Source organism: Mustela nivalis, assembly GCF_964662115.1.
Source record: "Mustela nivalis genome assembly, contig: HAP1_SCAFFOLD_1865, whole genome shotgun sequence".
Lineage (NCBI taxonomy): Eukaryota > Metazoa > Chordata > Mammalia > Carnivora > Mustelidae > Mustela > Mustela nivalis.
The window spans coordinates 21115-92709 of record NW_028134799.1 but is presented as its reverse complement, the minus strand read 5'-3'; the positions used below and the strand labels follow the sequence as shown (position 1 = coordinate 92709).

Genomic DNA, 71595 nt, shown 5'->3' with positions numbered 1-71595 from the left:
AGACTTACATTAAAGTTACAATAATCAAGACAGTGTAATATTGGGGGGAAAAACTGACACGGAAATTGATGGAACAGCATCAAGTGCAGAATTAGACTCATACAAACAGATTTTGAGCAAAAGTGCAAAGACAGGTTAGTGGAAAAGGGAATGTCTTTTCAATAAATGGTGCTGGAATAATTTAATATCCACACGCAAAACAATAAACACCATACCTCATATTTTAAGTAAGTACTAACTTAAAAAGAATAACTAGACTTACATGTAAAATCTGAAACTATAAAACTAGAAGAAAACATTGAAGAAAAATTTTTTTTGATCTCAGATAACGCAAAGGTTTATTGGAAGTGGTCAAAAGCAAAATCTACAAAAAAAAAAAAATAGGGAAAAGAACATCATCGAACTAAAAGCTTCTGCTCTTTGAAGAATCTTGTCAAGAAAATGAAGACAAGCTGTACGCTGAAAGAAAATATTTGCAAAACATGTATCTGATTAAAAAAATGTGTATCAAGGATATAAAAGGATATAAAAGAAGTCCTGAAACTCAGTAATAAAAAAGACAGTCAATAAAATATAGGTAACAGATTTGAACAGACACTTTACCAAAATAGATACATAAATGACAAAGGCATGAAAGGATACTCAACATCATAATCACTAGGGAAATGCAGCTTGAAATCACAATGAGATACATTTAAGCACCTATTAGGATGGCTGAAATAGAAAACATCGTAATAGTATCAGTTAGGATGCAGAGGGGCTGTAACTGTCACACACTGTTGATAGGAACACCACTTGGAAAATAGTTTGGAAGCTTCTTAGAGTTAAAAGTACACTTAGCAGATAGCATAAAGATCCTACTCTTAGGTATTTATGTACTCAAGGGAAAGGAAACTTCTGTTTACAAAGGCCCATACAATAAATGTTTGCAGTGGCTTTAGTCACATCGCCAGAGTTGGAAATAACCCAAATGACCATCAAAACTGAAATGACAAACTGCAGCAAAGTCATACAACGGAGTATTACTGGAATGCAAGGGGACAGTTTACACTGGCCCCACTAGGGATGAATTTCAGATGCATTTGCGTAAGGGAAAGAAGCCAGACTCAAAAGGTTGTCCATATACTTTGATTCTGTTTTAAATGCCATTCTGGAAACGACGAAACTATAGAGACAGAAAACATGTCATTGGCTGCCAAGAACTGGGATGGGCAGGAAAAGAGAGGCTGGCTACAAGGGCATGGGGGAGTCTGGGGAGTGGGGGTGTTCTTTGGCTCTTCTAGACTCCATATCCCGTACTGTGGGTATTTGCCAAAATCCACAAAACTGTGTATTAGAGAGGGCAAATTTTACTGTAAGTAAATGATGTCTCTTCAGTAAATCTGTTCAAAAAGAAAAACAAAATAAAGACAAGCAGAATCCCAGCTTAGTGTATCAAGGGATAGGCATTTTGTTTCTATCATTTTTGGGAGCCAAATTATCTTTCTTTTTCCTCAAAATGGCTGTGGTAATAAATGGGCTGCCGGTCTTATCCTGCTGTGGTAATTCAGAGAGAGGACATGGGGTTGTGTAGTAACCTATTTGTTGCTGTGAGGGGCTTTTGACTCTACCATTACTTATGGCGCAGGCTTAGAATATAATGAGGCGGTCCCCGTCTAGCTGTGGTGAGATGTGTGTTAAACACTGGGATAGAAGGGGGGATGAAAACCTTGCTCCACTATGTATCAGATAAGCTTCTGGATAAAAAAATAAAAATGTTGACAGACCTACAGTTGTTTTTGTACAAGTTGCTTTTAAAAAAATTTCAGATTGAATTAAAAGGTTAAGTTGCACCCCAATTTTTGCCCTGAAAATGGAGTATGGTTCAGTAGTTCTCAGCTCGTGGGCCCCTGTACAGCATTTATGCCAGAATCTTAATGGGGAGAGAGGGAGCTGCTGTGATCTCAGGGACATTGACATGCCTTTAAGTAGGAATTTTGCTGAAAGAAAATATTAGCTACTCTCCAGAACTCCACCAGATTTTTTTAGTATTTGGAAGTACGCAATGAGTACTAAAGAGTGGAGGAAAATGAACTGATTGTAAGAAAATAATACTCAAAATGTTAAATTTCCAGAATTTGCTGTCTCCCTTATTGGACTTCAGATAGGTTAAAGGATTTGCCCAAGCTGACCAGTGGCAGGAATCATAGTTAAACCCTGACTCCAAGGCTAGTACACATTGATTGTGCTTTGCTTTTTCTCTTAGGAATCCACAAATGTAGAAGCCACGATGGTGTGGCTTGGCTCATGCCAAGAGAGGCTAGCAGTACTTCTTTTCTTGGTCTCTATGGCTTTTAAGTTGGATATGATTTTTTAATGAATTCATACTTGGCACTCCATTATGATTAGATTTATTTCACGGAGATGCATTTTGAACATTTTAGAATTAGAATATGTATGGCACACAATTTTTATGACTTTTAAAAATATTCTAGGCAATGAGGGAGCATCTTGAAGGGAACTACTTGGTATCATTCTACACCAGAGAATAACATTTCTTTTCTCTTGCCTTCCATGGCACCAGCCTCCTGGTTCCTCTCTTCCCTTTCAGGTCTTTGCAAACGTCTTGGTGGAGTCATCTCCCTCTGCTTATCTATTAGATGTGGGTGTTTCTCAGAGTTCTCTCCTTGGGTCTCTTTCCTTCTCATTGTGTATGACATCTCGTAGGCAGTGTCATGTGTTCTGTTCCCAGTACCATCTGTAAACTGATGACTTCATCTTTGGCACAGACTGTTCTGACTTGCAGAGCCATAAATCCCATTTCTTTCTTGTTGGACAGTGCCACCCAGATGACCCAAGGCAAACGAAATCTCACCATGCCCCACGAGCAATTCAGTGCCTTCCCAACACTGTGCTGTGCACCTCCCCTGTTCCTGCTATGTTCTCCATGTCATAGGGAGTCATCTCAAGTGCTTTCCCCACCTTCTCCCACCCAAGCCACCTCTCAGTCTTACTGCGCTGCCTCCTTTATACCTCTCAGTCTTCCCCTCTTCCATATCCCTTTACCATACACCTCATCACGTCTAATCTGTGTTATTCTGGTACATCTCCTCATGACTCCCGTCCCCCTCCAATTCTGTCCCCAGTCATTCCTAAAGCACACTGTTGAATCTTGTTGCTTCCAGCTGCAAGCCACACAATGACTTCCCACTCCCAAAGGGCAAAACCCAACCCCAAACTTTCCCCATCTCCTTCTACAGTTTAACCCGAATTGAAATCAGTTTTAGCTGCAGTGAACTACCTGCAGCTCTTGGAGCTCCGTTCGCTGTTAGGGATCTTCAGTTATTTGTGCACACTGCTTCTCTGCCAAACCTCTCAGTACTGGGTTGGTGAGTCTTTGCCTTTACTGTCCTTGTCATTACGGATTTGTTCCACAAATGTCGTATATACATATTTTAAGATTTAACATTTTTTCTATTTCCACATTCTCCCCCCCCCTCAATTTTTCATAAGCAAGCAAATCTCTTTTAATTAGAATGTCTAATCTTGGGGCGCCTGGGTGGCTCAGTGGGTTAAGCCGCTGCCTTCGGCTCAGGTCATGATCTCAGGGTCCTGGGATCGAGTCCCGCATGGGGCTCTCTGCTCAGCAGGGAGCCTGCTTCCTCCTCTCTCTCTCTCTGCCTGCCTCTCTGCCTACTTGTGATCTCTCTCTGTCAAATAAATAAATAAAATCTTTAAAAAAAAAAAAGAATGTCTAATCTTTACTAAAATACCTTAATGAAAAAAAATACCTTAATGATAGGTAATGGCTTTCTCTTTATTTTTATTTTTCTGATACAGTTCAGGTGAATATAGGCATTGTAAAACTTCAAAAAAGTGTTATTTTTTTATTCCTATTTCCAAGTCTTTTAATTTTAAGAGTAACTCACACTATCTTGAAGCAAAAAATTTGAGGGCTGTGGATTTACTCCCAGATCTCCAGTAAGAGATTAGGGCAGTCATTGTCTTCAATGGTTAGCTTCTTCACTCCCTATTTTATTTTTCTCAAAAAATAATTAATAGGTTTTTTATTTTTTAGTATAGTTTTAGGTTCACAGAGTAATTGAGCAGGTAGTATTCAGTGTCCCATATATGCACCCGACTCCTCCTCCCATGCCCTCACCCTCACCCCCACTAACCTACACATGGTTTCCCTATTATTAACAAGTTTCCATAGTGTTACATTTGTTACGATTAATGTATCAGTATCTAACTGACACACCACTATTAACTATAGTTCATAGTTTACATTAAGGCTCACTCTTTGTGACACCTAGTCCTATGGGCTTTGACAAATTTGCAATGGCATGTATTCAATGTGGAGTTTCACACCGAATAGCTTCATTTGTGCTTTATTCATCTTTCCCTTCCTTCTCCTTTTTCTTAACCAGATCTCAACCTGATCTTTTTAGTGCCACCATAATTGTCCTCCAATACCATATTTTGAGCCAAAGATTGAGTCGCCTTTTTAAGCAGATCTGTGTGTGTGTGTGTTTTTAAAGATTTATTTATTTATTTATTTGACAGAGAGAGATCACAAGTAGGCAGAGAGGCAGGCAGAGAGAGAGGAAGAAGCAGGCTCCCCGCTGAGCAGAGAGCCCCATGTGGGGCTCGATCCCAGGACCCTGAGATCATGACCTGAGCCAAAGGCAGAGGCTTAACCCACTGAACCACTCAGGCACCCCAAGGAGATGTTTTCATAAAATGAAAAAAGAATGTCTTCATAAAATTTAAATTATTTTGTAAAAATAGTAAGTATTCACAGGTTTAATTTTTTTAGTTAGCGGTAGAGGTTTTTCAAGGACCAACCAGGTTGCTTTTTTATTCCCATGAGCTTTCAGTGAATACACTGTTGATCAACGAAAGCTATAGGAAAAGAAAGACCCCTGGGGAGAAATGAGGGTCCAGATAGATCCAGAAATATTCATGATGGATGCTGATTTCTCCCATCTGTTACCAAACTACAACTGGCTGTGGTACCTTCAGCTTGGTAAGAGTTTATCAATTTCTCACGTACGGCAATGATAAGATAACCTAATATACAATCTAGGGATTGCCATGGTCACTATTAATTTTTTTCTTTATTTTTTCATCAGAAAAATCTCAGGTGTGACAGTTCATTGCAAACGTCAGCACTGCTCCATTTCAAATAGACAAAACCTGTCTCTGAATGCTACCACTCCCATTTCAACTTGGTAGCACTGATACCAAAGAATGGAATGTCTACTTACCACTCTTTGTTTTGGAGTAAATGATCTCAAAACCAGTTTAATAGGACACCTGAAAGTTTGGTGCATGAATATGAGGTTACCACAAGCAATTCATAGTCTAGAAGCCATGCTTGACCACATTTGCTTGACCACTTTTTTTTTTTTTTTTTTTAGGAGAGAGAGAGTGTGTGTGTGTGTGTGTCCGGTGGGGAGAGAGAGTTTCAAGCAGAATCCTCCCTGATCATGGGGCCTGATGCTGGGACTTGATCCCAGTAGGACCCTGAGATCATGACCTGAGCTGAAAGCAAGAGTCAGATACTTAAAACAGTGGTCAGCTAGGTGATCCTGCTTGATCAAATTTTCTTTTAAAGCTTTTATTTTATTTGACAGAGAGAGTGCACAAAAGCAGGGGGAGCAGCAGGCAGAAGGAGACAGAGAAGCAGAGCAGGGAGCCCGATGTGAGGTTTAGTTCCAAGACTCTGGGATCTTGACCTGAGCAGAAAGCAGATGCTTAACTGACTGAGCTACCCAGGCACCGCTACCACATTTTAATCATTTGATGGAAAATAATTCTAAGGGGACATAGAATGATCTGAAGTCTGCATGGAATACAATCAAAGTTAAAAGAGAAATTCTTTTTTAACTGTGAGAGCAAGATATTTTGGGGAAGCCTCACTTTTAAGGAAAGCAAAAAGGAGAAACTGTGTTAGAAGCAGAGGGAATGAATGGCATGATCAATAGTAGAGGACGTGCTCAGACTAACAGCTTAACAGAAATTAATCCTTTTATAGTGCTTTATAGTTTTCTAAGTGCCTTTTCTCACATCTATTTTGATACGTTATCCTTGCCAGATGTGTTATTAACCTGGCAGTGTTTTAAGATATTGAAAATCTGCTTCTGAGAGCAACAGATTAGAGTGATCAGAAATGATCTCGTAGTGAAAATATAATGGCTTTCTCCTTCCTCTTTGCTTTAGTGAAATGCTTGAAAGCCTACTCTCGGAGCTGCAAGTATGATTTGCTATTCCAAAAACGATTTTAGTCTCAGCAGAGATGGGAGTTTGCACGTGCATTTTCTATAACTGGGGTTGACTCACATTAGGGGAGAAATAAAGTATATGATTCATAAGAAGAAATTGCTGCCTTTGAAATCACTTCCTACCATAATACTGGCCACTTCATTACAGGGGTAATTAGAAAGAAAAAAACCCAGAAATGGCCATTTGAGGGGGAAATTAGTGCTTAATTTCCAAGACTGTTTTATTCTAATGAATGCAACACTGGCAGGATTTTATACTTAATTTGCAAACTGAAGAATGATAAGACTGGTGTTTTAGATCTGTCTTCTAAATGGAAAACACTTAATGCAGTATGTGATGAAAAAGTATCTTAATGACTGACTACTTCCCTTCAAGTCAAATATACTGTCTTTGAAGGAGGGTTTAAAAAATAAATACGTATTTAAAGGTAGGTGTGTGTGTGTGAGTTACACCCATTTAATCAGCTGCTGTCATTAAGCAAGAAACAACTTTTCATGTGCACCTTGAGCCTGCTAAAGATACTCTGATAAAGAGAAGGCACCACTAAAAGAAAATCTTATGTTTTATTAAAAATGTCTGATTTAGTCTAAAATTAAGGAATGAATTTTTCACTGAAAGAGAAATATGAGACTTAAGGCAAAGGAATAAGCATGGGTTGGTCTAAGATGCCCCACCTTTTAGTGAGCTGTTGAGTCATCTTCTAAAGAGTATATTTTCTGCTTTCCCCCCATTTCCTCTTTTAGAAAACGGTTTCATTGTGGAATGTTAAGACTCACATACAGAAAACAACATCAAATAAAACTATACAGCTCAGTGCTTTAGGGCACACCATGAAATCATCACATAGGGCAACAGAACATTGCAAACACCATACCCACCCCCTCCTGCCACCCTCCTCCCTTCCTTATCCCCCAAATACAAGTTTTTTAATCACTTCTTGACTTTCCTAGATAATTTTACCACCAAAACATTTAAACATTATAGTTTTGTTTTGCCTTTTTGGGGGACATCTGTATAAATGGAATCATATTTTTATGTTCTTTCATACTAAGTTTTTTCATGAAACATTATTCGTTTGAAATTTATTTTCATACCATTTATATGTATATACTATTCCCCCCCCCGCCCCCCAACCCTTTCCATTCTATTGTAGGAGGCTGCTGTATCTGGGTGGCTTTCAGTTTCTGCTTTTAGGAATGATGTTTCTCTGAATATTCTGTCTTTTGATAGACAGGTGCACACGTTTCTGTTATGTGTGCATATGAGTGGAATTTCTGGGTCACGGATATCTGTATATTCAAATTTGGTAGATAATGCCTAGTAGCTTTCTGACCTGGCTCCATTAATTTACATTTCTACCAACAGTCTATGACAATTTCTCTTCCGCCACATGCTTGTCAATATGTAGTTGTTATGACTTTTTTCATTTGTAGATTTTCACTTCAGGTGAAATTTGTATTTCCCTGCTGACTACTGAGGTTGAGCACCTTTTCCTATATTGAACGGCCATTAGGCTATCCTCTTTAGTAAAATGCCTCAAGTCTCTTCCTAACTTTTGTGTTGGGCTATCCCCTTTTTTTTTTTTTTCCCCCTCCAAGTTTTAATTTAAATTCCAGTTAGCTTAACAGGGCTGTCCTTTTTCTTTGTGATTATATATATTCTCTATTCAGGAACGCCTGGGTGGCTCAATTGGTTAAGCATCTGACTCCTGAATTTGGCTCACGTCACGATCTCAGGGTTGTGCGATAAAGTTCCACATGGGGATCCCTGCTCAGGAGGGAGTCTGCTTCTCCTCTCTCCTTCTGCCTCTTCCCTCCCCACCACCGCATGCTCTCTCACAAATAAATACATCTTTTTAAAAAGGAAACTCTTCATATTCTAGATACAAGTTATTTTTGATTATTTATATGTGTGGCAAATCCATTCTCCCACTCCAAGGATTGTACTTTTCCTCTCTTGGTGGTATCTTTGATAGGAACTTTGTATTTTTATTCTTTTATTTTGAATTAATTTCAGATTTACTAGAAGAGTTAGAGTAGAGGACAGGCAAATCCCACATGTGCTTCTTCTAGTATTAACATATTTGTCCAACAAAACACTTAGCAAACTCACTATTTGGGACTGGTTTGACATTATTGACTAAACTACAAAGTTCACTCAGATTTCATGAGTTTTTTCACTATTGTCCTTTTTCTGTTCAGGTATCCAAGGCAGCATACCATGATACCTGTCCTGTCTCCTTGCCTTTCCCCCGTCTGTGGCAATTTCTTTCTTTCATTGCTCCTCGTGAAGTTTGCACTTCTAAAGAGGAATGGTCAGTTATTTTGTAAACTCCAAAAATTATCCTAGAATTCTTCCTCTCTTTTCCAAACGCGTATTAATCACCTCCTAAATACCTCTGATATTGGTTCCATTCTCTCCAACACCAATTTCTGAGTGCTTATTTAGTCCTCATAATTTTCTACTTGCACTTGCTTAAATACCACTTCTTAGAAAGTATTTCTGAACATTTCATATGTATTTAAATCACAGAAATTATTGTCACATTATAGAAATTTTTATACCATAACTTTAGGCCTGCGTCTCTCTTGTGGGATAACTGAGTGAAGGAGCTATGCCATTTATATATATCCTATAAATATTCTAGGAGTCTTTCAAATTGCTCAATATACATTTGTTGAATGGATGAAGCAATGTGACATTTGGGTCAACAGATTTCATTAAAAAATTTATGATTTTCTCATTGCTTATTATAATTGCAATTGTAATAATTGTAGTAAATATGAATATCTTCTCATACTTTTCAGTGGAAGGGACTGAATACTTCTCATACTTTTCAGTGGAAGGGACATGTGGGTTCATGGATTGTTATTTATTAACCTTTCTGAAAAGTCATTAGTCCAGATGGCACTATTAATATGAGTCAATGTCACTTTAAAATAGAACATGAAGCATTTATGACCATCTCTGCTCTCCAGGAAAAGTCTATGTTCATGTGGTTCTCTCTTTTTTTTCCTTTTAAGATTTTATTTATTTATTTGGCAGAGACACACACAGGGAGAGAGGGAGAGAGGGAACACAAGACGGGGAGTGGGGGGAGGGAGAAACCAGCTTCGTGCCCAGCAGGGAGCCCAAAGCAGGGCTCAATCCCAGGACCCTGGGACCATGACCTGAGCCAAAGGCATGCACTTAACAACTGAGACACGCAGGCACCCCTGTTCATATGGTTCTAATGAAGCCTTCTGAGATTATAGCCACCTCATTTGAATATTCATGTCTATTTGGAAGATAAGTTAAATCATACTACTATTGAAGTTGTATGCTTAGAAAAGCTTAATGTTATTTGACTTTTTAATATCATAATTTCAAATTATATACTACTCATTAACAAAACTGTCATAAGAAAGAAATTTCAATTCTGTGGTGAATGGGCTTTGAATTATCTATTTTTCAATGTGGCAGGTGAAATACAGTAAAATCAAGCAACTGATGTTAAATCCCATCACATTCCTGAAAATAATTCAGAAATATTGATTGCAAATTCTAGATTCTTGATTCTTCTCTTTCTTATGGTGGTGACATTGTTTTAACAAAGAGGAGTCACATAAAATCATCAAAGCATAACTTCTGATCTGGCTTTTGTGTGTCATATTTTTGAACTTCTCGTTGTAGATGACCTTTAATCCCTACCTTAGCTTTAGACTTAGTCCCTTCGGGATCTCCTGCTCGTGGAGACAAATAGACCTTGGAGTTCACAGCTTAGCAATTCATATTCCACTTTGTTTTCCTCTGATCCTGGCACCTACATTCTCTATTTTTTTTTTTTTTTCTCCCTTGTGATTCAGCTTCTGCCATGTGTTCTACCCCAGTGATGTCTTCTCAACCTTGACCATACTTTCTTTGGCTCCATGCTCAATATTTCTACGAAGATTCACATTTTGACTAGTCCTTTGAGTCCACTTGTCCGTAAAACTTCTCCCTGTGTTTGAGTCCCAATACCTGCTGGTAGTCTACTCAAAGTGCCTATTGTAACGTTAGGCATTTCACTGATGAGGAGGAGGATTTACTTAAGCAGGGGCAACAGGAAGAAAATCCCCTTTTTCACCACTGTCCAGGAATCCCTCTAAAGCCTAGTTGAGCTGACCAGTCTCCTGAGATGGGTTAATAGGTAAACCAGCAGAATTGTCCATAGCGTCCCTTCCTTGGAAAAAGTCTTGCTCAGTGTTACATGGGCCAGAGAAAGAAGGCAGCATTAAGCCCTTTGGAGGAGGACAAAGAAACAATGGAGAGGATACCAAGCTCCATCTGGTGGTGCGGTGGCTAGAAAGAGTAGAGTTTCAGGAATGGGTTATCAGACAGGCATTAGGATCCAGAGTCACACACACTTGGATTTGGATCTATTCTGTCTCTTATTACATGTTAACTTTAGGTACATTTATCTTGAGGAGGCCTATTTCCAAGTCTGTACAATGGAAATGATCTCTGCCTTTCCCGTCTCCCAGGATTTTGTACAAGTCATGATTCCTTCACTGTGCATTAGACAGCAGCACAACTGGAGAATCTTATTAGGTACATGAATCAGTATCATCTCAAATAATCAAGGCTTTAGGTGTAAGAACGTTTTCCAATTTCAAACAATTATGCATATGGAGTAAAACAATCTTATCTAATATAAAATTTAAGATTATTATTGACTGATTTCTATATTTCCATTACTTAGTTTTCCTTCCAAAATATTTGAGATCTTTAAATTGTTAAGCATTACAAATCTTACTGCTCAAATTTGAATTTTTCTCAATTTAAATTGGTAAATGAGCTAGTATTTCTAAAATAAATTGAATCAAAATAGCAGCCAACTAGCTATTATTTATATGAGTTGCAATGGCAAATTAGAGAACCACTGCAATGGCAAATCAGTGAATCAGTAAGACAAGTAAGAACTTTTTAAATTAGTTTTGGCTCCTATCAAGATGGTGAACTAGCATAGACTGCTGGCTTCTTCTAAAACAACCCTGGGAAAATCACAGAGAGAGATAGGCAGATAGATAAACACAAGGATTCTAGGAAAAAAACAAAAACAAAAGCAAAAAATGAGGTGTCCTGGGGTGACTAAGATTGTTGTAAGCCTTTCAGTATGAAGGAGAAAAGTGTGTGTGTGTGTGTGCGTGTGTGCGCAGCATGGTGTGGGAAGGAGGGGGTGCATTGTGTGTGGGGGCACAGTGTGCAGGGGAGGGACTGGGGTGTAGTAGATAATGAGAAGGCTTGGCAGGGGGCAGCGGGGAGAACAGGACACTGCTAATGCCTATACAAAGGTGTGTAATCGCTGTAAAACAAACATCAGAAACAGAATGATTCAAACAGAGAACTCAGGAATTTAAAATAACCAGGATAAATGTAATAAGGGAAAATACTGCTAAATCAAGCAAAACCAAGAAATCATTAGAAAAATCCAAGTGGAAGTATTAGGTATGAAAATATAATAGTTGGAATATAGAAAAACAACAACACTACACTGCATGGGAAAAATTTTAGGTTGGGTAGATGAAGAACAGGTAGAAAGATCAGACTGAGAGTGTCTCTGAGCTAAGCAAGAAAGAATACAGTAAAGAGAAGGAAGCCGTGAAAGAACAGCTCAGGGATATGTGAGACAAAAGCAGAACCGACATCACTTATAAAAGCCCTAGAGGGATGGAAAAAATAAACTATTAGATCTTAGAAACTTTGTAAATAGACAAGCCCTCAGAATTAAGGGGAAACAAACAACAGCCTCCCCCCCCCCGCAAAAAAACTGCTCATGCCTGTGTTTTATGAGAATGGCAAACTGCTAAGAATGGAGTGAATAATTAAATATATGCCAGTGAGAGTAACTTTGAGGATTTATGAGATAGCAGGGACACTGAAAAATGAGTTTCTTTATTCAGCGTACGACTGTCAGCTGGTGTACAGCACCATTTGAACTAGTCCGACAAGCACGCACTAGCTCCGTGAACCAGCCCCCTCGGCAGCGGCACCACACTCCCCCGGGGCAAGCCTCTTCTGAACCCCACAATTCTTAGTGGTTTAAAGATAGGCTTGAGGGACACCTGGATGGCTCAGTCACTTAAGTGCCTGACTCAGGTCATGGTCCCAGGGTCCTGGGATGGAGCCCCGCGTCAGGCTTTCTGTTCAGAGAGGAGTCTGCTTCTCCCTCTGCCTCTGCTCCTGCCCCCTCTCACGCTCTCAAATAAGTAAAATTTAAAAAAAAAAAATGATAGGCTTGACTGGCTATGGATGTGTTTGTGGGCGGTTTACAGTAAACTACCCCTACCACCACCCCATCCTATTAGAGCAAAACTTAAGAGCAGATATTGCTATCAACTTCTTTGATTTCATGAGTTGTTCAGATATGAAAACAGTCCTGATAATGTGGGAAACAAAGGCAAAAGAAACTTTAAATTTCATTATTACTTACAGCCCATTTACAAATCCTTGAAACAGGCAGAGTGACATTCCTCTAGGAACTCAGCTGCCTTGTTAATATTTTGCTAAGGGCAAAAGGCAGTCTTAGCCCAACACCCATGACCCTCTAAGTTTATTTTAATATATAAAAATTCCTTTGGAAACTTCCTTTATCTCTGTCCCCCAAGAAAATATGTTGGCCATCATCCCCAAGCATAGGACTCACCATTATACATCTGAAGGGTCTCATGACTAAGGTTTTATTGGACAGTAATAAATGATAGCTAGCCACCTCAGGGTCCTGGAGACCTTGCTTCCAAAATTCCTTAGAGACTTACACTATTCTTAATCCCCTCCCAACTTGAATGTAAATAATCAGCTACGCCTCATGACCCCAGTGCAGCAATTTCTACCCTCGGGTCCTGTCCCTGTGTTTTAATAAAACCACCTTTTTGCACCAAAGAAGTCTCAAGAATTCTTTCTTGGCCATTGGCTTCGACCCTAACATCTTTCCTACATCACTAAGATTGGCATATACTGCATACTAACATTATATCAATTAAAATGTGGTTAGAAACTAGAGAAAGATTACCTGAATTTCTGAGTCATCCCTGAGTGGGGTGTATGTATGTATGTATGTATGTATGTTATACATACACCCACACATACAAAAAAATCCTATGCAATTAAAATTAAGATATGTTTTCCAGAACATATAAAAAAAATCAATCCCCAAATGTTCCTATTTTGTTGAGTCGGAAATAAAGCACAATATACACTTGAACTCATCTGCTTTTTATTATTCCTTTCATTGTGACTGGCATTAGGAGAAAAAAAAAGGGAGATGAGTCCTGCAAGGAAATCTATAATAATGACTCCAAGGTCTCATTTCTATCATTATCTATTGTGAATAATTATCCACATTTTACTTATTTCATCTATTTAAATCTTATCAATTGTGTTAAACTGATTAAAATAGACTAATTAATTATGTTTTAGAAATTTGGGGGTATCATAGGATTAAGATATTTAATAAAACACATTTTTGTGATTAAAGTCTCAGAAGAATCCCTTAAGTGTTAAGTCCTACTTCCCAAACCCCTTGTAATACACAGTTCATTCTGAAGCAGGAGTAAATCACTGAAGTGAACATTTTCTTCATAATGTCACTACAAAATAGCATAAAAAGTCTTCTAACTACATGCCATGAAATTAAAACAACAGACCATGACTGGTAGGAAATTATGGGTTTATCTTAGTTTTGTGAAGATTTAAAAAAAAGTAACATTTATGGAGAAAGTAATGAATATTAAATCTTTCATACACCTACAATGATTAAAGAACTCTTTTCACTTATGCTAGCAACTCTGCAACATGGTGAGATCTTTGGTCGGTTTGAACAAAGAGACTGAGAGATGTTAGTTAGTGTCAGGTCACACAGAATGGAAATTTGGAAAGCAAATGTAAGGGAATAAGGTAGAAGTTGTCCAAGGAGTTTAAGATGTCCCGACACCAAACAGGAAATTGATCTGGCACTCCCAAGACTCTGATACTCAAGTGTGGTCCACAGACCAGCAGCAGGAGCATACACAATCCTATCAAATTAAAATCTTTTTAAAGAAGATCCTTGGGTGACTCACATGCACATTTATGTTTTGGAAACACTACCACTATGGGGAATTATTTTGCAACAACTTAAGGCTAGTAAGGTATCTATGACTGAAGAAAACAACATAGTTTCATGTATTTTTATGTAGAAATCACAGTAAATCTTCTTTAGAATGGGTGTTCTTAAGAGTGGTTTTTTTTTTTTTTTTTTTTTTTGGCAACCTCAGCATCTAGTATAATGCATGGCTTGTATGTGCCCAGTGAGAATGGGTGAGTAAATTATGTTAAAGCAAAAATAGAGCAGTCAAGTCAGTGACGCTACATTCTTTGTTAAAAACATTAAGACGGTTGGCTCAATGGGCAAGTATAAGAACTTTTAATAGGGACCCATAGAAAGCAGAGTCAATGAAAATAAGAAAAAAAATTTTTGCTCAAACACATAATGGGAAAAAAAACCCTGTCATCTGCTTATTTAGGAAGTAAGCACACAAAGGTTTTGGGCATCATATGCATAACGTGATAATTTGATCATTTTAAAGGGCAAATGTGATACTGGAATGCAAAAATATTTTCATTATGCTAAGCCCTCTTATTGGCCTATTATCCTGGTCAAATTTTTCTAGAATTCCATGCTCTTTGATCAGGATGAATCGAGAATGTTTAGTGGATTTATGATAAAAATCACTTGAGAAAATTGAGAGACTGAGAGGATTGCCCAGAGAATGCTCACAGTATTTTAAAATATCTGTTCACCATAAAGCCAGTAGTGCAGTTCTGAAAACCCAGATTTGGTCTAGTTTTGTAGGCAGTTTCCAGGAGACTGTCTTCAATTCCAAAACCAGCTGCAAGCTCGGAGGATCCCAAGCCACTTTGTTACCAACAGGGTACAAATTGGGCAGTCCCTACTACGCCCTCAGGGTCAGGTTCTAGGGTGCCAGAATAATTTACAGAACTCAGGGAAGTGCTATACTTTGTTATGAAGTTTCTGAATCAGGACAAGACATAAGAACCTCCGAGGGTGGGGTCTGGGCAGGTTACAAACATTAAGCTCCCAGGTCCTCAGGACACATCACCCTCCAGGCACATCAATGTAGATCTCCATCCTGAGAAGCTCTCCTGAGCTTTCCTATGTCATTTTTATAAAGCCTCACTATACAGACCCTTGATGGCTGAATCACTGATGACACAAACCCTGTTCTTCTCTGGAGGTTGGACTGACATCACGAGGCTCAAAGCCCCAACTCCAAAGATGGTCATTCCAGCATGGCCAGCCCTTACGTTGAAGCTATCTAGGTAGGGCCCCACCATGAATATCAAAGGCATGCCTGTTATTTGGGAAACCCCCAAGATGAGAAGGTCCTTCCCAGGAACCAAGGAAAAAGGCCAGCTAAACTCTTTATTATACAAGTTGGCCTTACTGAGGATTCTGGCGAGGCTGGCTTACATCCATCCAGGTAAAATCTAATACAGTAATCCATGGGAGACCACCAGATTCTTCTGCTGTTACTTTGTTGCACTGGTTATACCAAAAAAGGGGACAGAAAATGGCAGAATTCAGAAGATATTGTCCAGTGTAGTTTTTGGCCTAATAATATTCTTGGATCACTAGTCATGTATAACACAGGTATTTACTGGGTGCCTACTCTGTGATAGACACCTAATATGAACACCGCTGAAGAAACAATTTATATGTACATATTGATTAAACAAAGACATGTATCTGCATTTAACTAATGTTCCAATCAAATGATCCTTGTCTATTCATTAATGTCTCACAAAGTCTTTACTAAAAATATTTCATCTTCCATTATGTTACTCTGGGCTACTTCTGTGCTCATAGTGGGGTATGGTAGACAGAAAATGCACTCTGGGGTGTGACGAACTGGGTTTGAAATCCAGTTAATCGTGAGCTAAGTACTTACTCTGGTCCTCAATCTCTGTATCTGCAAAACTGTGAACATAATCACATCATCTTAGAGAGGCTACAAAGTTGATTAAGAGCCTGACTCTCGGAGTAGGCTGCTTGACAGACAGCTCTGGTTCTTTCTAGCCATGTAAGATTAGCAATTGTCACTTAATCCCACTGGCCACAGCTTCCTCATCTGTAAAATGAGGGCAATACCTGCCCTCATAGAGATGTTGTGAGAATTAAATAATTTATTGAATATTTCACTTATAACAGTGCCTGGCACCTAATAAGCACTCAAATTTTAGTGATTATAGCGATTACTATTTTTAATTCCCTTATTCATTAATTATATTTATTATATTTCTGTTGTGATCACATAAAGTTTATGAACGCTATTATAAAACGTGACACAAAGTATATATTCAAATGTTGATTTCCTTTACTATAGCAATTATTGGGTTTCACACTATTCATTAAGAAGAGTACTCCATGGACACAAATAAGTGAGATGAGGTTCACCTTCATTTGATGGGAGGTTAAAAAAAAAAAAAAAAGAAAAAGCAAATGGGAGTATAAACGGTTAGGCTGGCAAACCAATTTTTGAGCAGTGTTAAACTGCTTGAAAGTGGGGGGTGGGAGGAAGAATTCTTAATAGTCAAAGGTGAAAAAAAAAAAGTGGGCATAAAAGGATGCTTTGAAAAGTTAACATCATATCAAGAACCTGGAAAATCATTTTTAAAGTACAAATCCTTACCATTTTAAGAGTTTAAGAAGGCATAGTAAAATACCAACTAAGATTCCTTTCATTTCAAAATACGGAAACATAAATATAATCACCACTTGGGGAAAAATACCCTCATAGTATTTTAATATATGACAAACGAAAATCAGTCAGAATTCCTTATGCTAAATCCTTAAATTATTATAGCCTCTGTTGTACCCACGTATACACCTACTAGTAAAGTCACCATCGGAATACAATGGAATTTTAAGAATGAGATTAAATATTCCAAGAATATCATACTCACAAAATGTAAGTGATATCACTAAGAAGGCAGAAACTAAGCTGTTTTAAAACTAGAATCACTTATACTGAAAATGAAGATTGAGATGATTTTTTTAATATACTGGAAGCAATTCCAAACCTCACTGCTAAAACATTAAAGGCCAAAAGCTTTATAAGTTTTGACTCAAAACTGCAAACTACCTATTACACAAATTTGCTAAAATCTACTTGTGTTTCTTACATTTACCCTATTTAATCTTCAAGCTGTCAAATTAAATTTCAGTTTTATGAGAAAAACTATGATAGTTTTATTATTTAATTATAATTTAAGACATGAATTATTTTTTCTTTAATTAAAAAATCCAAATCATTAAATCTTTTAGCACTTCTTTGATGGATAGTAACAAGTTTTTCTTGTGATACATACTTACAGGATGCAGGGTGATGATTCCTTTTGTTAGACGGTCTATATTCCACAGAAAACTTAAATCATGTTTTCTCTAAAGAATACTTTTAAATGATCAGAGAAAAGCCTAAGGTTTGAAGTTTACATAAAGCCTTACTACCAAAAAGGCTTCACTTCCCTCTTCATAACAAACTTCTAACAACATATTTATTTAAAAAAATCACAGAATAATTTTTATTTATAATGAAGTTATTCTTTCTAGACTTTAAATCATGTGTTCACTCTTATAACAGAGAATCATTTAAATAATACCAGCAAAAGGAACAAAGACCAAACAATCTAAATTGATATTACTATATCAATTTCTTTGAAATGTCATGATGATATCCAATTAGTTTTGCAACATGGTCCATTTCCAGTGAAATTCTCAACAGAATGCTAAGAATTAGTCCTTCACACTGACATTTTATTCTAAGGTGTGGCAGATGCGGCTCTCTTGACTGCTTCAGAAGTCAAACAGTTAAACAAGTGCTCTGTGAAAGAGGCTGACTTCATAGCTGACCCATCCACAAACGGAGAGCATGCCTTCAGATCCTTTGGTTTTTATAACAATCCCTTTGGAAAATTAATTATTTGATGATTGTTCCCTTAGAATTCTATTTTAAGTAGGATGAATTACTGCCTATACAGTTTGTGCCAACGTCCTTGACTTCCTCATTTCTACTGTTTTGTTTATCAGATCATATAGTGATGGCAGTCTTATTTTATCCATATTTTTGCTGTAAACATTGAGAAATATACCAAGGACAACTAACAAACCAGACCACACGTACCTAAGAAGAGAAAGAAGGAAAAAATATTAGTATCGAGGTAACAATTTATTGTTAACCACAGAACTGGTGATAAGTTCACAATAATTCTGCAATAAAATAAAATTTTGCTATCGGAGGCCTACAATGGCATTAAAATAAAAAATGGTATTTTTAGATCAGATTAGATAGAATTCCATCTCATTTATGTTAAGTATCTACAGAGAGACTTTACAAAATCCTAAATGTAGGTCATCTGAACTTTGAAGATAACAGCAAGTTCAAGTCCATGTCCTAATCAATAGTCTAAGAGTACACTTAAAGCACCGAGTAGGTCCATCTGCGATGGCAGTCCGGAGGTTTATCCCAGTTGGGTAGCACATAGGAGATAAAAAGTTGCACATGCTGAGAAAGTAGGGGAGCTGACATAGATTGCTGTAATGTATACCTAGCATATAGGGAAAGAGAAACTAATTTATAGAAAACAATACAGACTGAAATTTATCTTGTGGTTATTTTTAAGCTTACACAATAATAATTTCTAGGTTTGATTCTTCTCAATTATTAAGCAGCATAAATTTAAATGATACGATTTCAAATGCATACTAGACAATTGAGAAAATAGTCAATGTTTTATAGGAAGCCATAAACTAAATAAACTTACAGCATAATTCTCTACCTCAAATCCTTTGTGGGAGAGGATGACAAATAACAACTTTAAAAACTATGCGTATATATAAATGGTTTCAAATGTATGTGTGTATGTATCAGGGCAAGGTGGAATCCTTTAATCTCAAGACATCACTCACATTCATTTATATTGGAAATGGGGTCACAATCGCATTGGGACTCTGGTTAGGCAATTTAAACGCACAATATGATTTCTTCAAAATAATTAAATTTTTGAAATAGCAGAAGACACATCAATAAACTAGGGCTCTAGATGAAACACATTTTTTTTTTTAAGAAATTAAGGCTGCTTAGGAGGAAATATGAAACCAGGTATCTAGAAGTAGAGAAACTTGTTGAATTAAAAAGTACTTACTGAAATGTGAATGGTTTAGCAAAAAACATAAATGAAAGTACAATGGTCATGGCTTTTCTTCCTGTTGTCACTGTGGGAAGAAAAAAAGGCTGGTTTAGAATGTGCCTACCATCTTGGTAATATTTTAGAAATTACTTTCAACAAATATTTACAGACCCTACTTTGTACCAGATCTGTGCGACACGCCAAGAAAACGATGGAAAGCAAAAACCAAACAGAGAGTCACTGTTGCTGCTGCTATGGTGTTTACAGTCTAAGAAGGGTATAGACATTAAATCATACGGTTACATGTTAAGAACAACTGTAGTAAGTACTTGATAAAGGCCATGACACTAGGGAGGCAGGTCATCCCTTAAAAACACTCAGTCTGTTAGGAAAGATAGGCTTTCCCAAGGAATGTATGATTAGGTAGAGCAGGGGCTAATCTTTAAAAGTAGTAAGCTGAAGCACACACTAATATCTTAATCACGGTCATTTCTGGGTAACACGATGAATAATCTTTATGGTCCTCTTTACACATCTGGATTGACTTTTACCTTTTAAGTCTGACCTTCAAGTCTGCCGTCAGGTTTGAAACCCTCCTCCCGGTCCCACCCATGTAGAGAGAGGACCTTGGCAGTATGTCTCCATCATGTCTTCTGCCCCACTCTGCATTATGAGTTGCTCTCCTCCTCTAGATGCTGAGCTTTACTTAGTTTCTCATCTTAGTCATCCTCTATCTCTGGATTCTACAGCTCCTGGCACTTACTATCCAAAGCATAAAGAAATGAACTCCAAATGAAGAATCGGTTTCGGAAATGTGTCAGAGCCTGATTCCCCAAATCTGTTTTTCCTTCTGTGTTAGTAAAATGGACTCCCTATTACGGGCATACCTTCCGCCTTCTCTGCAGTTAGGTGTTGACATGTGACAACATCTGGGCCAAAGAAAGAGCAAAAGTGCTATTTCTAGGAAGTGTGCTTTCTAGGACAATTCCATAAAGAGAAAGGTGTGTCCATCTTCTCCCTTCCTGCTGCGTGCAAAGACGATGAAGATGGCAGAGAAGACAGAAGAAGCCTGGTTTCCTAATGAGTGTGACGCCACCACACCAGGACAGGAGGAAGGATAACATGTGGGTTAAGAGCACAGGATGGAGCCAGACTGCCTCGCTTGGAATCCTGATTCTGCAACCTACTAGCTGGTTGACCACTGGGCAAGTCACTTCACCTCCCTGTGCCTCAGTCGATCCTTCGTAAAATGGAACAATAACATATGGGATTATTGCAAGATCAAAATGAATATGTACATGTACAATGGCTCCTGGTACATAATAACAGATATGCATGTGGCCACTATTACTACAGCTGAATTTCTTCTACATGAGGCAGAAATAAACCTGCCTGCACCTTCAAGGTAAGGGCGGCATCTCACATTTTTTATACCAATCACAGGGTTTAATCAATACATATCAACTGACATCAAACCCTTTCTGAACAGTTATCTTATGAGCAAAACTGGAACCCAAGCTAAGTATATGAATTCGCAACCTTTCTTGGTAGCATGAGATGACTTGAGAGATTGTGGATACAGCCTGATCTACAATGACATGTCCTCTGTTTACCGTTAGCAATGTAAACTTTAAAAAGGGGAGTCATAAAATAAGTAAAAAGGGGAATCCTATGTGAGTAAGTAAAGACAAACGTTATGAAGCAAATAAACTTTTATAGAGAGAGAGGTATTTATTCCTTTGCTTAATTGACGCTGTAGTATTAGAAGAAGTATTATTCCCCTAAAACAATGAAATATTAAAATCAGGTAAATGACTAATGCATGTATGCATTATAATGTAAGTCCTATGTATCTCTGATAGAAATGGTTAAGTCCAACCCAGAGAAGAGGAGAGAGTTATTCTCCAAGTGACATGTCATTAAACATCACTGACATCTCAATCCAGCGCCCTTCAGGGCAATGCCACACTGTTCCCAATCCTGGGTTTCACTCAGGGCTCTCTCCATATGGAAGAGGCCGACAGCATTTGTTATCTGGACCATTCACTGGGCAAATGCTATAAGGTTAGCACACGGAGTCATCTGTCCTCCTCATGCGGCTTCATCTGTAGCCCCTCATCTGTTTTCCTGACTCCTCCAAAGCAAAACCAGTTCAACCCCCATTCCTCTAAAGTGCCAAAGTTCCTGCATAAGGCAGGTGCATGATAACTATTAGGGACTAGAAAGGATAATCTGATTAATTCCCTAGAAAGTGTACAAATGAAAGGTCCATCCAAAAAACTTTGTTTAAAATATACCTGCCGTACTTTAAGTGCATCAAAATGGGAGTTTTCAGTTGTAAATTAAAAGTGCATACAAAAGCAGGCTTTTTCTCTGAGGATATTCAGCCCATCATACTTTTTAATAAAACGTCCTTCTAATGTATTTAAAAGTTACTATTTAGATAAATGTATATATTTGATTTTAAAATTAACCCTTCAAATAAAAAATTATGAGGAAACATCATTGTCTTTAGAATTTTAAAACACCATAAGCCAAAAAATAAATTGATGAAAATATAACAATTTTCTTTTTAATGCAGAGCAGATGCTGCCCGTATCTTTTGAAAAGCAGTATCAGAGAAAATTTAAATGATTATTTCATAATCTCAGCAGGTGTATCATTCCTACCTGTTACAGCAAGAAGTGCACCGAAAATTTTAATCAGAGCCAGAACAAAGGAGATTCCAAAATACCCAGTGAGGGAAAAAAGAAAAGCATAACCATAAGTCTGAATTGGGTTCTGCAACATATAAAAAAAGCCTGTTAGGAAAATGCAAAACAAACCCTGAGGTATTACAAATGAAATAAAACTACAGATTTTAATCAACTTCCTGAGCAATAATAAGCCATTCAACAATTCAGTCAAGCAAAGATTCTTATTTAGTTCTGATTTAATGGAAAACAATGATGAAATTAAAAATCCCCAACTTTTACATTATGAATCGCTTAAAAATTAACTTACAGGGTAAAGAAAGGATACAGTAAGTTTAAATACAAATCATTTCATTTCTGAAATAATTTCTGATCTGCATATATTATATTAAAGGAGTTATCAAATTACATAAAAAATAATCTTTTTGAACAAGAAATACAGAGGGAACTATTTAATGGGAGATGTTTATTTTTAAAAATGTGATTAGTGTTTACCTTTGAACAAAATGTTACTGCAGGGCTTAATCCACTAGTGCATGTCAATCCCAATAAAATGTACACAAAACCGATTGAATATGAATACAAAACCTATGGTAGATAAAAAAATAAAGTGGATAAGAAAATGCTATCAAACCAAAGGCAGAAAATGAAGGAGTCACAATATATGGCTCAATTAATCTACTCAATTAAATCTGAAGAACAAACCATTTTTAAATGACATCATTGTTTCGATATGGCTTAGCTTTCTGGAGATAATGACTGAGCCTGTTTATGAAAGTTTAGGTTTATTTTACGTACATTGTAACATAGCAGTACTGATCCTTCCATGGATACAGTTATATAATATTCATTTATTTGCCTGGCTTGCTTACGGAATTTAAACCACATCTGAACTTTGGGGTTCCAAAAACACACGTAAAACAAAAAAACCTCACAAGCTACTTATTAAACATCAGAAAACCCAAACATTAAGTTTCTAAAGATATTAACAGATAATGAAACTAAGCAGGGGCATACCTATTGCTGGATTTCTCAGTTTTCCTACAATCTCTCTAGCCCAGCTCCTTAAACTCCTCTTATGCACAATCAGCAGGGCATTGTCGTCATACTTGCGCACCTGTGACCAGTCAGGTACTAATAATGCTAATAATAATGTGCTAATCACGCTCTACATGAATTAGTTCACCTACTTCTCACAGCCAGCCTATGAGTTAGACACTCTTAAATGATCAATCCTTAGTCTGCAGATAAAAGAAACTAAAACTTAGAGATAATAAGTCATTTTCCCCCAATAAGAGAACTGTAAAGCTAGGATATAGATGAAGCAATCCTAGTCCAGACTCTAAGCACTTAACCACTGTATTATAGCAACTTTCTAGCTACTTATACTTTCTTGATTCCTTATCTAGGAAGAGTGGTGATGAATTTCAAGAAAACTTCTGACCGAGATTAAAGACTCCTTAAAGATGCCCATTCTGCTGACAAAACAAAGTAACAGGAAACACCATTCCTATATACCCTTCATGTGGTATGCTCTCTGTCTAGCAAGGGGTTGGCTGTCAAATTAATGTACACATACACATGATAACTTTCCTATATCCAAATACCAACCAGGTAGAAGATGTAAGGAAAGAAAGGGCATTATTTGCAGTAACAACAGCAAAAAGATGAACCCCCTAACAATAACTTCAATAAGAAATATGTTGGATTTATATGAAAAAAATTTAATAAGAATCTAAGGGACATTTAAAAAAAGCCACTTGAATAAAAGCAAAGTCATACCTTATTTTTTTTTTAAGATTTTATTATTTATTTGACAGAGATCACAAGTAGGCAGAGAGGCAGGCAGAGAGAGAGAGGAGGAGGGTGATGTGGGGTTCAATCCCAGGACCCTGAGATCATTACCTGAGCCAAAGGCAGATGCTTAACCCACTGAGCCACCCAGGTGCCCCAATCATACCTTATTCTTGAACTGAAAAAGACTCAAGTGTATAGATGCCATTCTCCCTAACTTAACTTATAGTTCAATGCCATACTAATCACAATTAACAATGGTGTTTTCTAGTTTATTTGGGGGATCTGAATAGCCCAGAATAACTAATGGTAGTAATATTCAAAAAACAAAAGGAATATTCCTGGCTAGTCCTAGCAGATGGTAAATGTATGATAAAGCTGCTGTCATCATATGGTTTTGGTGCAGAAGTGAATTCAAAAGAATACTACTCTGAATCCTCCATTAGAATATTATATGATGGGGCGCCTGGGTGGCTCAGAGGGTTAAGCCTCTGCCTTCGGCTCAGATCATGATCTCAGGGTCTTGGGATCGAGCCCCGCATCAGGCTCTCTGCTCAGCAGGGAGCCTGCTTCTTCCTCCCTCTCTGCCTGCCTCTCTGCCTATTTGTGATCTCTATCAAATAAATAAATAAAATCTTAAAAAAATATATTATATGATAAAGAAGGCCCTTCTGCTGGAAAAGTAGATTTTTCAATAAATGATACTGGGGCAAGTAGATAGATAAAGAAGAAAGTTTTTTAAAGTTCTGGTTGGATCAAAGACTTATTTAGGGAAGCCTGGGTGGCTCAGTTGGTTAAACGTCCGATTCTTGATTTTGGTGAGGTCAGTCTCAGGTTACAACACTGAGTCCCATGTCAGGTGCTGAGCTGGGAGTGGAGCCTGCTTAAAATTCTCTCTCCCTTTCTCCATATGCCACCCCCTCATCTCTCTCACTCTTTAAAATAAAAAAATAAAAACACAAAAACAAGCAAACAAACAAAAAATTAATTAAAAAGGCAATCATAACATGAGTAGACAACATGGGTAAAATTCTTAAATCTTCAAAGTTGGGAAAGCCCTTTTCAATCATAATAGGTAGTCAGAACCCATGAAGAAAAAGGGGAATCATTAAAATGACAAACTTCTAAATGGAAAACAATACCAAATACAAAGAGAGAAAAGTGATGAAGAAAGCAAATTTTTAATATGTAAAAAATATCCTACAAATGAAAAAATTTATCAAATATTATACGATAAGCTCTTGGCAGGGGTAGTGGTACCTTTACGTTTTAGTTCTCATGATGTTTTAATGTATTACTTTTACAAAAATGATGACGCAAACTAGTTTAAAAATGCCATACAAGTCCTTAATACCATAACTATTTCATCAGGTTAAACACATCACCACTTCTGCGTCTATCTGCTGTGAAGAAAAAGCGCTGGGGTACTTACCATTTCTGAATTAGAAGCATTATGCAGTTTCATAGCTTTCTCTTGAACATTTCCGATGACAGCATCTGCGCACAGTGCCAGGGAAATAAGGATCACACCTTTAAGAAAGCATAGGAGAAACACAACCTCTTTATTTAAATAGGCGAACAACAATCAAGATTTATCAGAGATTTAATTGGGGTAAAAAAAACAAAAGCAGATCTTAAATCACCCTGTTTCAGTAAAAGTTGATTTTTATCTACAACAGCTGTAATGGCCACAGATATGTTAAAAACACAAGTAACCGGCACTAATAAATTATATTCAGGCTTATTTTGTTTCCCTATTAGATCAAGTAATAGTTCTGCTTTTAAGTAGGATGGAATGTTTGAAAGGAATACTGTATTAAACAACTATAGAAGAAATTCTTGGGAGCACTACCGGAACTAGCAGTTAGTCGGTTAATTGAAAAAATCAGACGAGGAGGGAAATCATAAAAAGTGTTACCTACATTACTAAAATCATTTCATTTAGAACTCAAGAACATGCGCACAGTTGCCAAGGTCTTTTCTCTCAGTGCGGGTCCCAACTTAAATTATGTACGTTCTCCTCTGTATAAACCACACTTGCAACACACATTGTTAATGCTTTCCTAGTTGTTTCTGTTAAAAGGCACATGGAAAATGCAGGAACTTCTCAGTTGGGTGAAAGTGAAAGAATTCTTTCACACTTGTATGATATTTTTTTACAGTTGTTTCCTAGTGATTTTATTGACGAGTCAACCAAACTGTTTCAATTAACTTAACAGAAACTATTCTGTCTTTCTTCAAATTGTTTTTGAACAATTTAAGTAATATTATTACATGGTTATTGGAATAGGTACAACTGGCATACACAAAGCTGGAAATCAACACTCATGCAAATGAGCATGTCTACCTGAGAAGCAGGCTGTTAACGGCAAGTGTGTGGGACCCTGGTCACCAGCCATGGTGCTTTACAGAAAGAACAAAAGGCAGCGTTGGTTACCTCCGGGAGTCTGATGGGATTTAAGGAAGTTTCCCTTTTGCATTATTTTTTAACAAGGTATAAGCAATTACAGGGAGAAGAAAAATATACGTGTATGCATTTAATAGAGAACTTTCAAGTCTTCAGACTTATTCTTCAATTTGCCTTTTGATCATCTCACTTTGTGGCATTTATTATCAAATCATACATTTTTATCCACCAAACTTGATTCTGAATGCTCTTTTCCTTATTTCAAGTATCAAATTTGTCAAAACAAAAAGACAAGCTTCTGTTGAAGACCCTGAATACAATATCCTCGCTACTAACAGGCTATTCGAAGACATTCCAAAAATGTTCTGAGCAATGACAATGGTGTGAAAATACCTGAACTGCACCCTGAAGAGAATATTTAAAGGCAGACATTTATCTGAATAAGTAAATTCTGATATATTCACTTTATACATTCAAAGTTTTATTTAAGTCTACCTTAAGTAACCATCTTAATAGTTAATCCAATCTCTTTTAGATAATATATTGTCAGACTAGGGGCTGTGATAAGTGCTCATCAGTTATTCCTAATGATGAAATACTATTAAGTTTCAATTCTCTTACCAAATATTTCCTGGGGAGTCAGAATGGGTTGGCACTACATCACCGTGAGAAGTTGCAGGACTACTGTCACTACCTCATTCCATCATTGTCCCCCATGCGCAGCAAGTGTATACACTTTCTTATCTATTATTTCATCACTTCAGTCAACCCTCCCACTGGCCTTGTGTAAGGCAAGCTATCATCATTTAGCTCTGTTTTAAAAGGGAAGCATAAAGGGGTCTGACAATCTACCCATGATTATAATTTTAAGTGACCTGAACAGAACTGGAAGCCATGTCTCTAACTGCAAATTCTGTGCCTTCTCTAAAACTGCTTTTTCATAAAAAAAAAAAGAGTCAATTACCTCAGTTTTCATATACAGTCTTCCTCTTTGTGTTGCTGACATGAAGTGTTCCTGAAAAATCTAAGCCATGTAAGACACATCTATCACTATAAGCTTTCCAGAGTAAAACTCATCAAAGTAGTGATCACTTATACTCTGAACAATCAAAATTGAAAGAGATGTAATAGGTTCCACCAGAATCTTCTGGTTGTCAAAAGGGTTGCTCCAATTGCCTATACTGGTTACATTTAAATCCACTAACTTAGCCTGGTTAAGAAAGTTAATAAAGAAGGTTGACTCATAGCCAGTAAGAAAAGTTTTGATTCTTGGAAAGAACAACAAAGCTGATGTAAATGATTTTCTTTATGTAATACTTTTCTTCTCATGAATAATTAGAATTTTTTCCCATTTTTCAGAGTTTCTCTGAACACCTTTTTATTTTTTTCCCCCTGCTGAGGATCTACTGGTATAAATGCAACCATATAAAAGCATAAATTATGAAAAACAGTCACGGTGTGACCTTCCCAGCCCAGACCCCTAAAACTCCCTGAGATGGAAGGGAGGAAGGGAAAGCCCAAAACTGCCTTAGAAGGCTGTAGCCCCCGGCCCATGCAGGCCTGGCCTGGCTGGGATGGGAGAAACCGGGTGCCACCAACAGTTAGGGGAAAGCCCACAGAGCTTGCCCATGAAGTCCATGTCAATGGTGAAGTCCAGGTCATGATTATTCTTGGCACTGGTCGCATGCCAGGGGTGCCACAGCTCTCACCAGTCTTCACTGTCAGGTAGTCTTCCATGTAGAATACTGCTCCACCATACGTACAGGGACTTGGGACTGGTGAAGCCTGTCCTCTTGCAGCAGCAAGGGACTTGATATTGAGGTAAGCCACAGGTCATTCCACTTCACTTGCAGGCAGAAGCTCCGGAGACGTGAAAGTCAGGTCTTCTATCTTGATAGTGTAGATGCCCACTCCTTTACGAGGTAGGCCTTGGTAACCAGCTGCATGGGGTGCACCACATCTACCAAGGGCTCCTTGAAGGACACATCATTAATATAAGACATGTCATAGCCATATACATTCTCCCACCAGTAGCTCTTGTCATCTTTGTACTGCCTGTCTTCAATGGCTGTTATATATAGAGTGGCTTGGTATGGGAATATTAGGCCACCAGGTGCCTGCCACTTATCTGGAGCACAGAGCACCTCACTGAGCACTGATCCATAGAAGAAGCAATAGCTCATCCACTCACTAATGATGTCCACCTTCTCCACCAAAGTGCTTCCTCCGCCTTCCTCTTGATGGCAGTCATCATGTGGTCCAACTTGGCTTTGACAATCTTCACTGCATAATCAGAGATACTGGAACCCTTGTTCCCAATGACCTCGTGGGCTCTAGCCTTGGGAGCAAACATAGAGGATCCATGTGCCTGAGCCCACATCCAACACCACCTTGTCCTTAAAGAGCTGCCAGTTCTGAAATGGAGTTTTGGTATGTGAGGCTGTGCACCTCATCTTTCAACATCTCTTCCTGAAGGCCGAAGTGAGCACAGGAATCAAAGTAATAACCTCTGGATGTCATCATCACGTCTTCAGCCATGGGTTTCTTGCTGCTTTCTGTCTGGTTACAGGAGACCTCCATGATGTAGTTTGTTGCCTTGGGTGCCGCCATCTTCATTCATACCCACTCCTCCTCTTGCCCAAAGAGGCCCCTTCCAACACCTAAGTATTTTAAATATTGTTTCTGTCAGGCTAGTAGATGGGATGATAATAAGCTTATGAATAAAACTCAGTAATGTAAGTATGATAATATTGTACACATAATAATTTCTCTTCAAGGTCTTTAGAATAAAAACAATTATTGTAACACATTTATACTTATTTAGTTCTAAATATCCTATAATACCTATTCTGTCTGTGAAGAATCTAAATTTTATTTACAAAGGTCTATCTGGCACACTGTAAGGTAACTTCATGGTGGAAAGTTCAGGCACTTTAGATTCTAACCACATTTAGAGCACAGAGTTCAGTATTAACATATAACATAACTTTCCCTCTTCAGCTAAAACAATGACAAATAAATGTACAATTTCAATTTTAAAAAAAGAGAATAAAAAGTTACTGATGTGATTTGTCTATAACTCATGTGTAAACTTCCAGCTCCGACCATGAGAAATTTCTCTACGATGCACCTAATCGCAGATTTTGACTGGCCAAACAGCTTCCTGTCAGGTCAAAATACAAGAGCACTAAAAATAACTCTTACCTTGCCAGGACCATAATATTTTTACTATATCTTATATGGAAAGTCTGAAAGCTTTATGTTAGATATGAAAATCACAGATGTCATACCATCCTTTGAAATTCTTACGAAATTGCAAAAGTTCTTACTCTTAAACCAAAATAGCTGCAAAATCCAGGAGCCCAAATATTTCCCTTACCTGTCAGGTTGAAATTAGGTGCAATCGTGCTGTCAGCAAGGGTGAACCATATCAGGCCAAGACTCATACATACTGCAGCAGACACATCTGCAATGTTATAGCGCTTCCCTGTGTCAAATAAATGAAAGCCAAGCTCATTACGCAAATGCCCACTTGGCACAGTTTTAGACTATGTGTCTAACCAAGTTGAGCAGGATCTGCTCTTTATACCCAAAGTCAAAAGTGTATGACGAACACTTAGATCAACGCCTGAGGCAGTCACAGAAGAAGGGCTTCTGAGAATTAATGACCAGTGAGCACCAACATGTCCTTGTAAGTCAGACAGAAGATCCTACTTTACATATTATGAGAGTGAATAAACAGACTAGAGTTTGTGGACACGAGTGCCTCCTTTACTTCATATATAATAGAAGGTATTAATTTTCTTATAGTTTATACATTTGCAAAGTAACCAGAGCAATTATTCAGGTTATAGAACTGTTTAAGTTTACAACTACCATAATCAGATAACTTCTAGATTGGTGAGAATTAACCTGTTACAGTATATCCACATTTCAATAAAATCATGTACTGTAACTTTTTCACAAGGATTGCTAAGGAAATATTATACATGCATGTGGTTTTTAATAGGAATTTGTGTCAGTACTTTTTCCTGCATGAACATTTACCCTAAAATTATATGTGAAGTAGCCAGCAGACATACTTTCATTAGAGGGCCTCTGTGGGCAGGCATCAAATGTAAAAAATGAAGTTGGGCTGTATAAGAACTTCAGTGATACAAAGGCCCTTGATTATCAATGTAAGTATTTCTCATGAATAACAAAATGACATGAATAACAAAAACTTGTTCCACTTGCTATTACAATTTCTTCTTTACTCCTTTTTCCACAATAGCTTGTAACTTAGTTGGGGATCTAGGAAGCCAATAAGCCAGCAGACTAGGTAAAAAAGCAGTTCTGCTCAGGTTAAGCTTACTTCATAGTGAGAATTGCCCATTTGTATAATGAAGGGAGAAGGAGGAGCCCTGAGGAGCAGAAGAATGAAAGAGCTGAAAAAGGGGGTTTTCCAGGTATTTCTGAGCTATGCCTTTAATACATGAACACAGTATTTTTGGAAATGTGGTAGATTCCAGATTAAAAGAAAAAAAATAATAAAATACTATTTTTTATCTTTCTTAAATCCGAATTACTGATTTCTAGTACTAGGAGATATCACAGAAGTATCAGTGTTTTTATAATACCTTATTTTTATAAGATGTCACTCAGAACTGTTCTAGTATTGAGAATGTTTACTGAAAATATTTAACTAGAGTTTAATGTTTTTCCTAATGCTAGATGCCATAACATATCCTATTAGTTTCAAACAGTATGAAAATATATCATTACTATACCTTGAATAAAAACTCCTCCTAGCATAACAGGAATCAATTTGCAGCACTTGAAGATGACTTGGGTAGGATAATTCAGGTAGCCCAAGGAAGTATTTGATAACCCCATAGTACCCACAGTTAGAAAAGCTATTATCATGTAGGTTTTTCCTGGTATTCTGTAAAAGACAATTTTTAAAATCTTCATTTTGGGACCCAATTCATACTACTGTAAGATAATGTGTTTACAATGTGTAACTGCCTAATTTCTGTGAATATTTCTAGCACTATTGGTGAAATAGCACTATTTTAAAAGTTATCACACTTATATGAAAGAATGTTGGTAAAAACAACAATTTACCCTTATTTAATCAATCACAAGCGAGAACTTTCAATTGTGTGAAAAAATCGTGTCAGAGTTACATAGATTCTTCCAGATGGTATAAAAAAAAATGCTGGTAAGAAGTTTTTTTTTTTAACAGCCGTTCTACCATATATATAAAAACTATCTTGACTAAATTTAGGAAAAAAGAGTTGAGTCTTAAATAATATTGACCCCCATAACAGTAAAAGGCACCTTAACTAATTTTCAACTTCTAAATTGTTGTTCTGTTTCCTAATGTTCCCATCTAGCATTAGGAAAAATACATTCAGCCCTTCTGCTAAAATAACCTGAACAGAATATCTGCAGATATTCTGGAATGGCAGCTTAAAACTCTAAACATGGTTTTTATTACCACGATGTCAACTTTAACTCTGTATTCCACAAGATGTTACAATAATCAACTCTTCAAGATGGAGATTCTGATTCTCTCCTCACGATCCCAAATCACTACTTTGGGTTCTATCTGAATTTCCTAAAGGGGTGTTTAATTTGGCATCTTCAGAATTTTGCAATATTATTGCAAGCATATGCTCACTTTGACAAGATATTTAATGGTCTAAAATAATCTTGTACACTGGTGTGACTAATACATGAAGTACTATTCACATAATCAGATTATGCTGCATACTTGGAAGTAGCTTCCACTTTGGGATTTGTGTTCACATTTAAATCAAGACAACAAAATTCCTCCTTATTTTTTTATTTGGCTAGATATAAGGCAAAATAATTTACTGGAAAATTCAATTAAAATATATCTTTTCCACTTATATTTCAATTTGAGGCCTTTCCTACTTTACTACTAATACACTAGTCAACATTTAAAGTCCATGCAGAAATAACCTGGCATGCACATATGCATCGGTGTTACCCAAACAAGGATTTCTACGCCATCTGTGGGGCTTAATCCTCAGTGAGGTATTATCAGGAAGGACAGCACTGCTCCTCCAATAATGATAGAAGTCACAGTGGTCCAATTTCCTCAGACATAAATTGCACACAGTGGCCAGAAAATAAATTTTTTTTTTTTTGCCTCAAGTCAGAAAAAAATCACAAGGAATGGTGATTATAGAAGTAACAACCACAGGTAGAAAGAAAAGGAACCTAAAATTCAGGAGGCCTATATTCAGAGGGTCAAAACTCTGACAGCAACCTGCTGTATAGATGCATGAAAACCCCAGTCCTCCTCGCGGTGTGTTCAGCCACTGGTGAGACCAGGACATTAGATTCATCATTTTCCTCTTGAGTGCCGCGTGGCTGTTTTATTTAGTATCCCAAATTCTTACTTCTTTAGGCAGAGGGGTGGGCTGTGACTTTCAACAGCCCCTTCACAACCAATGTGACAGATCTCCTTTATTAAAACCTCATGCAAAGTAATAATAAAGTTACAAGGTAACTTTGGTGAAAAATAACAAGTCGTGTATTTAGGGTGTTAAGGCTTACAATGCACCCCCCGCACATTACACATTTGATCCTCAAATGTCAGCGAATTTAAGCAACTCCCTAGAGGTCTAAAGAGAGTTAATTAGAGGCCATGCCAAGACTCAAATACATGTTTTCTGACTTCAAATCCTTTACTCTTTCAAGTATATAGTATTCATATAAACATAGGAAAAAAGAAAGAAAAAAAGAGAAAACTAAGCAAAGAGTTTGGCTACTTAAAGGTCTAAAGAGCAGGGCCACTTCAATTCAGAAATATGTCATTTAGCATATTTTCACTGTAACATACCTTTAAAGGCTTTTTCTAAAAATATTTTTTAATGTGCCTTGGAAATGAAAAAGTTTCAATTCATAATTATATTTATTATATGTCTGTAAATTCTTCTCCTTCATTTATGTCTAAATCAACACAAATTATTTTATCTTTAAAAATATGATTATGGTAAAAAAAAATGTTATGGTTATCTGGTTTAAGGCTTGGGATAAACATGGCTGGAGACTCACTCCCTATTTCATTTGGGTAGATGCAAGCAAGGTGTATTTTTTTTTTTTTTTTTTTTTTTTTTTAAGTAGGCTCCAAGCCCAGTGTGGAACCCAGTGTGGGGTTTGAACTCAGGACCCTGAGATCAAGACCTGAGCTGAGATTAAGAGTAGGATGCTTAACTGACTTAGCCACCAAGGCACCCCAGAGGTGTATCTTTTTTAAAGGAGATAGATCTTTGTGTTGCTTTCCATTTTATAAAGATAGCATTAGATTATTTTACTTTGGAAACAGACGTCCAGCAGTTTGCAACTGGTAATGAATCATCATGCTTTCTTATACATTAGTCTTGACAGATATATTTAATTATTCTATCACCTATATGGCCAAGTACTGCAGCTTCAGAGCATGAAAATAATATAGACGCTAACCTCAGATTCAAACATTTTTTTTACTATCACTGCTAGAATAATTTATTGGCAATAAAGAGAGATTGAGAGGCAAAATTAGAACTATGAAGGAATACTGTTATGACAGACTTAAATATTTAAAATTTTACAGTTACCTTCAGACAAATACAAAAAACATTTTTGTAAGAAAAATAGTAACTGTGAGTATTTTTTTATTTTTACTGAAAGACTAAACATTTCTATCATTGAAGACAGGCTATCAGTATTATAGTTCCTTGCTGCATTTAAACTGTTCAGTGTCTACATGAAATATTCACATCTTAGAGCCTGGTATGACAGGATAACCACACTGACATTTACTAAGAAGGTACATTCAACCTCCTAACCTCCTCCTGTTCATAATCAAGTTTTTATTGCATATTGTTCTGTGTACCATTAAAAGTATTTCAAGATATTTCTCAAATCTAGATGGTTAATGTAAAATGTTGTCAACAAACTCCTTTGGCTCTGATGAAAAGGCATGCTTCTCTGATGTCTAAACATGCAGTCTCAGTGACTGCACACTATAAAGAACACAATGTTAAACAGGATATATCCCACAAAATATTAATCGTGCATTTTAAAAACCACTATAAAAGTGACATTGATCGTTCATTTCACCACTTTGATCTTTCTTAGCACTGTAAACCTTTCAGTAATTACACTCATTTCAGTTAAATTTATAAAAACACGTATGTACCATCTGAATACTTTGTTTCAAGATATATTTATCATAATTTGATCCTAAACCACATTTTTCTGATAACATTACACTAAAAGAGAGACCACTTTCTTCAGTGTACAACTGAACTATATTTAATATTTTTTGTAAGTTGATTATACTGATAAAAATTATTGGGTATTTGATATGTCTTAACTGCAAATGCATATATTTCATGTATAAGATACTCCATATTCCCAAAGAACAAAACAAAGAATTTAACTACTATTAATGATCTGTCAAAAAAATAAAAACAAAACACATACCTTCTCCTTTTGTCCTGAATAAGCTGAAGTTCTATTAGGCCAAATATGGAGTAAAATGCAAACTGTACTAAAGTAAGGTACCAGCCATAGGACTTAAAACCCTCCATTGAAAATATTAATTCCTGTCAAAAGATGTATTAATACTGTTAAATTCTGGGACAGATCAATTTCCTCACAATAAATTCCTACAAACACAACATTTTAAAAAGAACCCAAGGCTCACCCCCAACAACAAAATATAAAAAGCAAAAAAACACCCAAATCTCAAGGCTTCTCGTAAAATCAGAGAAGTTCAGGAGGCCATTCTGAAGAACTGATGTTAGATATTCAGATGAGAAAAGCAAAGGGAAGGAGGGATAACTATGAAGAAATGTTATCCCAGGCTTTTCTTTAAGAACAACAACAACAACAAAAAAAAAAAAAAAAAAAAAAAAAAGGAAAAAAAAAAGAAAGATTGCCAAAATTAAGAATTGCCCCAACAATGAGAAAGATAGTTGGTTCAAAGACTCATTTACTGTATAACAAATATATTTCATTAGAAGTCTATTATCTCAGACTTCTTTTTCTATAGGAATTTAATCAGTTCAAACTAATAATGTGATTTTTTGGAATATTTGTGCCACAGATTATATAAAATTTTCTACATGTAAAGGGAATGGCTACTTTGTCAAACATAATGTTATATTATGAAGTAACTTTACATTAATTATTAATAACCCATTAACAAGTCAGTAAGAGGTATTCCAATACTTGGCTTAACCGACATTTTCTTTAAACTATTTTAATATGCTATTATATGTAAGAGTTATTAGCAGTGTTAGTTTTCACAAAGTAAAAGCAATGTTTATTTAACTTTAAAAGCTTTGCATTGTTATAAATTAAAATCCGACAATTTATCAAACAGAAAAAGATAATTAAAATTTGTAAATTTCTAATTCATATTCCTTTTGGCAATGGCTAACTCTGCCCCAAATTTTTTAACAATGGCATTAAAAAAAAAAAAGTTTCTCAACAAGAAATTAAAACCTGTGTTTGATAAAATTTACTATTTTTCATTGTTCTTCATTGTGATATCTGAATTTTTGTATCATCCGCCAGTGGGGTAATTAGTTTTTATAAATATTAAGATTTTTAAATCAAGTTTTTGTTTTACACTAATACTCCTTATAGAATTTTTACAATCTAAGGAACAGTCAATTCTACCGTTTTCTTTATTTATACTTCCTTTTATATTACATCTCTACAGGACAATGGAAAAGAGTACGATAATTTTTAAGATCACTTTAACTGATTAACACTAAACAATACCAGAAATATTAACTAGCTCAACAAAACACATCTATTTCCATTTCTTGAATTATAAAAAGTTTTCTTACATTAGAAAGCTGCCTAAAAAAGCAAAGTTGTTAATGGCTGAAAATACTAATGAACTGACAATTAAGAAGTAGTCCCCAAACATTCTGTTTACACTAGCCTGGCTCTTCACCCATCCAGCCCATGTTCCTGAAGGTCAGGAATTTGCTGCTAGTCAACGGTATATAACTATCCCGTAACATAATACAAACAGAAGACAATTTGTAGCAATGTCAGAAATGTTTTGCACCAATAAAAATCACAGAAAAATAAGGTTCTGACAAAATTAGATTTGAAGAGGAAGGTAAAAAGAATGAGAACACAACAGGTGCTTCATTAAAAAAAGCAATTCAGATGGTACAGGATTAAAAAGAAACTCCTGGAAAAAGTATATAGCATCCTCATATACTTTTGCAAAAATTATCTTTTATTATTGAGCTCCAAGAATCAACAACCGACTAAATTATGGCTTTTGCATTATCATTCAATTTTTTTGGAGAATTATGTTCCAAAATACCACTGAATACTTGAATCACTCTCTTTTAGAAACACATGGGTACAATCATCACCTACATTTTGTTAACGTATTTCAAATTTTTTCATAATTTTACTTTTTAAGTTTGTCTCTGCTCCCTTCTCCCCATCTGAAATATTTAACTGTGAAATTTTGATCCCTGCTAAAAGTAGCAGACTAACTTTTTCTATACTATAAAACTCAAAAATGTGAATAAAGTTGTATCCTATGCAGAAAACTATCTTGGACAAAACTATTAGTAATGACCATATTGACCTCAACTGTTACAAATAGCATCTTGTAAATAAGTAACTATTTTTTACCTGTAAATATCCATAAATTAGGTAAAATACAAAAACTCCAGCAACACATATGAAAAACTGAGTAAGTTTGTTAAATCTGCTGAGATTTATGCCAAGTACTACAATGTCATCTATTGACTTGATGTGTGGTGACATTGTCTGTGTTTTGGAAGGGACAGTGATAGAAATATATTTCCTGGAGTTGTTGAACTTGAGATCCATTGTTCTTGTTTTGCTGCATTCAGTGCTTCTAAAATTATCTTTATTGGTTTCCTCTCCTTTGTTCAGTGTTTCTTTTGCTTGCTGAGTTAAGTCCTAAAGAAGGAAATAAGCAATTAAAGCAAAAACATTTGGATCATAAGATATTATGCTACAAATATTTCACATCACCCTTTAAGAATTATATAGGAAAATCTGATTCTTTCTGGATATTAATATATTAATTTCTCCATACAAGCTTCCAAGCAACCAAAAACAATGTCTACTTTCCAATTTATCTTCTCTGATAAAGACCAATACACCACTAAATATATGCCATTCTCATTTCCACAGCAAAAATCAAAAGCAAACTTGGAGTTTACTTCATCAAAGTAAACATGCTTTTATTATGGATTTTGTATGTATTAAAGATATCATTTGTAATTATCTATGCATGATAGTTTATGAGTGACATCTTCAACATTAATGTCAGTCTTTGCAGAAATGAGCTGATGCTCCTTTAAATACTAAGTCAACCGTAAAATGTATTTGTTAATGATGTTTTAGAATAAACTCAAAGAACTTAAGTTATTTAGAAAAGCTAGATTTATCAGAGACAACAAAAAGAAAAATATGCTTTATCAACCGCCTTTCTTAGGTTAAAAGTAAAAGTTTTCTTCCTTTGGAGACAATCATTTTAATTTAAAAAGTCTTTGGGGAGTTGTTGTTCAATGAGTATCAAATTGTAGTTCTGTAAGATGAGTAAGTTCTAGAGACCTACTAATATGACATAGTGTCTACAGTTAAAAACCCAGTGGTGTGCACTTAAAAATCTGTTAAGAGGACAGATACCATGGTAAACATTCTTAACCACACACACACACAAAGGGGAAAACATGGAAGCTTATGGAGGTGACAAATGTGTATTACCTTGATCGTTATGGTGATGGTACCAAAGGTATACCTGCATGTGTCCAAACTCACTAAATTGTGTATGTTAAACATGCAATTTCTGTGTGTGTGTAACAATTTTACCTCAATACATCTGTTTTATAAATATGAGAAAGAAATATACAAAATTATATTTTATAAATATAAGAAAGAAGCCTCTGGAATTATAAAAAGCCGGAAAACATCATTTTTTGTTAGTCTGTGAAAAACAAAAAAACAAAAAACAACATGAGGGTCCCATAGATGACTGTCCATTTCACTTTGGATTTATAACCACGAAAGAATGAGTTCCATGTGGAGGTTGAAGACAGAGTGAAGAATTATGACAAAGAACCACCTGAGGATGAAAATATTATCTTCCTAGAAAAGACCTACTATCTGTTACAATCCCAATGGGAACTAAAATTTAGAATAGCTGAAGAAAGAGGATAGAGAAGCATAATTCTGACAGATCTGGAAATCTTTTTTAAAAGAAACTGTCATGATGGTTTAAAAATGGCAAGAATTAGCATCACTTCTTCATGATCACTTCTCCTTTGCTGTTATAGAGATTAAGCAAGCTATCTTCAGTAATTTAAATTGGGATCAAGGTTCTGAATACAACTTGTAACTAACTCAGGCATCAAAGAACACTTATTTTACAGGGCACCTGCCAATTTCTAAATAGAAAAAGCATAATTTTAACAAGTTTTACTCTATTTCTTTTCTTTTACCTGTTTCTTCTTCTTTATATATTGTTCTTCCTTCCCACACTGTTTCAATCAGACATCTCTGAGTTAAGACTTTTTAAGTCATCTTGCAGGATACCCTTCAGATTTGACTTTCCTTATAAACCATGCTTTACATGATCTTGAATGGAGAAGAAACAAAAACCTGGAGTAACTACTTTCCATGTGCATAGGCATGGATACAGAGTACAATTCAAATAAATCTCCTCCCTCCACCCCTTCCAGTCAAGCCTTAAACTGTCCACAATGAACTACTAATACATTCCTGAAAATACATTCCTAAAAAAGACCATGAACTTTCAAATACCCTTGCCTTGCGTTCATGATGTTCTTTCAGCCCAATGTCTTCTTTCAGGATTTGAAATAAGCTTAGTGCTTCTTCCTTTGTGATACCCTCCCTAAATTCCCTGAGCTGGGAGGGAAGAGCACTGGAAAGGCAAGACTCAAATCTTACTTGTCTAGGCATCCTTGGTATCTGGCATACTCTGCGCATATGCACACATACTCCGCACAAATACTCTGATGAACCAAATAAACTGTCCCTTCCCCTGGATGTCCTCAAAACTCCACCCTGCAATCACGTGCTGTCTATCCAAACTGATTTTTCAAATGTACTCTGGTGCTGGCAAACTTTGTGAGCAAAACTAAAAATCGTATAGAAAACAGAGAGGTTGGGGGAAATGTGCAAATGTGTATCTATTTACATAGAGAGATAAATAAAACTTCTAGAAGACCTCTTTCTTACTTTTGTTAGTATCAAAAACTTATCCCCTCCCCCCAACTTCTGCTGGAGGTGTTTGTAACTTAGCAAAATGGCTGGCACACTGTAATGATCCAATAAAATTACAGCTACCATAATGAGAAGCCTTTCCCCAGGGCTGGATTTTGACAGATCTGAGTTCAGTACCAGTTTTGATACTGATAGCTGAAAAGCCTTGCAGACGTTACTTAACCCTCCTAAACTTAACAAAAAATGTGCCTATGGTAGAATTTTTGTCAGGATTAAATGAAATGAATGTAAAAGTGCCTAGAATATAGTAAGACAGACCATTAATGTTGGATGCCATTCAATTTTTTTAACTATTGCTAGTGTGATATGGTCTGCTGACACAGATTCTCACCCTTTTGATGTGCAGCTGGAAATATGAATCCGGATTTCCAACCCAGACTTCTCTTCTGGGATCCAGATTTCCATTTCCAAATGCTTCTTTGAAAGCATTTCTACTCATGAGTTCCACTGGCAACTTATTTTAAAAGTGTCCAGGGCTGAACTCACTATGTTCCTCCAAACAAACCTGCTCTTCCTATAGTCCCAATGTCACTTACTGGTATGATGCAAAAAATCTGGAACTTATTAGACTCTTTTCTTTTCCTCACATTCTATATTTTGCCAACATTCCTGTTGATTCTACATCCATAAATGTACCAAGAATCTGTTTCTGACCCTACCATTAGCAGCTGTTTTCTCTTGCCTAGATTACTAGATTAGCCTGTTTATAATCTCTTCTTCCCTTTCCAATCCCTCTTTCACACTTAACATGAATGCTCATTATGCCTCACTTCTGATTAAAGTCCTACAAATTATAAGCTGGTTGATTTCTGGACTCTCATAGCACTTTATAAAGATTTTTACAAATACCTAGATCAGAATGGCCTTTTTGTTTTGGGGTCTGCTCTCACAAATTTATGACATCTTTAAGGGAAGAGACAAGACCATCTTCATAATATTTTCACACATAGCAGAAGTGTAAGATATGAAATGGAGGGCTCTATTGCACTTTAGTAAGCACCATTCAGTCAGTAGCATCCTGCCCCTTTCCGACAATTTGCTGCTTTTAACACACCTATTGGCAATCTTAGGAGTCGCAGATCTGTGCCAGACATGTAGAGTTAAATCCCTTCAGCACTGTCACTTCTTGGATATCTGTGCCAAAATATTGACATCTCCACTGAAATTTCCCACAAAGCATCTGAAATGAACACGGAAATAAATTCACTTCCTTTGCTTACTTGAGGTACCAGCACCAGAAAATCTGCCCTACAAGGCCTTGCATTCAGAATGCACTTTTATTAATCAGAACATCACTGGTCAGTTCACGTGACAGATGATGCTGTGAACTCCGATACCTGGTAACCGTGATCCTTAATGCTTGCCACATGCCTTCCATTTCACTAACGATGGATATTAATCAACAACTAAAGAAACTAGGCCAATGCCCTTTTGGTGCAGGAAAACTAAAATCAAGCATAAAAACTATTTTCAAATTAAACGAGCAACATTTTGCTTTGCTTTAGGAATTCACAATAACCCCTTGAACTAAGAACAAAAAACCCACAGGTGTGAATCACTGGATGAGGCCTCTTCCTAAAGTCAACACAGATATTTAATGTTACTTGGGGGTACAAAATAACTGCTAAACTGGAATAAAAAGGCAGCAATTTCTAGAGCATATTGATATTTAAAAATTATAAATAACTGGTGGTAACACTGACTTACAATGACCTACTTAAGTCAAAATTATTTCAATTAATGTCTTAATCTAGTTTTTTTCCAATCTTCAGAAGAAAAGTCTCCCACTACAAAAGGGAAGAATATGAGGAAATCATGTCATCACAGTGTAAATAACCAGAACAAACTTGATTCTGTATTTTGTCACACTCAATGTTACAAATAAAATAACTTTGCACTATATATAAATTAAGTGAACTCTAAATATTGTGACCTATGGGTCGTGATTATAAAACAGTGAAATACAAGAGTCGGTCTCATGTCTCTGTACACACTTCATTACACGAAGTTCAAGAAACCGTGCGCTCCTTCTTGATGGTTACTCTATTTTTTTCAAGGGATAAAATCTAAATTTAGGAGTTGATATATATTAAGAAATTAAGTACAAATTAAGTACAAACACTGATGTAAATTATTTTCAAAATGCTGCTGCAGCTCTCTCTTCCAAGCTCCAAACTACCCCAATTCACTTAGGAAAGCATTACTCCAAAAACCAATTCTCAACCTCTGAGGTCCTCATGGAAGAAGCGCATATACCCAACACTAAAAAACCCTCCGCGAGCACACCAAAGCATTCCACCTTCTTTCAGTATTTCTTGGGGGGAAGGGGGAGGGGAAAGGTGGGGGAGAAAATTAAGCTGCACAGACTGGAGAGTTTGCATACTTCCAGTGGAAATGTATCACCTAAGCTTAATAACCTGGCAAGAACAATCACCTTGCACTACAAATTAAATGTTCGGCAGAGTAACCTGAACCCTAACTAACAGAGAACCCGGAAGTCGCTCTCAACTAAGATGCAGCCCTGGGAACCCAGGCGACAGACAGTCCTCCGGAGGCCCCTTATTCTAAGCCTAAAAGGCCCTCCTGGAAGTGACCTCAGAGTCCACAGACGGGGACCTCAGGGAGTTCTAGCCAGCCACAGGGCGGAAAGGGGGCGAGGAGGAGGACATACTCCTCCCCAGAAACCCAGCCAGTAGGTTTCCGTTCTTTAAAATAGGAAGTCACCGGTGCCTTCCATCCCGATCCCCCACGCCCGTTATTGATGAAGATAAACTACGTCCAGATTCTCTGGGGAGAGGGGCCGTCTGGGTCCCAAACACGGCGAAGGGCCGGGGGTCACACATCTACTCCAGAGTCGGTATGTCACCTGAAAGGGTGACCCCAGCCCGAGTGGCGCCAGCCAGACGGAGCGCTCCCCCTCCCCAAGTCCGTCGCCATCACCTCCTGCTTCTCCTCTCCGCCTACTCCCGCACTTTCCACAGCGGTCGCCGCCTCCTCGCAAGGTGCTCGCATCCCCGGCGCCGCGCACGCCACTTCCGCCTACGTGTCTCCTTGCGCGAGCGCACTTGCGCGGCCCCGCCCCCTCGCCGGTCTGGGGCCGTTCGGCGGCGGGGGCGTGGTTACCTCTCGCGCATGCTCTCTCCTCTCCCGAACGCGGGAAGAGCGCAAAGTGAGCTTGAGGGTGCGAGGGATGCGCTTCTGCAGCCTCTGAAAATGGCGTAGGAGCCGTGAACGTCGATCCGGTGGGGAATTGTCAACCTCCGATCAGTGTTCGCTCGTTGCTGGTCTCTGAGCCTCTGCAGCTTTCCGGGTTGCTGAGGCCTAGTCCTCCCTGGGCCCTGGCACCCGGTGGGCCACCACGCAGGAGACCATGCAATGGCCCTGTGCTGACTTGGAGAAGGAAGTCTAGTGGAGAATGTTGAATCTGGATTTAGAAACCCTTGGCTCCCCTCTTCCCTTTTCTCGATCCAGATGAGTTGGTATGGTCCCTCTACCTGTCTCTGGTTTCATGCTCTTGCCTGACTTGCGCCTGCTTTCTGGTGAAGGTGGACTGAAGGCGCACTTGGGTTGCTTCTGACGTTATAATTCACCTCGTAGCTACAGCAACCCCAGGCCTTGCAATGTGACACGAATGTTGCCAGCATTGTTTCGACAATGCCACTTACTGCTCCGAATGTAAAGCCCATGGCTTTACCAGCTATCAAAACTATAAACATTTATCCTGCATTGAGGGCTGCATCTACAATCACTGGGATTTATTGAGATAAACACCACGGTGGGATAGCTGTGATATTTTTAGGTAACAATAAAATGACATGGAAGGCAAAGATTACTGCAAGGAAGCCGGGACATTTTTGAGTGCATGATTTAGATAGCCAGAAAGCGATAGACTGGGTTAATATATATATGTTAGAATCCAGTCAGTTATGTGTAGCTTTTAAAATGTCACAGGACTTATACAGGAAGGGCAGCACTTGTATTTTGTATTGGATGTGAGGGTTTATATAAGAGTAGCAGATAATGTTTACTATAAGTGGTGAGTCTGGCTTGGCTTTTTTATTTAATCCTTACTAATTATTTAACACCAGTGTTACCAGCATTTTACAAGTGGTGAAATTAAGACTTAGAGAATTTGAATTTCCTAAAGAAACAGTAAATGACAAAGCCTTTAATGATGCCATGCTGTTACCTAAATAATGTAGATTTAAAAGCATTTAGGCAACATTTATTGAGCTCCTATTAAATGGGCATATGCATGGGTCATATACATAATCCATAAATTACAAGTATGGGCTCCATGCCCTTAAGGAGTTATGGATATACAAGAAAAGGTAAACATCGGTATAAAACAACTTAGGGTACCAGAGGTGTCATAAGGAACCATCTGCTCTTGCCTGGACGGTTCTGGTAGCCTTTTGACGGGTCTTTCTATCTTCCCTTTATTTCTCTGCTCCCAATTTCTATTCAGCAGCCAGAATGATGCTTTTAGAACCTGTGGCAGAATATATCCTTCCCCTGCCCGGAATGCTTTAATGGCTTACTGTTTTACTCTGATTAAAGTTCAAAACCCTTACTATGGCTTCTAAGTAAGAACTTGATCTGAAAGGCTCCAGCTTAATACAGCTACGCTTCAGAGCCCATCTACCCCTCTCCAAAAACTCCAAGCGTCTGTGCTCTGGACTTACCGTTCCATCTGCCGGAACACTACCCTCTCAGATAGCTGCAGGATGTGCTTCTTCACTTTCTGCATGTCACTGCTCAAATGTAACCTGATCAGGCATTTTTTCTGACTACCCAAGTAGGAGGTCTAACCCTTCTACACCCAGATACCGTCCTCCCTGTGCATTTCTTGTCTTCATAACAGTTATGATAGATTCCCATATATTTGATGTTTGTGCCTCCCCCACATATTTTTTTCCACTACTCAAACGTATGTTTTATAAAGCCAGAGATTTTTGTCTCATTTGCATCTGTGGTACCATCATCTAGAGCAGAGTGCTTGGTACACACTCTGCACTTGGTAAATATTTGGTAAATGAATGACTAAGATGAAATGCCAAATGAGTGTTAGGACAGTAGTATGGGAATCCAGAAAAAGTAAAATATTGGCTGTCATGGCTTATGAAAGCTTCCTCTAAGAGGCAAAACCTAAATGATGAAGATTCCATTGGGTTTGGAATGAGAGAAAGAGGGGAGGAAAGGCAGTCCAAGGAGAGTTAACCAATATAAACAGAGACATTAGACAAGGCAGTAATCAGAGCTACAGTAATGCTAATATGCTGATCTCCAAAAACGAAACTAAAACAAGAAAACTGCTAATAGCTGATCTGTGAAAATTCAACTTTGCCTCACTGAAGGCTAATTTACACTTTCCCCCTTTAGTAGCAAATCCCATTCTTCCTAGATATTTTTTTATTTTATTTTTATTTTTTAAAGATTTTATTTATTTATTTGACAGACAGAGATCACAAGTTCTTCCTAGATTTTATCTTTCAACTAGTGTCAAGTCCAAACTCACTGGAAATATATTTAGAGAATAGATGGAATTTGTTTTAAGCCATGAAAAAATAAAATAATGAAAATAACATAGAATTTAATGTTTAAATTAAGCATGAAGTTACACATATGAAGATTTCTCATGTGCCTGAAAGACAAATAAAATAACAAAACAGTAAAAAATCAGCTGTAAAAGGGAAAGGATCTTTATGAATTAAGAGTAATTTTTTAAAAGACTTTATTTACTTATTTGACGAGAGAGAGTACAAGCAGGGGAAGCAGCAGGGAGAGGGAGAAGCAAGCTCCGCTGAGCAAAGAGCCCGATATTGGGCTTGATCCCAGAATCTTGGGGATCATGACGTGAGCCTAAGGCAGATGCTTAACTGACTGAGCCACTCAGGTGCCCACAGAGTAATTTTTGTATTAATTCAAATAAGCTGTACTTTAACCTAGTATAAGTATATATTTTTATTGTAAAGGTCAATATTAAAGGCTGAATTGTGTTTTCCCCCCAAATTCATATGTGGACATTAGCCCTATTACCTCAGGGTGTGAATGTATTTGAAGACAGGATCTTTCAAGGGGTAACTAAAGGAGAATGAGGTGGTGAAGGTGGGCCATAATTCAATCTGACAGGCATCATCAAAAAAAAAAAATTAAAAAAGAGCGAACTGGGAATTCAAAAATATCTGCATCCAAGGAGCTGGCTGGAAGTCTCAGAGCTTTTTTCCTAGAGCAAGCTGGGGTTTGCACATCACCTACCTGGATGTCTCTCTAAGAGACACTCCAAGAAAGAACAATAATCATTTAACAGAAATGAGAAAATGGTGAGGTGTAGCAGTTGTCAAAAAAAAAAAAAAAAAGAGAATTTGGAAGCAGACATGTATGGAATGAAGGCCATGTGGAGACAGCCACGGAGAGGGGCCTCAGAAGACACCAACCCTACCTTGATCTCAGACTTCTAGCTCCAGAACTATGAGGAAATAAATTTCTGTGGCTTCAGCCACCAGTCTATGGTTGGTGGCTGTCTATTACTTTGCTATGGCAACCCTAGCAAAGTAATATAGTCAGTGCCATATTTTTACGTGTCCAATGTGAGGTGTATGTAACACACTACCTGAGTAGAACTTACTGCAGAGTAGGTGTTTATAGATACCGACTCCATTACATCACTGTGAGACCCCAGGGGGAAACTAAAGTTTGTGTAGCTGTGAACTGATTATCAACCCCTAAGAAATTCATAGTCCTCTTGCATCAAAAGCCCTGACTCATATTTGTACTTGGTTGGGAAAGTTTCATGCAAACTTGTCGCTTTTCTCTGAGAGTTTACTTTCTCTACAATTCTCTGCTTTCTAACCTGAAGCTCCTCTGACTTTGCTGACTCCGATGGCAACAGTAGCCCTCTCAGCTCACACCTTGCACACCTTTGAAGTGTTGGTGAGTTAACACTCCAGGGCCAGCTTTCAAACAATGGGTGACAGTATCCAATGGACAAAGGTGCCTGCCTCTTACCTTTTAACAAGGCAGTTCTGTGAGGTCATTCCTTGTGCTTCTCAAGAGGTCCTGGGGGAATTGTGTTGCTCATAGCAGCAATTTCAATACCCATTCTTGTATTATCTTGTCTACAATTCTCTTTATCCCCTCATGGCTTCTCAGTAGGATGACTTTCCAAATGACCTGGCCACACACAAGTACCTGTCTTAGATTATGCTTTTGAGGGAAATCAGCCTAAGAAAGTTGACATAAGAAGAAAGTGTGAAATGTAGCCCCTCAGGTGTCCAGGTCACTCACTAGTCAGATGGCAACAGGAATATTCCTGGTGTGCTGGGGTATCACAATTACCCAGGCTCTTCTTACCTGTGCTGCATAGAAGATGAACAAAAAACACTATCCTGCATGGTAGCTAGCCCTTGAATGGGAGTAGACAATGACACTTTAGAAGGATAGCAGAATTTGCTGGGTTTTTTGTTGTTGTTGTTGTTGTTGTTGTTTGTTTGTTTTTAACTTTCATGATCAGCCAGCTATCAACTTAGGGCTTTCATGAGAGGTAGGAAATCTTCCTATCAGCGTCTAAAGAGATCTTCAACTCTTGCAGCCACAGGCAGAATGCCAAAACCCCTGTTCAAGATTTAATTATAAGGATGGCAGAGCTGATTGGTAATTGAATGTGTATCCTTGGCAGATCTCTGATTTTAGGGTCAGGGCCTTGATAGGGGAGGAGAAGGATCTAGGAAGGGGGAAATTGTGTGGGTGATCTTAGGAAACTTACACTTTGAAATTCCCTTGAGCCCTTTGGGCTGGTAGAAATACCCCCTTCCCCTTGTGCAGAGAGACGCACTGCCACTCTCACCTGAAGGCAATGAAAAGACCTCATCAGAGACCGTTGCTTGACAAGGTCATGCTTATCCTCAAGATCTCCTCCAAAATCCTCTCATTGTCTCCAGACTAAAAATTAAGATGAGTTCTTGGTATAGCCTGAGTGGGGAAGTGCACTCCCTTCTCTTGGAGGAAATAGTTGTGTCATCCAAAGAATCACTAGATCTAGCTGATAAAAACTGGCAGCTACTGGGAGGACATATGCCGGAATCCTGGAGTGGATATTGCAGGTTTTGGACTGGGGGGCTGGAGACAAAATATCAGGTTGGATAATGGAAGATTTGATGATGTAGGAGCTATGTCCATGAATCAATTTAGTAGCTAAGCAGGGTCACCTGGAGGCAGTCCCAATGCCCTGCCAAGATGGTTCACTGAAACTTAAATGCAGTGAAAGTCCACAGAAAATGAAGTAGGTTTGGTAAAATGGCCTTGGCAGAATATCGAGGAAGACATCAGGAGATGAGTATTTTTGGAATGAACTTATTATGTGAGAACAAAGAACCCAACACCTGACCATTTTTCCTGGGAAGGCTGGGTGGGCACTGCAATAAGGAATACACTGATGAAAAGAGCATTGGTATCTTTGAGAAGGTTGGTTTCCTCTGTAAGCCAAGGCTCAAGTGGGAGATGCTTCCATGGAACTAGAACCCCTAGTAAACAATGAGGACTACAGGGATGATAGGGTTCCAGAAGAGCAGAACCCTGTGGCACCATTTAGTTAAGGTGGTTGTGATTACTAAACTAGTAGCAAAGCCAGAGATCCAACCAGGTTGCCTTAGCCTGAAAGCTCACAATCAAAGTTTTCCCAACAATGAGGCAGATGTGTATCCAAGCATATTGTTTGCCTTGAATAGCCATAAAAACAAACAGAAGTAGTGAGCAAAAGGCTGACATTAACTGCCTCACACCCAGACCCATCAGCTGAGGTTGAAGCCAGGTCCCTTGAGGAAGAACCCTGCAATGCCACTACAAATTACTACAATAAATGTTCCCAATACATTCCCCAAGGGACTGAAAGCCATTTGCCCAAGGAGGAGCATGCTGTGGAAAGTGAATTACATGGGGACGAAATTGACACCAAAGTCTGTGTTATCGTGTGGCCAATGTGTCTATGGACTCCCCCAGGTGTAATTGGTACTGACGTGCTTAGCAACTGATAGATCCCTCTCTGACCTGTCGTTAAGAATTCTTGTGCTAGGAAGGGCCAGGTGAAAGCTCCTAAAATCATATGACCTCCCTGGGCCAGAATGAAAAATCAGAAGCTTATTGTGCCCAAGAGGGATTGCAAAGATTGTACCAGGAAACACTTAAAAAATGTACAGATGATGACCTCCATCATAACCCATTTAATTCATCTTTCTGGTCTTTGAAAAAAAAAAAAACCAGGAGTTTCATGGTGTTGTTTTGGTAGATTCTGTAACTTAACGAAGTGGCAGCTCCAATTTTTGTTAAAATAGATAAAACAGCCTCTCATATTTGTCTTATGGTTATTGAGCTGGCAAATGTCCCATCCATAAAAGCAGAAAAAAAGCTCTTCGCTCCCTTGTGAAAATGACTTCAGTACACATTACATTCACTGCCTTTTTCTAGGGCTAGGTTAACCTTCTCATTCTCATTCTCAACATTCTCAACATCTCAATCTCAATATTGAATCCTGCAGGAACCTTGATTGTCATGAAGTTCTCCATATCATTGATGTCATTCTCATTGGATCAAGAGAACAGGAGGCAAGTGCTCGATATTCCAGGAAGATATTTTAGAAAAAGTATCACAGCGTGGGAGATAAAACCTATAAGGGCTCAGAATCTGCCCAATTTAGGGGCATCTAATGGTTTATGAGTCGGCAGCATCGTCTCTTAATTTGGTTTCACCGGACATTAGACCTTGAGAAAAGAACTTGTGTGCAAGTAGTTTGTTTGGAAAGCCATCTCAGGAAGCAGAAGGTAAACAAGAAGGAGAAGAGGTGGGAGAATGAGCAAAGGCAATACTCTGGAAAGCCTGCAGGACTGGAGTTTGGATCATTTATCTACAGATCCTATCCATTCAACTTTCAAAACATACATGAGTATTTTCTAAAAAACACATGTGGTATCGAGGAGACCCTGGAGCAGGAATCAGAGAGACTCATAGGGTCTGCTGGAGCTGAAACATTGCAAGTACCAAGTGGATCTGAGCTCTCACCAGAGCTGTGGCTTAAATCAGAGATTGGCTGAAGGAAAGTCATATGAGACACAGAAGATTTGGCTACATCTTTTCAAGTGAAAGAAAATCTGTTGCACTTTGCAGTCCTTACTGAAGAGAGAGAGGGAGAAAGAGAGAGAGAGCCAGCACCTGATGGCCCCTCAATTTTGGAGGTCACATATACCACATTTAGGAATAGTGTCAATCCATTCATGAGGTAACTCAAAAGACTTTCAGCTCTAATTGTGGCCTGGATCTGCTCTGTAACAGATTCAGGATGTACTGGAGTAGCAGCAGCTCTGACACTTGACATGTGTGACCCAGTAGATTCATCGGGGGCTGGAGAAATCAACTATAGAGGATAGGGTTAGGTGAGCCTCTGGAAAACACCAAGACAAGAATCACAGCTCAGACGGGCAGATCAGAAGGGCAGTGCATGCCTTCTGTAGGAGAGCTGCTTGATTTCGACAAGCTCCTGTGGTGCTCCCAGGACCTAGCAGAGGCTGGATTGTAAACTTGAGACATGAAGTGGCTATGAAAGGGGTGAATGCCCATCATGACCTAGCTCTTGTCAAATTCAGACCCACTGAATCATAAGGTTGGACAGGTACAGCAGCGTTATGCTGTAATAGGAAAATGGTACCGTAAGGTTCAGGCCTGAGCAGGTCCCGAGTGCAAAGTAGGTTAGATATCACCTACCTCTGTTCACCCATACCATTCCCTCAACTCACACCTATGGCCCCAGGGCAAGCTCAGCAGCAACACAGACCTTTTTTAAGGATTAGTTGGCTGAATAGCTTGGTGGGATCTGAAAATGCAATACTGCTCTACTGCAGCCGTCCTCATGGGTGGCCCTAAGAAGGCATTTGGGTGTCTGGGCACCTGGGTGGCTCAGTCAGTTAAGCATCTGCCTTTGGTTCAGGTCATGGCCCAGGGGTCTTGGGATCGAGCCCCACACTGGGCTCCATGTTCAGTGGGGGGTCTGCTTTTCCTTTCCATCTTTCCATCTGCCCCTCTCCCCACTTGTTCTCTCTCTCTCTCTCTGAAATAAATAAAGTCCTAAAAAAAAAAAAAAAAGAGACATTTGGATGAAATGTCCCCATGAGACAGAGCTGTGAGCACTTGATTGTCCATCTTGCATGGAGGGAGAAATGGCCTCTTCTGTCTTAATTAATGTCTACTCTGGTCAGGGGTCTAGAAGGTACAAAACTGACAGATTGAAGACAGGGAACTCTGGAAAAGGCATGTGCATAGGTATAAGGGTGTGTACACAAAATTCATGAATCATGACTTAAATTTATGCTTCCTATAGTATCTTTATCACAGAGGAGGCACACAGTGAACAAGTGGGCAGGATGACTTGTCCAATGTATGTTAGTTAACATCTGTTCTCAGCTGCTTCAGTGTCTGCCTGATCTGCTCATAGAATAGTCATGATGTTAAGAAGGGGTAAATGCCTGTCCCGGGCAGCTAAAGCTCCCGTTTACTAAAGCTGGTAGAAGTCTTGGAATGTCAAGCCTGTCAGCAGCAAAGACTGATGGTAAATCCTGAAAGGAGAGGAGTCAGCTGCTTGATTGATTACAGAACAGCCTGTCTTTTCCGGAGAGAGCAGTGATTTGTCCTTATGGAACTGGTATCTCCTTTGTTGTGAATTTTTCTTGTTCACATGGCTTTTGCCAGCCCTACAATCTGATGAACTTATAAAATACCTGAATTTCTGACTGCTTCTGACTACAGGACCCACTTTATGGTAAAGGAGGTGTCACAAAATGATACATGATCATGGGTTCTACTGGTATTACTGGGTGGTGTTGCATCTCCTGGAAGCAGCTGGCTTGGTAAGACATTGCTATGCTGCTATGCTCTAATGAACATCAAATCTCCTTCTCAGGAACCATACCCTGATAGAGTTGGAAGACTATCATCCAGGATCCTTATATGCCTAAAACCCACAACTGATAGATATGATCTTGTGCCCACAGAGCTAGAATATCAGTCTGGGAACCAAGAACTGGAAACAATATTGGCCTTTCTCCGAATGCCTCCCAGTGACTCCGCGGGAGAATCTGTGCTTCCCATTCCTCTACTAATTAGAGATTCTGATCTCCACGGAAGAACCAGGGACCATAATAGGAGCCGCTGAAACTAGAGTTATGACTATACTTTGATTATTTGGGTACCTCATAGTAGTGGGCAAGCAGGTGGTGGAAAGACCTGGATTCTTATCAGGACCTGTTCATTATGAATACTACTCTATTTAGTGGGGTCAAGGACGATCTATGTTGGCAAAGCTAGGGATTCAGTGGGGTGTCTCCTGGCGTTTCCAAGGTGAGCAAAACTGCAGAAAGCAATGGCAGCAACATGACCTGAGAAGGGCAAAGAAACTAAGGGCTCAAGTGTCTCAGTTACCCCACTAGGCAAGCAATCAGCTATGGTGCAGACTAAGGTTAAAATAAATCTAAGATGGATGTTGGACAAGGAAGAAGATGGCCATCAACTATAGCCTCAGCTCGTGTTGTAACAGCAGGCTCTCTGGTTGATTCTGATAACCCTTGAGAATGAAATCTTCTGTATACGCATGCATGCATCTGTGTGCACACATGTGCGCGCACACACACACACACACACACACACTGTCCCTTAAAAGGTTTGGGGAAGTTAGTATTCCCAGGCAATGTTCCTGGGGAAGGAGGGGCACCTGTAAGTATTTCTGCATTCTATCCCGCAGGACAATTCTTTATGGGAGGGCTCTTTATGCTTCTCAGGTTCTCAAACATCCTGGCAAAGCATCTTGGCATAGTGTTAAGACTTAGATTCTAGGGTCAGACTAAATTTATATCCTGGCACAGGGACTTGCTTATTGGGTGTCTTTGAGTAAATTACCTAAATCTTCTAAGGTTCCAGTGTTCCAAGGTATAAAATGGTGATGATAACAGTACTTAATCTAGTTAGTTGCATTACCAAGTGAAAAAGGGTTAAATGTGGTTAAATGGTTAGCACAATGGGTATTATCTGTTAAGCCCTCAATAAATGTTAGCTATTATTACTATTACTATTTTTATTTTTGGGAGGGAGGAACAGAGGGAGAGGGAGAAAGAAAGAGTCTTAAGCAGGCTCCATGCCTAGGGCCAAGCTGTATCTCACCACTCCGAGATCATGACTTGAGCCAAAACCAATAGTCACTCTGGCTTAACTGACTGGGCCACATAGGCACCCTATTAATTTTTTTAGTATCATTATATATATTTTTTTATATCACCTACTATTGTTATATATAATTGTTAACAAGGAGTCCTGTTCCCCCACCTCCATTCTTGAAAGAATTCAGAGCAGGCAACTTTTAATAGTGGTCAGAGAGAAAGTACCCTCTTAAGCTGGGGGAGGGTGCGGGTAGACCCAGAGGTGGCAATTGCTCAGAGGTTATGGGTCCAAGCCAGGACAACCTCTGACTGAGGTTGCCTCCAATCATCTAAAGGATTCATTGTACAGATGGGGAGGGGTTGATTTTGGACCTATGTGGTCCTTGCAGGAATGATCATGGCAGCCATCCCCTGAAAGAGAGCAGGGGTCAAAACCTCATTGTAAATGTATTATAAGGAAACTACGGGTTGTTTTAGGGCCATTATATGGACAAGCACTTACAAGTTCCTTAGGGCTTCTTGGCTGTGATCAGAGATCAGTGGTGGTTTCTTTCTCAGGTCACAGAGTCCTATTCCCTGTATCTAGCTGATTGTGTACTCTCTATCATCATTTACATAGTATTATTATCGGTCATCTCTTTTCTATCTACTTCAATAGTTCATTGGTAGATGTGTGGTTCCAGGTGCACCGAACAGAAAAAGGACCACTTACAAATCATATATGCAGCTGGCACTTGGACATGGCCCTGAGTAAGACAGACACTGATTCTTGCCCTCACAAAGCTCACAGTCGTGGGGTGGAGAAACGTACACAAGTAATTACAATGCGATTAGTGTTAACGATAAGAGGATTAGTTCTAGGGTGGGATGGAAACTATGGATTATGCCAAGGAGGCTATGGCTATAGATTCAGTTCCCCAGGAGGATGATTGACTCCCAAGGCTACAGAGTTTGTTCTGCTCTCTCTCAAATGCACAGAGGTTCACCCAGTCTGGGCCACCGGGGACCTGAGTCCCCTCTCCCCTTCTTTCTTTGCATGAATAATTTGTGTAGTACAAAATTCTGCAAGAAGAATTCAAACATATAATGAGAACGATGGGCTATTTTACTTGTTTAGCAACTAGATTGAGAATCCCTTTTGTGACAAGTTTTATTTTATTTTTATTTTTAAAAAGCAATTTGTTAAGCCTCTTACAAGATTATTCCTAAACTGCTTTCTGTGGAGGGTTAATCTTTTTACCGTTTGGTTCCTTTTACTTCTTAGAGCAGTACTAATAGAAATATGATATACACTACATATGCAATTTTAAATTTCCTGCTAGTTACATTAAAAAGGTAAAATGGAAAAAGTGAAGTTAATTTTAATAATGTTTCATTTAACCCAATATAGATGAAAGATTATCATTTCAATATGTAATCAATATATTTTTAAAATTATTTTATTTATTTATTTGACAGAGAGAGAGAGGGGACATAAGTAGGAGGAGTGGGAGAAGCAATCTTCCCGCTGAGCAAGGAGCCAGATGTAGGACTCAGTCCCAGGACCCTGGGATCATGACCAGAGCCAAAGACAGATGCTTAACAACTGAGGCACACAGAAATCCCTATAATCAGTATTGTTAAAGAACTAAAATTCAGCTTAGTAAATTTGAAGATCTAATTGGCTTTGTTAAGACATTCAGGAATCAGTCAGTATCCCATCTAGAAACTAGAAGGGAGTTACAAAATGAAAGGTTTTTGTAAGAAGCAGGGTGGGGCAAGGAAATTATTAGCAAAAGAAAGGATCTGTTCTACAAGATCACCTTCCCTGGGAGTCTTATTAGGTGGACTACTTCATTTTCTTTGGAGGGATAGAGAGGACCTATTGGACAGATTGATTCATTGGTGCTGACCAGAAAATCCCTGACTGACAAGTTAATATTGTTTCTTGGGGAGGTTGAAACTCCCAAACCTCTTGGTTTGGAAGAAGGTTTCCCCAAGAGAGAAACCTCTTGGGGAGGTTGAAGCCCCAGTTTGCTGACTTGGCCTAGCATAAGTGACTCCATCTTGAGCCTGTGCTTGCTTTGCTTTGCTTCCGCTTTTTTCTTTTTCTTTTTTTTTTTTTTTTTTGCTTTTAAAAAAATAAAATAAAAATTATTAATGAGATATTTTGTTATCATTTTTACCTAAAGTCTTAAAAACCCAGTTTGAATTTCACACTTCCAGTGCGTCTCAGTTCTGATCAGCCACAATTCAGCTAGCACATGGCTATTGTGTTACAGAAATTGTAGCGTATTTTAATCCATTCTGGTAGTACCTTCGGAAGGAGACAGAGTTGACAGTGCTAGAGAAAATCCATGAGCACAGACCAAAGCTGCATGGAGGAAGGAGAGAGAAAACAGGATCCTCAGGGTGGTCTGGCTGAGAAGGGACTGTGGAAACAACATAGATATCTTACTGGAATGAATTGGTTATGAATGAAGTATCTAATCTGGAACTCCACACACCAAAGGTAAACATTACTCTTGTGAAATTCTGCTCTTATTGCCTCTGTGTTGTCTAGGCACAGATTTTGACCATCTAACAAAGGAAAGTTAAACTTGCATTCCTGTCTAAAAGTGATTGCTTTCTATTTTCAAATAAATTCAGTAGAAGAGGTCCTCATAGATACAAAGAAGTTTGAATTTTGCATATCCCTTGAGCCAGGGCACTCCATTGTCTAACTCCAGGGCCTCCCACGTTGGTGTTTTAGAAAATAATATTGCAGCAGGGAATAGAAGGCTGCTCTGCATTTTTGGAACAAAACAGTAGTTACTTAGCAAAACCTAGTGCTGGACAAATCAATCTTGTACCTATATCAAGGGCAGAACTATTCAAAGGAAGTGTTTATCAACAAATTTCTCCCAAGATGCTTTATGGAAATGGTAAGTTTTGATTCACTGATACAATTGAATAAGTAACAGTTTATAGGTAGTATCAAAACTTTGATTTGTCTGTAAAATCTATTATAGTTTATTTTACTTTTTTTTTTAAACTGACTTCTGTAATAAATAAGTTGAAAGATTTTATTAGACTAGCCTGATTTGTGGAACTCACACTAATATTTGGCTAATTGTAGTTGTGGTTAGAGGCAATTTGATCTGCTCAACGCTAGAAAGTAGGTAAAAAAATCAGCATGCAAAACACATTCTGGAAGGTCTGCCAAGAAACTAATAGTATAATATAAAGGTATATTTAATATTATAATATATAAAATAATAGCAAAATGTAATTGACATAAAAACTTCTTGCTAGGGGCGCCTGGGTGGCACAGTGGGTTAAAGCTTCTGCCTTCAGCTTGGGTCGTGATCCCAGGGTCCTGGAATCGAGCCCCACATCAGGCTCTCTGCTCAGCAGGGAGCCTGCTTCCCTTCCCTTCTCTGTCTGCCTCTCTGTCTACTTGTAATCTCTGTCTGTCAAATAAATGGATAAAATCTTTAAAAAAAACAACAACAAAACTTCTTGCTAAATACACTGTATTTTTGCATTTCAAAGAACCAAAGAATCAGAACTAAGGGAATCTTTGTTTTATTCTATGCTATTTCAGTTTATAACTAATATTGGATCAATTTATGACAGATATGTTTTTGCTTATTTTTATTTTCTCTGTATTCTAGAGGAGAAGTTTCTACAGTTAAGTAAATATAATTAAATGAAGTCTGGAGAGGTATGTGACATGGCTATTTTCTTTAAATTTTTAAGATATTGTATATAATGTTTAAGGAAATGATTACTTCTTTCCACTTAAGAGACTCTTAATCTTAGGAAACAAATGGAAGGTTGCTGGATGGGAGGGGTGTTGGGGGATGGGGTAACTGGGTGATGGACCTTAAGGAAGGCACATGATATAATGAGCACTGGGTATTATATAAGACTGATGAGTCACAGCGCTGTACCCCTGAAACAAATAATACATTGTATGTTAATTAATTGAATTTAAATAATAATAAATAAAAAAGTAACACTTATGAGTCCACACTGATATAAATAATTAACTGAATAAATAATAAATACATGATGAAGGGACAACTCTTTTTTACCAAAAAAACTCACAACCCCCCCAACTCTTCTTTTGACTTAAAAGCTAAAGCCCTTAAAATGAAATTTTATAATCAATGACCAGTAAAATAGTCCAAAAAAATTGATACATTTAAATTTTAAAAATTTAAAATTTAAAAATATTAGCTCACTTTTTTAATGTCACTTATGTTAATGACTGAGGCCTCATTATTTTCCTTTGTTATACTGAAAACATCCTGATGCATTTCTCCATAGGTATCTGCTTAAGATATTCATAGGCATTCTTATTATTCTTATACAGAACAAGACAAGAATGAAATACCACAATGAGGGTTAATGTGATGATGGCTTTTCTCAGTTACATGAATTAGTCTTAAAAATTAGAGTTTATCTTTTCTTATCAGAAATTTGTTACCATGAATTGTTTCTCCTTTGAATCAAGTCTATTATACATATGGTTGCCAATTCGATTATACCATATCATAAAAATTTAGTGTTCTTCTATGGGAGTTGTTACTGGGTTATTTTTCATTTTGAAGGTATAATCAAGTCCATAAATTGCTAACATGACTATTGAATTTTTTTTAAAATATTTTATTTATTTATTTGACAGATAGATCACAAGTAGGCAGAGAGACAGGCAGGGAGAGAGGAGGAAGCAGGCTCCCCACCTAGCAGAGAGCCCGATGTGGGGCTCGATCCCAGGACCCTGGAATCATGACCTGAACTGAAGGCAGAGGCTTAACCCACTGAGCCACCCAGGCGCCCCATGACTATTGAATTTAAAGCAACTATTTGAAGTCTCTTTTTTTAGTAGCCCTTTTAGAAACTCCTTCCCTCCCCTCCTTCTGAAGTTCTTTAATCAATTTTGGTCACAATCAAATAACTTGTGAACATGATTCTGCTGCCTTTCATTTTATTTCATTGCAATAATTATTCATGAAATCAATTTTTAAAATTTTTTTATTTTTATAAACATATATTTTTATCCCCAGGGGATGAAATAAATTTTTATTTCATATCTATTTCTATGTACATATTTTTGTTTTCCCGCTTAACCTGTGTGATTATTTTATTGTGATTTAGGTCTTAGCAATATAAATTCTTCTAGAAATAAAATATCTAGCTTTCATTCACTTAGATATTTCGTATTATCTGCAATAGAACCAATATGGAAAGAGAAATTTACTTAGACAGTTTCTTGTAACAATAGCTAATTGGATTCACCATGAAAAAAAGGCTGCAGACCAACATAACTTGGAGAAAAATTGTAGCATTTTGGTTTACTTCATTTTAGCATGCTGTGATGTGAAAGATGTGTTCTTCCTTACTTTTGTTCTCCCAGTTTTTTTCTTAACTTTCCAAAAAGATAATGGAATAAAAATAAGAAAACAGGAGACGTTTTATTGGCAGGTATGATAATATATAAAGCTGAAGGACTAGGAAATAAGCATTGCTAGCATCAGGATGTACTCAGACATTATACAAAGGCTCTAGGTCCAAGGGCTGAACATAACTTCTATGAAGAATATCTGATTCTAGGGAGATCTAGGGCATATCATTTTAACAGATAATATTTAATTGTTCCTTTTTTTAAAAAATTTGTATTTATTTATTTGAGAGAGAGAGAGTGAGTGCACAAGTGTGGGCGGAGGACAGAGGCAGAGGGAGAAGCAATCTCCCCGCTGACCAAGAAGCCCAGTGAGGGTCTCCATCCCAAGACCCTGGGATCATGACCTGAGCTGAGAGCACTCAACCCACTGAACCACCCAGGCACCCTACTCAAGTGTTCTTAAAGGCCATTGTCTTGTCTTGTCTTGTTTTGTTTTAAGTCGCATCCCTGTCTTATATGAAAGGCACTCTTGATAGGAGCCTTGAGAAAAACAAGAGTTGTGCAGGAGCTGCATCTTCTCGTTCAAATGAGTGGCAACATCCAGCAATCCTTATCAAATATCAGTACAGTTGACTCTGACACATTTGCATAGCCCCAGTACTCCTGTAGAGCTAGTGCATTGTTGCTCTACTGTCGGTTATATGAAAGTGTAAAAGTGACCTACTACATGGCCATGGCCAAACTTGGTCTTTTACTACCTGTTGGGAACTGACACGCGGCTTGCTCCAATACTCCGCTTCTTAAGAAACATCATCTCAGAGGTTTCCATTGCTTTGCTTTGCACGCATTTGAAGAGGATAAGGTGTTTGGACATTCTAAGTAGCTAATTTAGTTTTATACTGCATTAGCTGCGTTCAAGCAGATAATCCCTCGAAACACGTTCAGTTACATAAGAGAGACAGCCATAATGAAAAGATTCATCCTTGCTTCCAGTCTAAGCATCCTGCTGGGATAAGAGTTTTGTAGCAACACAGTCTGACAGCTGGTTAGTTAATAAGCTTGCAGCACCAAAATCATTGTAAATAAGCTGAATTGGACTTCTGCTTTTGAAATAACACTTATCATTAGCTCTGCATATCTGTTAACTTCTATGTAAAACTGCACACACATGTATGTCTATCATACAGTGCATGTGTAGAAGTGTTAAATGCTTTTGGTACAAGGTTTGAGTTGTTTAAAATATATATATATTATATGCATATTATGTATATATATATATATTTTTATTCTGTGAGGTAAGTAATTGTTAGCATGACACATCTTAAAAACATTGCTTAAATTAAATCTCACTCCTCTGTCTGTGGGGGCTACAGCTATAAGTACTGATGATCTTTGATCAAGTTTTTAGGGATGGTGTAGCAAAATGAATGCTACTGGAAATCCAGAGATTTGAATTTTGAATGAAATCTCTGCCATTGGCATACTTTCTACCTGTGAGAAGTAGTATCCTCCTAAAGATCCCTCCCGTCCCCTCTTTGCCAAATAGATGAACAATTAATTCCCTGTCTTGAGCCGCTGCAATTCTCATGAATCACATGTTGGCTTCTTTTAGAGCAGAAACCACAGTATTTTGTAGTATCTGTGCTTTCTCTCTGTTCCTTACTTAGCTGGGAGCTTTAAGAAAGAAGTGGCTGTATCTTATATTTATTCTCCCTGCCTAATACAGGGCTTGCTTTATGGTGGCATTCAATGAGTATGAGCTAAATGAACAGATTTATATGTAAGGAAGTTGGAGTGGGGTATCTTTAATGGCTCTTAATACTTCTGTTTATAACTTAACACGGTGTTGGCATCGTGCTTGATCCAATTGGTCTATAATACATGTGGCTGAGTGAATGATTCCCAAACCTATTATTGAATTATTTCAGGTTGCAAATTCCTGAATTGACTGGGTTTGTCACAGATATCTGAAGTGCTTTATTCATTGGTTTGTGACATATTAAGAGTAATTTGAATATTTTATAGTCATTCAGTCACATTCTGAACCTCAATGATGGAAGAAATTATTTTCATGAAACAGTGCAATCTGAAGGTTATTTTACCACACCTTTAAAAATGTATTTTTGATTCTTAATCTTATTAGATTAGTAAACACATTAGTTACTGATGTTGCTGAAAGGAGCAGCGATGCCATAGTTTTAAATTTTTTTGAAACCTCCAACGAGGACATACATGCACAATGCAATTCTGGATGGTTGACATATATAAAGGCATGGGAATTTAAAGATAATGATATTTAATATACAAATGTGATTATGAAAGTTGAATAAGAGGATTATTTTACTCCTTCCTTTTCATGTATATGTAGGGAATCTTGGAAGAGAGTCAGCAATTTGGGGATTAAACTCAACTCTGGGATTATTTCATTTTCCCTTGAGCTTAATTACTAGGGTAGGCTTGAGACTACTTGTCAGAGAAAATGCTCCAAACTTCTTTTATGCTGACATTGATGTGATTCTTTATTTAAATATTTATATATTTTTAATTTTTATTGCTTTCTTTATGTTTTAATGTTACTCATGACTATATAACATATCCACATAGTTAAAAATTCAAAAGTTGCAAAAACATATGTAATGAAAAGTCGATCACACACCATGGGTCTCATTACTTAGTTCCCTCTCCTGGGGCAGCTGATGTTACTAGTATCTTAATATGTTTCCAGCAATATTATGCATAAGAAGTATAACACACACATATTTTTTCCTTTATGAAACTTAAGGTGGTAACATAATACATAATTTTCTGCATCTGGCTTTTCTCATCTAATGGTATCCTACAGGTTCCTAGTTGAAAAATTAGGTTCAGCCAACACAGGAGCTCAGGCTATATACAACATGTAACTTATTTTCTTGTTCTATTCATGTATATTTACTTTTTAATTTCTTAGTTTTATATATTTTTTCACTTATAAAAACTGGAAATTTATTTCTCACCGTTCGGGAGGCCAAAAGCCCAAGATCAGGGGGCTACCATGGTGGGTAAGGGTCCTCTTGAGGTCACAGGCTTCTTGTGGTATCCTCACATGGTAAACGAGCTATTCATTTATTTTTTATATCTGTCATTCTTATATTTATATTTTTCCATGTATATTTATATTATGTATAATTTCCATGCATTTAATCATGATGTTCAGTAGGACCAACCAACTGTTCCTTTCAACCTGGGTGTGTGGGAAGGAAGGAAAAGACAAAGTGTTTGAGGCCATGAGGTAAGTTTAGACTCTGGGCTTCAAACAAAAATTTTTATGCAGAAGAGAGGGACTATGGGTGGACAAAGGTGAGGAAACTGTGACATAAGAATCATTGACATAAATGGGCCCCTAATGATTGTCCTCAAATCATTAAGAGTCTGTTACATAAAAGGGAATTAGGCTTATGTGGCTCTGGAAGGCAGTACTGGACCTAAACTGAAATCCACAATACATCATTTCTCATTCCCATGACTTGAAGCATAGTTATTTTCCAAAATGAAATGGGTTGTCTCATGCATTGCACAGCAAAGACTGGAATGGGCTTTTTCTGGGATGTTTTTATGCAAGGGGTCCCTGAACTATAGACATGAACTCGATAACCCCTTATGGTTTCCCACCATGACACGCTGTCTTCCAGAGCAGCGCTCCTGACCCCTTGGGGGCTGCCTGGCGGCTGAGACTGCTCCTTCTCCATCATGCAGCATCCTATAGAAGAAGCAATACAAATCAGCCTTGCCAACAGCAGCTCATGATTGTAGGCAGAGGTAATGGTTACAAATCTCTTACCTGCTAACAGATTAGCATACCAGAAATAAAGGGGATTTCTTCTGTGTTAAAAATAATAGATAAATGTAAAAAGCATTTCAGATCTAAACAGCACCATTTCTGTGCTGAAAGAAAGTCCACATGGACCTAATTTTCCCTGTTAAGAGCACTTGGTTGTATATGTCAGTCTTTGTGAGTATGCAGTGAGTAGTAGAACAGGGCTGACTAGTTTCCTGGTCTAGTCTTAGGTTATAAAATCCTATAATTCTCAGTTTCCAGGAGGCTTCTTGAGAGCAGAGTTGGTGTCTAATACATCTAGAAGTTCCATAGCATCCCACCACAGTGTTGCTCAAAGAAGTATTTGTTGAATAAATCCATAAATCACAAGCTCAGTCAAGGCCAATTTCTTCCCTGTCTTATATAGATGTTTATACTGTTCATTATTGGTAGGTAGTGTTTTTCCTTCTGAGCCTTCATTCATCCTGCTTCACTAGCCTATACTATGTCCTTTTCATCAGTTTTTCTCTATGTTCTACACTCCTTCACATTTGGAGTCTGCTTTTTTACACATCATTATCTCTTTCTGTTTCCCCTTCTCTGTCTTTAGATACCTTAATACTTAATACCATTTAGTTTATACTAAGTTATCATACTCTTTTATTATTCATTACATATACTTTGCGTTCTATATATACGTATATAGTGTATATGATATTATACAATGTATTATATAATATATATATATATATATATATATATATATATATATATGCCCTTCGTACTTTTTATATACCTGCTAAGTGTTCCCATATACCTCCCATAGATTTCCCTATTAACAGCTGGTTTTAGAATGGTATATTTATTACAGTTGTTGAACCAATATTGATACATTATCATTAAATAACATCTGTAGATTACATTAGGGTTCATTCTTGGTGTCATGAAATGTATAATGACGCATCATATATCAGCCGTTACAGTATTATACAGTATAGATTCACTGCCCTAAAAATTCTCTGTATTCATCCCTTCTTCCCTCTCTCATGAGCCTCTGGCTTTTTTCAGAATGTCATACAGTTAGACTTATACTAGCACATGGCCTTTTCAGATTGGCTTTTATTCACTTAGTAACATGCTTAATTTAATGTTCCTCCTTATATGTATTGTCATGGCTTGATAGCTCATTTCTTTTTATTGCTGATTATATTCTAGTGTATGGATCTACCACATTTTGTTTACCCATTTACCCATTGAAAGCCATATCTATTATTTTCTAAACTAAAGAGTATTTTTTTCCTTTGTGCAATGTTTAAAAGATTAATTAAATAAAGGAGCAAAAACTATAGCTCATATATTTATTAGTTCCAGAAACAAAAGACTTTAGAAAATATGCTTCATAATGAAACATTTAATTAAATCTCTTTGACTCTGAGATCAATAACCATATTTTATCAATATATGACAATATTTAGATTTTAAAAATAAACACGCATTTTGATAGGAATTGCATTGAATGTGTAGATCACTTTGGGTAATATAGACATTGTATTCTTTTTATTTATTTATTTTTTAATAAGTATATTTATTTATTTATTTCACAGAGAGAGACACAGCGAAAGAGGGAATATAAGCAGGAAGAGTGGGAGAGAGAGAAGCAGGCTCCCAGCCGAGCAGGGAACCCGATTTGGGGCTCAATCCCAGGACCCTGGGATCATGACCTGAGCCAGAGTCAGACGCCTAATGACTGAGCCAGCCAGGCACCCCACAGACATTTTAGTAATATTCGTTCTCCCAATCCAAGAGCATAGAATGTCTCTCTTTTTCTTTGTGTCATCTTCAATTTCTTTTATCAGTGTTTTACAGTTTTCAAAGTCTTTCATCTCTTTGGTAAGATTTATTCCTAGGTATCTTTACTTTTTGGTGCAATTACAAATGGGATAGATTCTTTGATTTCTCTTTCTGTTGCTTCATTAGTGGTGTATGGAAATGCAACAGATTTCCATACATTGATTCTATATCTTCCCAGCAGGAGGAAGGAAATAATAAAGACTAGAGCAGAAATAGGGGCATCTGGGTGGCTCAGTCAGTTAAGCATCGGACTCTTGATATCAACTCACATGATAATCTCAGGGTCATGGGATTGAGCCTCACATAGGGCTCTGTACTCAGCACAGTCTGCTTATCCCTCTCCCTCTGCTCCTCCGCTGACTTGTACTTTCCCTCTCTGTCTTGAATGAATGAATGAATAAACAAATACACAAAATCCTAAAATTGAAAAATTAATTAAAATGGATAATGCCCTAGCTATACTTATCAAAAAGAAAAGAGAAAGGACCCAAATAAGTACAATCACAAACGAGAGAGGAAAAATACCAACCAACACCACAGAGATACAAACAATTATAAGAGAATATTATGAAAAACTATATTCCAGCAAGTTGGACAACCAAGAAGAAATGGATGAATCCCTAGAAACATATAAACTATCAAAACTGGAAAAGGAAGAGATAGAAAACTTGAATAGACCAATAGCCAGCCAAGAAATTGAATCAGTAACCCAAAAAATCCCATGTTGTGTCCCAACAACCTGTGGGAAATCCCCTGTGGGAAGGAACTGAGGGCCCCACCAATGGCAAGCACCAAGTTGTGAATAGGTATGATGTGTTCCAATGAACCATTCTGGAATTATATTTACCTGACACTTCGCCACCACCCTTCCTGCACCCCCGCCGCCACCCCATGCCCTCCTGCCATGCTTTTAATTGACTGTAGCCCCGGTAAACATCATACCTCCAACCTCATGGGTTTTCCCAAGCGAGGACCACCCAGCTAAGCAGCTTCTGAATTCATGACCTACAGTACAGTAACTGTGAGACATACATATTCATTGTTGTTTTGAACCACTAGATTTTGTGGTGATTTGTTATGCAAATAACTGGTGGGGAAGGAATGTGTCCGATTGCTTTAGTTTCAAATAAAATAAGATCCAACTACAAGCATCTTAAACCATGAAGAGTTTGTTCCAGTACATATGTCCAGAGGGAGAGCAGCTTGGGTTGGTCAATCCTGGGGCACCGTCAAACACCCAGGGCCTCACCACTTTCTGGTCTGCCATCCTTACCATGTCAGTGATATCTCCTCCTCATGGAACCTCAGACCTGTAACTGGTGTCAGCCATCACCTGGACAAGAAACGCACTTTTTCCTGTGTGTCTTTTTACAGATCAGGAAAATCTCTCCTTCACACATGGTGGCCAGAACTGGATAACATATTGCCCTTAAGCCAGTATCTGGTAAATGAGGTGGAAAAAGCAGGGACTTTGGAAGATACCTAATTTCTGGCTTAAGCAACTGGATGGAAGATAGTTCCTTTTTTTTTTTTCTTTTTTTCTTTTTTTCTTTTGGTGATGGTGTAAAGGAACTCGAAGAACCTCAACATCTCAGAGCTGGGTACGAGAGGAGCCAGTGAAGGAAAGTCCAGGTATGCAGGAGGTAGGAGGGAAGGCAGAGAGTGGTATTCTAGAAGCCACAAAGCCAGAAGGAGGGAGTGGTTAATTGTGTCCTATTTGCCCAAAGGTCCAAGAAAACAAGACCCAAAAGCGACCTTTAGATTTAGCCCCAAAGTTTCTGTGGAGTCGGGGGGAAGGAGGCAGATTTGTAAGAGGTTGGAGAACACAGAGGAGAGGAGCAAGTGGAGACAGCATGCCAATACAACTTGTCAGAGAAGCTTTGCCAAGAAGGGGTGAGGAAAGCTCTAAGGGGATACAGGATCAAGGAGATGGAGGATAAAGGCCGAAGACTGGAGCACATCTATATGCTAATAGGAACTTTCCCATATAGAAAAAGAGAATGATTGATGATATAGCAGAAAAGAAGGGCAGCTGAAGGTTTAACATCCCTGAGAACAACATACACACGTGCGCCCGTACACACACACACACCCCTATGCTGAATTTTAAGTTTAATTAATTATTATAGCATGAGTAGAATATTCGTTGTTTGGGGAGAATAATTTAAATAGTATGCCGGATCTATTAACCATTTTTTTGGTGAGGCAATTTTGCAACATGGCTAAGAATCCAGACTCCAAGAGACAGACTGTTGGGGTTCAAATCGGTTGTGCGACCTTCAGGAATTTACTTAACCTCTCTGTGCTCCACTTCCCTAAATTATAAGATGGAGATAGTGGTAGAAGTCTAGACCTCATAGGGTAGTCTTCAAGGTGATCTGGTACATATATGTAAAACCTTTAGAGCACTGTCTGGTGCACTATAGATGCCCAAAGTGCCAGTCACCTCCTTGGTGAGATTTGCTGGGTTTGGTTCTGCTAAGTAACCTAGGATAAAGATGCTGTCCTTAGGGGGAAAAAAAATTGATTCAAATTATATTATTATTTTTACATACTTTTTCTGTAGAACTTTATAAAAAGTGTCCTATACCGAATTTCAGTCTCCAGTGAGAAAGTGGAATTTACATTTCGAAAGACAGTTCTTAGTAAGAAATGACTGGTTAGTATTTGATACTTGTTATTTTCTGCTTGCGGGAACCCCCACCCTGACATATAAGAATTTGGAACACGTGGTAGTTAGACATTCATCAGAATGCACCCAAAGAATATTTGGGGGACGCAGTCGAGGTGCCGCATTAAAGAGGGTAGTATGAAATGGAAGGTCCGTACAGAAATCCCGCGCTCTGTGCATAGCACTTTCTTCCTGGCTCCCTCCACTGAATGTTAATTCCCACCCAGGACCGTCTACTTGTTTGCAGGAGTCTGCAAAGATAGAACATTTATAGGAATTAATGCTCTGTGGGTATACAAGACGTAGACCCTGAAGAACTAAAAAAGCATGAATAAATGTATTCCAATTACAGGCTAATGCAGGTAATGGGTTTATAGTACTTAGGGGTCTGGATCTGTTCTCTGACAGCCTGCAGACATTAGGAGCCCCTCATGGCTCGCCTGCAATGCAGGCATTATGGAGTGATTTTTACTTTACTGCCTTTTCCATCAGATCATCCCCTTTCTTTCACACACAAGGTTAATTCACTTCTTGATCACATTATTTCCTCGCTGCTCTTTGACAATATAAAAATTCTGAGTGGACAGCTCAATCCCTCTTCCATCTCAGATTTGATTGTTATGGTATTGCTCGGCGTCCCTCAGAGGCCTCCAGCAGCCTTTGCTGCGGTTTATGACACTTAAATGGCTCAGTTACAATTTCTCCATCTATTCACGAAATGCTGTTAATAACTCATTTCCAAAGAGGCCCTTCTTTATGTCTTGGCATTAAAGGAATTTTTATTAGGTGCCAGGATAGGTGACACACAGCCCCAGTAACCAAAGAGTTAATTAATCTGTTGAAATTTATTGCCTTTTATACTGCACTCAGTGTGACAGTCCCTAAGAGAAACAGATACTATATTTACAACCCGGGTTGAAATATTCAGTAATATGGTCTGCATACTGACCTACTCCATCAGTGTATGCCTTCTGCTGGAACATCCATTAATCACAGAAGATGAATTTGTGTAATCTGTCTTCTTTCTTATTCTGAGATTCCAATAAATATTGAAATAATAATTTATTGATTACCTTGCAATATAAATGTGGAGTAAAGTCACCCGAGACATTTGCATGGTAATGCATTTTGGAAGTTCTTGGCATTCTATGGGGACGAAAGGAGAAACTGCTAAGAGTGACACGGAATGCTCTTGTGGGCAAAATGCCAAACTGAATTTCATACTGTGTGTAGGGAAATGATATGGTAGCTTTTGAACTACCAAAAATCATAACCACAGTCATGATAATTGTGTTCTCCAAAGTAAAAATGAGTATTGATTATCACATTTGCACCTCACCTTCTTTGTGTATTATCCCCAGAATGTTTTAGGTCACAGATAATTTCTCTGTGGCATCTTTCACTTGTAAAGCCACTTCTTTCCTGCACTTAATACAAGCAAAGATGAAAAGGATATAGGAATGTCAAGTGCTATCTTCCATTTAATTCCAGTAAAATCTTCTGGGACCATTTTATTAATTCTTTGGGTTGAAATATGTATTTCCCAGGACTACAGTTTGGATCGTGCTTTGGGTTCTCATCCTAAATCTAAACTCAGTTCTATAATTTTCATGAATTGTTGCTGTTCCTCATAGGGCTTTACCTTTGACATAATTCTAGGATAGTGATAATTTTTGTATCCAATCTGAATTGGTCTGGAAACACTGGAGAGGTGCGTGGTGGGTGGACATGCCCTTGTGGGTCATGCATAACTATTGTGAAGGACTCAAAAACATGAAATGTCTTTGTATCTGGATATATTGTAGATGTATTTATGTTGCATTGGCTAAACATGAGCTGAATGACCAGCATTTCTGTTCTGCACATGTACCACTACTAGCGGCATTTCACCTTTGGGTTTGTTGTGGGCACCATTCTTCTAGTTGAATTCAATCATGTATAGTTAATGCAACCCATTTCTGGTCTCCATAATAATTTATCTCAGTTTTGGGCAACTCTTTATGATCAGGGTAACTCTGCAGAGTGGATGAAATTCTAATGTGTGAGGTTTGTTTTCTAGTGCTTTCCAGATAAGGTTAACCAGATGGTGAAACATAATAGCTTGGAAGATCCACTTTTGATATATGGTCAGTCATTTCTGGAATGATAGTGAAAAAGCAAAAAAGAAATAGAGCTTTTTAGATTCTCTTCTTGGTCATGAAATTGGAAATATCCTTTTTTGGAGGAAAAGGAAGTGTCTCATCGTAATTTTCCTGACATTTAAACCTCTTGGCTATCTATTTCTAAAAGAAGATAAAGTATTCTGAAAATTTTTCTATAAATTTTTATATATAGTATATTTATATTATATATATAAATATACTATATCACATTTTTTAGAGGAAAAATTGGGGAACTTTTTGATGTTGCCTGAAACAGTGTTTCTGATGTAGATTTCAAGACAAAATATTTTCTTTACTATTATAATGATGTCAGGTAAGTGATACATTTCTCCTATGCCTATTTTATTTTGATGAAACTTTAAATCAGTGACTATCATTATATTATAAAATTAAGGAGCTCCGAACTTTATTCTGCTATACCACTAGCTAATTTGGCACAGGTATTATCTTTGAAAACAGACGTACGGTTTTTCATCAGGTTCGATTTCTGCTGATTTGAATTATTTTAATTATGGATTATATATATTTAAATATCTTACAAAGGAGTTAAGTGGATGCATTAGACTGTTTCTTCGGTGGTTAGTTGTCCTATGAGATGGCATATGATCACATAATTGCTGTACTTACCCCTCTTTTGGGGGGGGTCCTTTTTACTCATCTGTATTAATAGTTGCTCTTTGTTCTGCTCATATAAAGTTACATTCTGATTTAAGTTCTCCCCGGTGTTTGGCTAATTGGACTATTCATTTAAAGTATACTATGTTTTATTACCTTATCTTCCATGGTATTTTACATTTTGGATTGACTGATTCTAATTCCTGTTTCACAGTGGTATAATTTCACAGTAGCATAACCTTGGGAATCCATTAAATTTGGCCTTTAAAACACTGCTTTGTTTTTCTCCACACAGTACTGAAAAGCTGTGGCATTTTCTGGCACCCACATTGACTCTTTCCCTTTTTATAGCAACACTACTTTCCCTTCCCTTCTTAATTCAAGTCAGGGCAACACGCTGCATATTTATTAAGCATCGATCACATGGCAAGTTCTGTGTTAGGCTCTGAATATATGATGTGGAATAGGCATAATTGCTACTTTCAAGCTGTTCAAACTCAGTCTGTTGACTGAGACAGCAAAGGAGCAAATGAAGATTTTAAACCCATCTCCGTCCCCCATCACATTAAGTTCTTAATTTCAGAAACTTGAAGTTAAGTTATTGTGGAAGCTAGCCATTTATGTAGCTTTCGTCCAAATGAGGCCCTTGAAATGGATTATTTCACTCAATCTTAAGAAGACTATGAGTCGACTACTACCATTTATCATCCCCATTTTATTGCTGAGTGAGATGAGCGAGAGAGGGGCAAGGTGACCTGCTCTGGCCCTGGATTCGAGTGTGCCTGGGGAGGGACCGGAATGCGGCCCGCTTACCCCAGCGATCCGGCCCTTAACCACTCACATTCCCTGCTCTGCTGCATAGACATAATTTATTCTAAGACAAAAAATGAACCATTCTATTTGTGTATTTATTGTCCCAACATTGATTAATGAATCCTCTCCAAGAAATTTTCCACATCCCTCCATCATATATCAAATTCCAACATACGCGTTTCTAGGCTCTATTTTGTTCTTTGGTCATCTGTACTGATCCTTGGGTTTATTTGTCTGTTCTTATCCTATTCCTAAAACTGGTAATTTTATAAAAGTTTTAATGTCTGATTGGGTGAACCTCTCCTTTTTCTGATTCAAAATGTGTTTTCTCTCCTTGGCTCTTTACTTTTTTGTTAAAGTTTTTTTATTGTTAAATTTATTATGCATACCAAATAATATAAAAAATTTGTGTACAGTGTAAGGAATAATAATCAAAGCCATCGTGAATCTATTAACCAGTTCAAGAAATAAAATATTGTCTTGATATTCTTTTTGTTATGATCCTCCTTTTTCCTTCTTCTGTCCTCTCTCCTTTCCTCTCAATAGCATAAGGTTTTTGTATTCTTTTTCCCTTTACTTTATAGTTTTCCTATCTATGTGAATAATACATTATTTTGATGTACTTGTTTATGACATTTATATAATGAAAAAAATTTGGATATAATTTTCTCTAACTTGCTTATTTTGTTCTGTGTTATGTTTTTCAGGCTTATCTGTCGATGTAGGTAACCATTCATTTATTTTTACTGCCATCTAGTATTCAATTGTATGAATATAGCAAATTATTTTTCCATTTTGTTGATGGATATTATACCATTTCAGGTTTTGCAATTTTGAACAATGCTTTCAAGACCGTGTTTGTACACATATTCTGTATATATGTGCAAGAATTTCTCTCAAGTAAATACTAACTAGTGGAGTTGCTGAATCATAGGATGGGGACATGTTCAAATTTATTAGGAAATGTCAAGCTGTTTTCCAAAGTGGTTGTATCAATTTATGTGCCTGTCGGTTAGCAGTGTGGGGGAGATTTTGTGGCTCTACATTTTGCCAACACTGTGTTGTCTGAACTTAAAAATTGTTTTCTTATCCATAAGTATAAAGCAATATTGCATTGCATTATGGCTAAGTTTTATTTCTCTGATTATTAATAATACTTTTGGTCTGCCTATCTACCTGTCATCTATCTATCTATCTATCTATCATCTATCATCATCATCATCTTTCTATATCAATCATCTATCTATTCATCCATCGAACCATTTGTCCATCCATCCATCCATCCATCCATCCATCCATCCATCTACCTATCTACCCATCAACCTATCTACCTATCAACCTATCTACTACTACCTACATACCTACCATCCACCTACCATTACTGCTGTTTTTACCCTGTCCAAAGTGCCTGTCCAATTTTTTATCTTAGGTTGTTT

The 71595-nt window shown here is 37.7% G+C and overlaps 1 protein-coding gene and 1 pseudogene across 5 annotated transcripts; both read right to left on the bottom strand.

Annotated features, from left to right (window-relative positions):
* Window positions 1-17840: 17840 nt before the first annotated feature.
* Window positions 17841-42744, bottom strand: SLC35B3 (solute carrier family 35 member B3). Of its 4 annotated transcripts, none has more exons than XM_082750789.1 (11): window positions 42628-42744; window positions 38883-39018; window positions 37042-37335; window positions 34852-34973; window positions 31137-31291; window positions 29747-29854; window positions 25393-25490; window positions 22662-22754; window positions 22143-22254; window positions 19489-19558; window positions 17841-18467 (listed from the first exon to the last, which is right to left on the bottom strand). In XM_082750789.1, exons 3-11 carry the CDS (start codon window positions 37240-37242, stop codon window positions 18317-18319), a joined length of 1110 nt encoding a protein of 369 aa, XP_082606915.1. In that variant the 5' UTR covers window positions 37243-37335; window positions 38883-39018; window positions 42628-42744; the 3' UTR covers window positions 17841-18316. The 4 variants fall into 4 exon arrangements, with proteins under 4 accessions (XP_082606915.1, XP_082606916.1, XP_082606914.1 ...); XM_082750790.1 differs by lacking the exon at window positions 42628-42744 and adding an exon at window positions 40742-40867; XM_082750788.1 differs by lacking the exon at window positions 38883-39018 and having other exon boundaries at window positions 42628-42737.
* On the bottom strand, window positions 27770-29069 carry LOC309858107 (protein arginine N-methyltransferase 1 pseudogene; annotated as a pseudogene). Its single transcript has one exon. The product of its transcript is annotated as a protein arginine N-methyltransferase 1 pseudogene (transcript).
* Window positions 42745-71595: the final 28851 nt, after the last annotated feature.

Bases quoted from the DNA above. Each gene is read 5' to 3' on its own strand.
- SLC35B3 (XM_082750788.1), bottom strand. From the start codon at position 42,699: ATGCGAGCACCTTGCGAGGAGGCGGCGACCGCTGTGGAAAGTGCGGGA. The intron at 37,336-42,627 runs GTGATGGCGACG...TTCCTTCTTTAG, and splicing joins GCGGAGAGGAGAAGCAGGAG to GACTTAACTCAGCAAGCAAA. The intron at 29,855-31,136 runs GTATAGTAATGA...TATTTGACACAG, and splicing joins AGGAGGAGTTTTTATTCAAG to GGAAGCGCTATAACATTGCA.